At 41.4% G+C, this 72,089-nt stretch overlaps 1 protein-coding gene and 1 pseudogene across 3 annotated transcripts in view; both read right to left on the bottom strand.

Annotated features, from left to right (window-relative positions):
• The window catches only part of ZNF706 (zinc finger protein 706), a 7,881-nt gene extending 6,447 nt beyond the window's left edge, over nucleotides 1-1,434 (bottom strand). Inside the window, exon 1 of one of the 2 annotated variants that reach the window (XM_081265962.1) lies at nucleotides 1,169-1,434. The gene's annotated coding sequence lies outside the window, so the exon portion shown is untranslated. Of the gene's footprint in view, nucleotides 1-817; nucleotides 1,112-1,168 lie in introns of those variants that run through there. The other variant, XM_081265961.1, reaches the window with a different exon arrangement.
• A 6,175-nt stretch (nucleotides 1,435-7,609) lies between these two features.
• Nucleotides 7,610-39,388, bottom strand: LOC308633507 (proteasome subunit alpha type-2-like; annotated as a pseudogene). The gene is made up of 2 exons: nucleotides 39,202-39,388; nucleotides 7,610-8,397 (listed from the first exon to the last, which is right to left on the bottom strand). The product of its transcript is annotated as a proteasome subunit alpha type-2-like (transcript).
• Between the last annotated feature and the right edge of the window lie 32,701 nt (nucleotides 39,389-72,089).

A 72,089-nucleotide genomic window follows, 5' to 3' on the forward strand; every position in this document is an offset into this window, starting at 1 on the left:
GATCTGTACAATATCATAAGAAAATAAAACATTATATGACAGATTAACCCATTTTTCATTGCCACCTAGCAACAGTAACAAAAAGTCATAAGAACTTTAACAAAAAAGGTAGTTGTCGTTTGTTCTTATTTTTGAGACAGAAAACTAGGCAAAAGAAATTTTATCAAACAGGCTAACAGCATGGGGTAGGCCCCTAACTTCTGACAGCACACTGCATTGATTTCCTTTCTGAAAGCCAAAATGCAAACGAACAAACCACCTGCTTTTGAACAGCTCAACTTAAGATTTGTTCTCAAACCAATCGAATTTTCTGCAAAATCGTATGCATAACTTCTCCCTGATTAAATAGGACAAATGGAAGGGCAAGAAAGCGTTTACAAATAACCTAAAAGCTGGTTTTTAATATAACTCTTATTTAGTGTGCTTTTCTGAGGGGACTGCAAAAAGGGAAGTGTAGAACGGACGAGTTCTTTCAAAATGAGGAGCTTTCGCAGGAGGCAACAAGTAAGCCCTGTTCCAAAGATCCTTTTAAAAGCAAACCAAGAATTAAGAAAAAGATTTTGGATTCAGGAAGTAGGCTGATTATCCGTAACCATCTGAAAGGAAGAGGCCCAGGCAGTAGTGCTCAACATCCTGACCCTAGCTTTTTAAACTACATCCATCTGGGGAGAAGGGCGGGAGAAATCACCAGAGTAAGGGCGCCTTCACTCACTCCAATAACCCAGCTGCAGCCTGCAGCACCTTTCCCAGGTCTTCTCCCGCCTCAGTGAGCCCCCTCCTCTTTCCAGCCACCAAAGACCACATAACCCTCACCTACCCGCCAGTCCTCAAGGACCCTGGCCCGAGATTTGTCAGCTGGAGGCCTTGGTTGTACGAAACCCGGCCCCTTGGGTCGCCGAGAGCCCGGCCTCGAGATACCGACCAGCTGCTGTCGCCAGCGGGTAAAGTTACCGCTGCTCCCGCGGCCGGCCTGCGACCCGACCACCTGCAGGGCCTGGCAGGCACCCGAGCTTCCCCTCCTTTCCGGGGCCTGCGCCGGGACGGGCCCCGTCGCCTCCCGGGAGGCCGGCGCCCCCGCGCCCCACGGTCCCAGCCGCCCCTCGCCGGCTTCCCCCACCCTGATTCCCGGGCGTCCTGCGGCGTCAGCGCCGCCCCTGCCGCCGCTCACCCGGGCCGGGACAGTCTTGCGTCGGAGAGACCGCGCAGCGCGAGAGGGCCAGGGAAAGTCGCGGAGGGAAGGAAGGGGGAGCGCGCCCAGCACCGCTTCGGCCTCCTCCACCCGCCAAAGAGGGGAAAGAGGAGAGCCGGGAACACAACAGCCCGCGCCTAGCACACCCGCCGCCGCGCGCGCCCGAAGCCGCCTGAGCCTTAGGCAGGCCACTCGGTCTCGTGCCCGCGCACGCCGCGCCGCGCTCCCAGTCACCCCAGCGCCGCCAGCGCCTCGCGGCCCCGCCCCCTCGCCTTCCTGCGGCGGCCTCCCGCTCCACCCCTCTCGCACGCCTGCACCCTTCCGGTCGCGAGGGCCAATGGCAGCGCGCCCTTATTACATAAGCGCGAGGGGCGGGGCCTCGCGGAAGGGAACCGCAGGGGATGTCGCCCGCTGTCCCGAGGCGCTCCTCCCTTCTCGCGTGCTCTTTCTGGGCGGCTTCTACTCCTGGCCCTGGCAGCCACGTGATTTGGGTCCTGTCCGGGACGGGGCCGCGGCGTGTTTCGCAAGTCTCCCACCCGCTCACTCACTCGGCCAACAGCCCGGCCTCGGCCCCCGCGTCCCTTCTCACGCTCCTTCCCGTCTGGCGTGCCCGACTCGGTTGCACCCTCCCGTGCACCAGCTGAGGTGGCTGCCCGGGGCGGGCCCCGCAGAAGAGCGCCGGGGCCGCGCGGCATAGGGCACCCACCCGGACACCCTCCACCCGCGGCCCCCGTCTTTCGTAAGGCCGGGGCCGGACGGCCTTTTACGGGGACGCGCCGCCTTTGTTCTCTCACCAGTAGCCTTTTACCTCATTCCCACGGAAACCCCCAGTATTTTTACCAACCTGGGGCTTTTAGTGAGTTCGAGATTTAAGACTGACAGCCGCGTTAAAAATTGCTAGCCAGGCCTCCTTGGCCGATTTAGACTGATTCCTAAAATTTACTGAGTAGCTAATTTGGAGTGGGGGGAGAGTAGAGAGGAAAGTTCACCCGCCCCCGCCCTGATTTACAAGCAATGACAGTACATTTCGAATATCTTATTGGTAGCAATTGTAATTATTTACATCTGCTGATGATCAGAAATGGCATTTTTGAAATGTGCGTTAGTCTTAACCCTTTACCATTTTGGTTTCTAATTAGATTCATTAATAAGCCTCCCCCCAAAGGAAGCTTTTGCTTTTGATGTTCTCACTTGGTCCCTAGTCTTGAGTCTCCCAAATATGTCAGTGACTAGGAAATGTTAGTTGAATAACAATATATTATAAATTACCTGGAGTGGGATATAGATGCCACAGACTTGTTTAAACTAGCCAGGAAGGAATTAGTTGCCTATTGAATTTTAAGTGGATAAAATACTGAATGAAATAAGGTACGCAGTGATCTTGAATGTGCAGTCCTCTCTGCTCATCCTTTCAGCCTCTCTCCCTCACTTTTCACACTCTCCCTTTCTTATTGGCTGTAAATTATTCGTTTTAGTTTTGTTAATATCTTTCTGGTTCTAAGTTGTAAATCCATTTTCATCACCATATGCCCAGTGACTAGCAGTGTGGTTAAACATGTAGGCATTGAATAAATGGATTTTAATTGAATGAATTATGTCATATCATGAAGCTATAGCTTAGTCATTAGTCACCATAATCACAATCGTTGTTTTGGTCCTACTAATTGAGGGATGGGTTACTTGGGGGACCTAGAGATAGGAAATCATGAATAACAGTGGACAGTGGAAAGGGACAGTGAAATCTGGCTGGCATATATGCCTTAATTTCTAATTTATCTCTGGCATGTAGGTTAATATCTAAATGTAGTGAACTATTCAACTTGAGGGTTTATTAGAGAGCAAAAGGGACAATTCTGTTAATTAGATGACTTCTGTTTTTAAAGTGGGATTAATATGTCATTTTTTTTTAAACCATGGCCAAGATGAAGTAGTCAGAAAAGTCAGTGTTTAAGTTATATCTCCTTTGAGAACTTAGTACAAGTTATAGACTTTGCCTCCAGAAAGTTCATGTACATGTAAATATACATTAAAACTTACCCCTATAGGTGGGGTTTCACAGTCTCTATACCACAGATACTTGGGTTGGATGATGCATTGTTTTGGGAGTCTGTTCTGGGTATGGTTGCATGTTTAGCAACATCCCTACTTTCTACCCACTGGATGCTGGTATCATCCCATCTTCAGTTGTGACTAAAAATATGTCTTTAGATGTTTTCAAATGTTCTCTAGGGTTAGAATTTCCCCTGATTGAGAACCACTGCCTAGAGGATATGGTACGTTATATGATGGATAGAAATGGGTAAGATTTGACATCTGTGAAGTGATGAATGGTAAATGAAAGGCAGATGAATTAGCATGACTACAAGTTGATGTCCTTCCTGCTTATGTTGTCCTGCTTATGTTATAGAAATGTGATAGCAAATGGAATATGAATGCCTTAGGAGATTTTTGTACACATTTCTGGTTTTAATTGTGAGTGCCACAGTACTTCTAACTGGTTCTTCTCTTCTGCCTTTATATAATTACTCTAAGTTATTGAGCAATAAGCACTTGCTTAGTTTCTGTCCATAATCAAAATCAGATTAAAATGCTTCTCTAAAGACCTGAAAGATTGCTTTATTTATTTGTATTCATGTAGAATTTTCTGAGGTAAAAGAGCTGGTGAGGAATCAATATATCATTTTCCAAGTAAACATATTCTGAATGACTTTTTCTAATTTATCTTTGGCATGTAGGTTAATATCTAAATGTAGTGAGCTATTCAACTTGAGGGTTTATTAGAGAGCAAAAGGGACAAGGTACTGTCCCTGTAGAGCCTTCTGTCAATAAGTACAATAAGCTCAAAAACATTTCCTTTGTTAGTTACTTCTCTTATGCTAAGCTTCTGTTTGCTGAGATAAATTTCTTGGGCTGCAACCTTGGGGCTGGGTCCTCTTGTCTTCTCTGTGCTCTTTTCCGTCAAAGAATCTTAATTGTTGTGGCTTTAAATATCAAACTTAAGATGACCCCCAACATTTCTGCCTATAGTTCTTCTGGGTTCCCTATTGATATATCCAAGTGCCTAGTGCTCATCTCCACTTTGATGTTTTATAGACATTTCACATCTAATACCACATTGTATTGAATCTAAGAAGATGTTGATTGTAAGTCACATGTATGTCCATTAAAATTAAAAAACTAAACTATAATACTAAAACACTGTAGGTTTCAGAGAAGTCAACGTAGGTTTAAAAACTGATGTGATTTATTGGAATAGCATCCATAAGAATAAAATAATTAGATATGGCTTTACCAGAGAAGTGCAAAATTTTTATTCTGAACACTAAACAACATTCCTGGAAAATATTAAAGAAGACTTAAGTAAATGAAAAGACATCCTAACTTCAAAGGATCAGAAGACTTACTATTATAAAGATGAAAACAATCCCCAAATTTACCTATAGATTTTGTGAAATCCCATCAGAATTCCAGATGGCATCTTTATACAAATCAACAAATCTATTCTAAAATTCACATGGAAATTCAAGGAACTCAGAAGAGCAAAAATAATCTTGAAATGAAGAACAACGTTGAAAGACACTTTCAAATTTCAAAACTACTACAAAACTATAGTAAGTAATTAATAAGACTGTGGGTGTTGGCATAAGAATAGACATATACATTAGTAGAATAGAATTGAGAATCTACAAATAAACCTTCACATCTAGACAGCTGGTTTTGTATATAAGCATCAAAAATTTCAGTAAGGGTAAGGAATAATATTTTCAGTAAATGGTGCTGGGACAACTGTATATCCACATGTTAAAAAAAAAAAAAAAATGAAGTCGGATCCCAACTGTATGTCATGTTAAAAAAAAAAAGAAAAGAAAGGAAAAAAAAAAAAAAGCTCAAAATGGGTCAAAGACCTAAAACTAAAAATCCTTAGAGGAAAATATAGGAATAAATCTGCATGACCAAAATCTTTACAACAAGTGCTGGCACAATGGATGGGGAAAACCCACACCAAGGTACATAAAATGAAATTTCACAACACTGGGAACAAAGAGAAAAGTCTCTAAAATTCCAGAAAGAGAAAAGTAAAATAGTTTTTTCAAAGAATTAAGAGCAAGAATGGTGAGCTGGGGACATAGCTCAGTGGTAGAGTGCTTGTCTAGCCTAAACAAAGCCCTGGATTCAGTCCCCAGCACTGCCAAAACAAAACAAAACAGAAAGGTATTGGACTTCTTAACAGTCATATTGAACATTAGAGACAATAGAGAAAGAAATACAACATATTTCCCTTGTATGCATGTTTCCTTGCTGAGTTTATAAGCAGGTGAGTTCAACCAAAGTAAGGGAGTAAACAGGGAAAGCAAGTGATGTAGGATCCAGGAAATAGGAGTCCAGCTCACTGGTGAGATGAAGGAAACATGCAAGAAGAGAATGAAGAGCTCAAGATGGCAGCCTGCAGAATCCTACAGACCAACCAGTATAGTTCAATGCAGGAGAAACTTTAAGCAAATGAAATTAATAGATTGCCTTATGAGTGTGAACTTATAGAGAGATTGCACAACTTGGATTTAATTGTAATAAGCACATTGAGCAAAAAAGCCAAGAATAAGCAAGACAATGATCATCTATTTGGAAGATTAAAAGTTATGCAAGAAAGACAAGTTCATCATAGTGTATCCCACGGCTCAGCAATGAATAGCATTAACATAGTAAGAATAATGTAAATACAGATCTAGCCACATTTCTACCTATGAATAAAAGTTTATTGAGAGTATAAAGGAATATAAAATCTCTACATGCGGTGAGGCCTAGCATGTGTCTTAGTGGGGAGGAGCTGAAAGAGAGCTACATTGTTCATTTGTTGTAGTGGGAAGTCCATAGAAAATGCCTAAAATTGGGGATGGGGTGGAATTCAAGAAATATAGATTTAGACACGTAAATATCTAAAGACCAAAATTGTAAGTAGCTGCCGCTGAGAAGAAATTTGGCAGGTGGGAAACTGCTTTTTTTTTTTTCCATAACATTATTAGGACTACTTGAATTTTTAACCTGTGTACATTTTTACTTTGATAAAACGAAAACTAAAGACATGAGTTTTATTTTTAATAGACTTCTCACCATGTTTTTGTTTTGTTTTGTTTTTGGTAGTATGTATGTCTTCACAGTACTCTGGACTTCAGAAGGGTATCTAAGTTCAGGTATTGTAATCAGTCCAGGTATTATTGGTACCTTTGGCATCTCCCTTCAATTAGAGTTTCTATTTTTCATTCCAGAAAGACATGCTTCATGTTCCTTCATTCTGTTTTTCTAGTTCCCTGCATACGATCCTTATTATTAGACTTTCAGGCAGCTGAATGCTCTAAGAAGAGAGTACAAATTTAACATAGCCATTCTTGCTTTCTTTCCATTATTACTTTGAAACAGGCAGATAGGGAACAGAAGTAAACAAGAAAATCATGATTGGTGTTATTCATTCTTCTCCAGGCAAGAATTCAAATAGGTGTCTACTAGGAGAGGGCTTGTACCTTTTAGCCATGCAGCTATCTTGGTCTGATGGGTGGTCTTGACTGTTTGAGGTCGGTTGATTGCATCAATGACAGCAGGATGAAACCATATACAGAAGTATGACCTGAGAATGGCTCCTGTAGTTTTTCCTCACTTCCACTGATCTGCAAAGACTTGACAAAAATATCTCCACTTTGAAGTATAACTTTGGAGAAGGGAAGGCAATAAAAGAAAAAAATTTTAGTTGCACTCTGAAATTTAAACCACTTTTTGGCAGGGTGTGGTTATTAGTTCTTTTAATCACATGCTTAATTATATTCTAAGTTTGATTTTTAATAGTACTTAAGCCATTAAACCTCAAAAGAATGTTTAATGACTGATTCCCCAAATGGAAAATGAAAGAGTTGAACTGAGTGACTTCCAAGACCCCTTTAGTCCTTGAACTTCTGTGACTTGATGACTCAACAGAACTCACAGATTTTAAGTGAACCTTATTTAGGCAGAGTAGAAGTCACTCCAAACTCCATCTGAATGAAAATTTAAAACAAAGCTGCTTATTTTTACATAGTTAAAAAGAAAGAAATTTCTGTATTCTACAGAGGAGGACTAGATAGTTGAGGGATAAATAGAAAATAACATGAACTAAGGGGAAATACTTATTGGAACTCTGATGCTAATCATGACTTTTTTTCTATATCTTATGATCTGCCATGGGGGTCGGTGCTTATAGTCCTCAAGAGAGACCCTCGCTCCTGGGGCTAGCTAATTCCTAAAGATAAAACAAATTACTTAAGGATAACTTTCATATCCCAATCAACCAAGTCGAAGTCTACTCACAACCACCTCCTATATTTAACTATCATATGCCATGTCAACATTTTTATATAATAGTTTTTATGATTTATAAGTGTCATTTTCAAAACATCAGTCTAGTAAACCATGTAGAAATAAGTATGCAAAAAGTCTGCAAAACAAAACATTTTTTAAACATGTTTTGGTAGATAGATTATCTGAAATTCTGGATTGTTCAGTCATTTCGTTATTCTGCTATGGCGACCAAGTAATCCTTAACTTCAGTTGGAGTAAACGGCCTAAATCCAGCTTCATTGCAGATTCTAACTTTTATGTTATCTTCTGTCATCTGCCCTTCAAGACTTTCCTTTAGGGTTAAGATGGCTGTATGAATGGCATCTTCAACTTCCAAATCTTCATTATATCTTTTCTTAAGCAATATTTTCCCATTCACATAGTTCTTTCTTTTTAGGAAAAGTGAGCTCTAGATGGATCTGACTGAAATAAATATGGTTGTCCCTCCTTCCATCCACAAATAAGAAACTCCAAATGGACAAACACCACATGTCTGGGTATTTTCTTGCATCACAGAAGCTGCTTACTGTACCAGCTAACTGTGGGAATGGGTTCTTAGAAAACAAGATAATATTGCTGAGCAAGTTTTCGAGCTCTGTGCACAAACACTCTGTAATCTGGGCCTGTGGCACTATAGACCAAAGCTCTATGTTTGGTAATTGGTTCCAGCTTGTAAACACTTCACTTATTATACAGAATGGATTTCTATTTCTTCTCAGTTGCTAATACCACACAATTTGCAGCTTTAATTCCCACTGAAGGGGCTCCTCCAGTTACAGTAGCCAAAGCATATTCAATCTGGACAAGTTTATCAGATGGGCTCCCCTCATAGTCAGATAGGACAACTAAATGGGGTATTACTGATCCTTAAGAAAGTGGCCAAACCAGAATTCTTCCCTTATTTTTTTTAATATTAAAAAAAAAATTCTTCAGTGATGATTTTCTTACATTGGGTACGATGTTTTACCTCAACTGAATATAGTCAGTGAAAAGCTATAACCGTGCTCTGACATCTTTACCCAGAGAGCCAAAGCACCCATGTCAATATTTCTAACCTGCTAAGTCATCCCAGGGCCAGGTATCCAGCAATAGAGACCACTCTGATTGCCCCAAGCCTCCTGAAGTTATTCACACTGGCCAGCCCTAAGCTGTTTACTGGACTTCCCTGGCCTTCTCTGGGAAGCCCTGGTAAAGGCTCTGGCCTAGACTTCTCTTTCCTGCTTCTGCCTCCTGACCAGACTTAGTGCTCCCCATATGGCCCTGTGTGGCTTGGCATGCCTCCTTCTCTAGGAAATACAAGCAATAAATTCTTTCAATGGCATTGGCCTTCTTGTGTCATCACTCAGTCACCTCCACAATATAAAATCCCATGAGTACAATGGAACAATGACCTGAGCTCAGTTTCAGTTATCTGTGTAGACTGTTTCCTATTATTTTTACAGTTACAGAGGGTTGGTTCTCTTGCTCAGGACATCTTCTGATATCCCAATCATTCAACTCAGGCCCTGTGAGGGCCATGCAGCTTTCCAATATTTCATGATCACACATGAAACCTCTAGACTAGGCCAGATGCCTCAAAATAAATGACTTTAGTCCTAAAGTATAAGGTGCCAAAGGTATCTGGGAATAAAGATGGAGAATGAGAGCCACTGTAGCTATTACTTGTTTCTTCTAAAATAATTGTCATATAACATGCTTTTCTGAGGCTAAGTCCTTAATAGCCTCTTTCTATATAAAAGCCTCTTTAGGATAATAGTAACAACTATAATTTATTGGTGCACTTGTTGGTATCTCTAACCCTTACATCAGAACAGGTCTGATGATTCCCAATTTATTGATAAAGAAACCACAATTACAAGAGTTTTATTGTCATATAACTACAAGATAGATGGCCAGTAAGTAAAAGAGCCAGGATTGAGAATTCAGAACTGTCTGATTCTAAATCCTGATTTTTCCCCCCATGGCATGCTGCCTGGAAATGAATGCCAATGTGGAGTCTTCACAGTCTTTGGCTGTGAATGGCTGATACTATGTATCAGACTTAAGATGATCAACCATGGGTGCCAAATTTCTTTTTATTGTCATAAACACACCCAGCTACCTTTCTGGGCTACACAAGAAAATCTCATTACCTCTGGCTCTTGTTTCTTAATCATAAAATTAAGGTTTTGCAGTAGATTTCTTTTACAACAATTTGGATTATCTTAAAACATGATTTTAACTTTGCTAAGTATAATGTATGAGAAATTTATTGTTTATTCCCCTCTTATTTCTTCTTAACCAGAGTCCTCAAATACCTAAATGTGAGTTTTATTTAACTGACATTTTATCTTTTTTTATATGATTTCAGAAAGTCAACAGTAAACATGAATTGTTTAACCTTAAAGAAAACTATTTTTAGTGGCTTGGAATTTAAAGTATGAATAAATGAAGGATGTCTTTAATAAACAGGTGATGTGTTATTTGGGGGAAATGTAGCATGACATATGGATTCATCCAATATAGCCATCAGGATGTTCCTACATACTTGGTATAGTTAAAATTCCCAAGATAGATGTGTGTATGTATGCCAATCTGAGTAGTTAATTTCACCATTGACTGGCCTCTGCTGGACTTGTGCTTCAGCCAAGTCTGTTTGTGGGGATGAATAGATATACACAGGTCCTCTCAACAGATCCATCTTTTGACCCCTGGCTTAAATGCATCAGATGTTTGACTTGCTAGAATCTGTGACCATAATAGTGTGTTATTATCTGTTCCATTGGGAGTTAGACCCCAAGCACTTGACCAATTAACCCTAGAATCTCCTCAGCTATCCTAACAACCATTCAGTCCAGGAGATGTGAAATTTTTGCATCATCTGGGCAAGTCATGCTATCTTACTGTGTCTCAGCTTTGACATTTACCCACGGGGATAATCTAAGACAACATTTTGCCCAATAGTATATTTTACCGTGTAGAGGACTGCCTGCAAGTAGTTGACCTATTTCTGAAATAACCCAATTAATTGGAGGGAAAGACTGTATACAAAATTAAGAACTATAATATCAACTACAAAGTAACTATAATTAATTGAAAAATTGTATTTTTAAAAAAATTTTCACTTTGAGGAACAATTTAACATGGGGAAAAGAAAGAGAAATAGAGATTTTTCCCTATTTTTGACCAAAAAGATTTTGGGGAAACACATATTTTATTATGATTTTTCTTGCTATTCAGTAAAACACATATTTGTTATAACATGATGGATCCTGAGTTCTTTCAGACAAACTATCTGGTTTTATTATTATTACAATTAAGAGAGTGTATCTTTCAGCTGGCACAGCATTTCCCGCTTTCATAATATAAAGTGCTTACTTGAATTGTGATCACAAAGTGGCAAAATGAAAACTTCAGGTCATAAATAGGTATTGAAATATAATGAAGGCAGCAGGTCCAAATTATTGGAAATGCAGCTGAATAAGCATTTAGAGAAGGGTGTGCTCCTAAATGACACCAGTTTATCTGTCTGCCTAGTAGAAAAAGGGTGAGTCGACTTGCTAGACAAGTTCAGCAGAGACAAACATGAAGAGTCTGAAATTGTGAGAGTTCTCATGTCATGTTCCCATAGGGTGGCATTTGTCAGGTTAAGGGGAGAAAGAAGAGAAGCAAGGAAGGAAGAAGGGAGGAAGGGAGGGAATCATCAAGGAATTTGCTTTTCAGCACAATGTAACACAGACCATGGGATCTTCATGTTAAATCAGGGGTTGGTATTTTCAGTGGTTAGTGTCTGAGAGCAGCCATCTGCTTTTTTTTTCTTTTTTCCTCCCTCCCTCCCTCTCTCTCTCTCTCTCTCTCTCTCTCTCTCATACCCGAATGCTGTATGTGTCATGTCCCTGATTCCTTTGCATTAATCATCTCTGGAGAGTTCCAATAGTATGATGCACCTGGAGAATTACTACATGGACAGTCATTTCCAATGGTCCAAAAATATGCCCTCTATTGGCAAGAGAAACTCTGCCTTCAAAGATTTGATATTTATTTTCTCATTCATCTTCTTCCTCCTTCCAAACAAAATAAACCAGATAACTACTGATATTTTCTTAAATCATCATTGCTTGATTGCCATCCCAAAGCACATATCAAAGAAGGGAACTAGAGAGGGACTGGCTCAATTTAGGAATCACTTTGGAAAATGATGATACCACTGGTTACCAGTGACAAGTTCTGCTCCCTCACATGTTGAGTATAACATTAGAGAATCAGGTAGAGGCAAGAATATAAAGCTGGGTTTATTTAAAAAGGGGATGCTCAGTGGGATGGCCAAAAGGTGAGAAGCAGATGGGCTGGAGGGGCCATGGTAGAGTGATCTGGGGAGGAAGGGGACATAATTAACAACTTTTATAACTCCCTGTAGGGAGGGAAAATCCCTGGGACAGGATACCTTAACTACAAGTTGGAGCAGGGACAGGTTATCTTGATAAGGGTGAAAGAAGGGCTCTGAAGGCATTAGCATTGCAATCCCTCTCCAACTTCCCAGACCCAAATTGTCCTCTGTTCTGATTACCTGTCTTTAATTCTGGCTTTAATGAGAGGAGACAAATCAAGGCCTGCTCAAACAGAATAATCATGAGGTTAATCTTATGTATAAAACATATGTTGATTTCTATGAATAACTCAAATATGTCTAGCCTAATCATTTATTAGCTAGCCTCTTTGTAATTACATTGTAGGGATTTTTTTTCTTTACATCATTTACTTCTACTGATGCTTTCAATCTTTATCACAGTCAGAAAAGCATTTGCTTAAAGTGAGAGGAAGGGTCTACTATATCTGTTAACAGTGTGAAGCAAGTGCTTGACCAAGGTTTAGAAGCTTGGTGGCTTCTGGTTCCCATAGGAGCTGGGGAGACCGGGATCACTGAGAACTATGGAGGGTGATAGATGCACCTGATTCATCATGTGAGCAATGAGAGGGGTCACTGCAAGTCAGTCACTCATCTAACCTTCAAAAGGGAATAGAATTGAGTGGACAAGCATAGCAGGTCGTCATCCTCCTCATTTTTTTTTCTTTCTTTTTTTTTTTTTTTTTGGGTGGTACTGGGGTTTGAACCCAGGGCTTTGTGCATGCAAGGCAAGCACTCTACCAACTGAGCTGTAACATACCCAGCCCTTCATCATTTTTCATATAAACAAAAATCCTAGATTAAAATCGGAGTTGAGACTTCGATGGCAAATTTTGTTCTGTGTTCTGTATAGTGAATTTCATGTTAAAGTCTGAAAATCTGTTAACAGAATCAATAAAATATCTTCTATTATTCATTTTAGAAATGTGCACATCTTCTGTGATTCCTTTTCTCTGCCACCCTGTGGATTTTACTTAAAATTGCAGTAGTGATGTCCCGAGTTGAATAGATCAGCCGATGTTTGTATGGTTTGGAATTACCTCTTTTGAATTTTTTTAAAGAATTGGCACACACTATTAACAAACACTTTTAAAATCCACCATAGGTTAATAATAAAAATTATTATTAGGACATTATTATTATTATCAAGGACATCTAGGTCACTTTTACAATTTTTCAAAACAGTTTTTATTATTAAATTATTTTTTAAATTTATACCCGTTTCTATGTATATATCTATGGGCATACTTATGTCCATTTCTATATTTTGGACAGGAATTTTGATTAACACTTCTAATTTCTTTTGGATTTGTTAAATGCAAAAACTTTGAAGCATACAGGAAAGTTGGAAGAATTTTAGAGTACGTGGCCATAAATTCACCCCTAGATTCTACTATTAGCATTGCACTTTACTTGCTTTATCAGTTACCCACATACTTATCCCTCTGTTCGCCTTTTTTTTTAAAGAGAGAAGAGAGACAGAGAGAGAGAGAGAAAGAGAGAAAATTTTTTAATATTTATTTTTTAGTTCTTGGCAGACACAACATCTTTGTTTGTATGTGGTGCTGAGCATTGAACCCAGGCTACATGCATGCCAGGTGAGCGCGCTACCACTTGAGCCACATCCCCAGCCCACACCTTTATTTTTTTAATGAATTTACATTTATAGACATTAGTGTACTTCCTTCTAAATGCCCTTCAGTAATAAGAGCTTGATATTTATTTGTACTATCTTTTGAGCTAAAATATTCATACAGTGAGATGCTCAGATCTTAAGTACCATTTGATGAATTTTGGTCCCTTTTAACAGCCTATGAAATATAGTATGTTAGCATTATCCCAGCAAGTTTGCCTTTCCCTGTCACAATTCATCTTTACCCCACCCCCACCAAAGGGACCCATCATTCTAGTTTATTCTTTGTTGATTGGCTTTGTCTCTCCTTGAAATGTCTCTACATGAAATCCTATAACATGAACTCTTTGGTAAGGCTTCTTTCACTCAGCAAAATATTTTTTTTTTTTTGGAACAACATAAAACATTTTTTACACAATACCCTCTTTAAATCATATTTTCTCTTTTCTCACCTTTTGCCAACTGATATCTTTTTTGTTTTGACAAATGATAGTATTTGTTCCACAGTGATCTTTACCAAACGCTCTCAAACCAATAAAAGTTACAGAAAGACATACATGATAATCTAGATGAAAAATTCTAAATAAAATCACATCTATGCATTTTTGACTCTCACAGCAAGGATTATTATTCTCATTTTCCTTGAGGCAAAGCTGAGGTAGCATGTCTTGGGCTATGAAACTGGACAAGAATACACATCCTGACTTAACTCCAGCTTTTAAATTTTCATGTTATTTCCCTACTCTACCAATTTTTTTATCAGCATAATGTTTTTGAGATTCATATTTACATTTTGAGGTTGTGTTGGTTAGTCTTTTTATTGTTAAATAGAATTCTGTTGTATAGCTATACCATAGTTTATTTATCTAGGATCCTACTGATGGAAAACAAACTTTTTCCATTTTTTAATTACTACGATAATGATGCTATGCACTTTTTGTGTGAGTCCATTTTTGAGTATATTTATTTATCTTGGGTAAATAAATAAGAGTAAAATACATAGGTCATATGGTTTATGAATGTCTAGTTTCTGAGAAATGCCCTAACTTTTTTTTCAAAGTGGTTGTACATCCTAATACCAGTGTGTGAAAATTCCTGTTGCTCCTCATTCTTACCTACATTTGATATTGTCTAGTCCTTTTAATTTTAATAAAGGAGTGCCAGGCCTATTTTCTACTTACAGGATTTCTCCATGTATCAGTTTTTCCGTAATAAATATCATGGGCAAAAGGTTTCTAGGTTCTTCTCAGGAAATCTAAATCTAAATCTCACTACTACTCAATTCATGAAAATTTTTGTTTTAAGAAATATTTAAGAACAGGGTGCAGTGGTGCACACCTGTAATCCCAGCAGCTTGGGAGGCTGAGGAGGCAGGACAATGGCAAGTTCAAAGCCACCTCAGCAATTTAGCAAGGCCTTAAGCAACTTAATGACACCCTGTCTCAAAAGGCAGGGGTGGGATGGGGGTTTATGGTACAAAACAATAACAACAACAACAACAACAAAAAAAAACAGAAATAAATAAGAAATCATCCTTGATAATATGTAGCCTATTCATTTCTGTTAAGATCCAGATTCTATCCCTGGATAGAGAGCTGAATTTCTGAAAAGCTTTCATTTGCCACTTTTTGGTAATTGTTTCTTTTGAACTCTACTTCATGTTACACTTTTACCTTCCCATTAGCAGCACTGTCAGAAATAGCCATAGGAAACTTAGTTTGTATTCATGTAAGAAAGCTAATAAAGTTGTAAATGGTTCTTCCAGTCTCTTGTAATTCAGTGTGGGGATCATCTTTGCTTATTTCTCCTGATCTACTGAAAGTTTCTTGTTTGTTTGTCTTATAAACCCTGTGACTTGTGGCTAATCTTCTCCCCACTCAATCACTAGGAGGCCTAGAAATTGTGACCTACTTCCTTTTCAAGAATTTCTGGTACATTAAACATTATTGTATATGTTACCTTTGGCTTTGTTCTACAATGCTATTCTTGGTTTTTCTCTTCATTTCCCTCTCTTTACCTATTTTGATTCTCTTGTATTTTATAAACCTCCTCAAATGATTCTCACACTGAGACTAGCTTACAAATAAAAATTTGACTAGTTTGGTATGCTGTTTAAAGCACTGATTATTCAGAATGGACATGTTTAGAATAGATGAATCATAAGAACAGGTTACATACCATTCTTTTATAATTAGGGTAATTAGAATCGCTAGTCATTTAATAAAAGCAACATTATTCACAATAGCCAAAAGGAGGAAATAAGCCAAATGTCCATCAATAAATGAATGGATAAATAAATGGTGGCATATACCTATAATGGAGTATTATTCAGTCATAAAGAGAAATTAAATTTTGATACATACTACAACATGGATGAACATTAAAAACATTATGTTAAGTGAAATAAGCCAGTCACGAAAAGATGATATTGTATAATTCCACTTATATGAGGTATTTAGAATACATGAGTTCATAGAGACAGAAAACAAAATAGACATTACCACATTTGAGAGATTAAGTTATTGCTTAATGGTTATAATTTCTGTTTGAGGTTGAAAGAGTTTTGGAAATGAACAGCAATGATGGTTATACAACATTGTAAATTTTCTTTATGCCACTCAATTTTCAGTAAAAAATAGTTAAAAATGGCAAATTTCCAGTTATGCATATTTTTGCACAATAAAAAAAATTAAAAACAAGTTAAATGCCATTCTTTTGTGATTTAGATAATTAGAATTGCTAGTCTTAATGAGTTGTAGTAGTTGTCTCTTTAGTTTTTTTCAGAGGACATCCTAGAACCCATGCTATATAGTTGATTATTATAAAGAAGATCATGTTAAAGGACATGTTAGAATTGGGAGTCACATTTAAGAGTATTTGGCCAAGGAAGCAATATTATGTAAATTGCAGAGGTGACCAAAAATAGCCCATAATAACTGAGTCATTACAAAAATTACTCTGCGTGTGTCCCACAACAATCACAAAACCAGAAGGCAGTAGGGAAAGGAAGGACTGGACTCTGGACACCGGATAGGCAGGAGTGAACCTGTCTATTGTGCAAAGTGCTGAACAATGCCCTGAAACAGTCCATCTCAGGAGCAGAACAGTGGCACAGGGAATCTGTAGAGGAAGCCAGGTCCAGAGGCAGGGAGGAAGTGGGTGGATGGGAGGCTCTGCCGAGTCAGAGCCCCACCCACTGGGCAGGGCAAAGGGCAGCACTCCAGGCAGGGTGAAGTTGAAGATCCTGGCGATTTCATAGGTCAAGGACTCAGAAATAGGACGTCTGGGGGAAGTTATCAATCCCCTACAAATATTCACATCTGAAATGAGTTAGGCATTTGGGGATACTGAAAAGGAAAGATTGACCTGAAAAGAGAAGTTCCCACAAGCCATTGGCATGCAGGAAACACCCATGAACCTTTGAAATGCAAAGCAAGCATTACGTGAGCAACCTAGCCCGCGTCCTTCGCCCTGCTCCTTAGCCCTCGATCCAAGCCCTTGTGTGCAAATGCTAGAAAACTTGCACAAAATTGAATTTCTCTGCTCTGGCTCCACCTCTAGCCCAGCCCCTAACTACTGTCCCTTTATATATATTAATGCCGGTGTCAAGGGGCTGCTGTCTCTCCATCTGATTGAGGGCTGTATTTCCCCCTGAATGTGTACATTCCTTGCTTTATCCTAAAAGCTTCTCACTGTCAAGATACCTACATGCTCACCTGAACGTGTATTTATTACTTTAACCCAAAAGATGTGTCACTGGAGACAGCCTGCATTCTCCCTTGAATGTGTATCTGCTTTCCTAAATAAATCTGTCATGTATCTGCTTTTCCTAAATAAACTTCTCCAGGTAAATAAATCTGTGACAAAAGGATATTCATATCCTCCAATCTAACAATATGTTTTCAAGGGATTTGTTCTATAGACATCATCATCTAGCATGAAGATGTAACAATACAAATATTTTTTATAGCAAGAGTCTTTAAAATAATGCAACATTGTGATAAATGTTCAACAATAAAAAAATTCCTACAGTAACATAACAAAGTAATTAAATATGTTGTGGAGGATTTGGAAAGGCATACAAAGATATTTCTGTTTTTACAAATAGTATAGACTATTCCTTGGTTTGACAGTACTTGAGTCTTATGCCTGCTTATGTAAATACTCTACTAAAAAATAAAAGGAGATTTCATGGTCAACATTTTCTGTCTAAAGCTATCTAGGTTACTCAGAACTTCTTTTGGTTGCAGAGTGAAATTGTGGGGTAACATGGGTCTTTTTCTTTCTTATTTCATCTCATGTGGCTGAAGTGTTTTATTACCTTTAGATATTTTACAGAAAGGATTCTTTATTGCCTGAATTGAGAGGTCAAAGACTGTTTTTTTAAATTTTTGCTTTTAGCTGGACATGGTGGTGTTTGCCTATAATTCCCGTGAATTGAGAAGTGGAGGCAGGAGGATTATAAATTTGAGGTCAGCCTCAGAAATGTAATAATAGGCTGTCTCAAAATAAAAGATAAGAAGGGTTGAGATGTGACTCAGTAGTACAGTACCCCTGGGTTCAATCCCTAGTACTGCAAAATTTAAAAAAAGAAGAAGTGTTTGCTTTTATTATTGCAGAGGGGGCTATACAGTACTAAATTCTGCATGCATGCATCCATCCATCCATCCATCCATCCTCTAACCACCTACCATGCAACTCAGCTTTGCTTTCTGTGTTGGTAAGCTAACATTAGACAAGCCTATATTTTAAAGAATAAAGGTGGGGCAGACCATCCATAAGTAAACCATACATGATTGTAGGTAATAATAAGTGTTAATCAAAAATTGAACAGGAGAGAGCTAAACTGGATGGATGTGGCTGCTAAAGGTAGAATGGCCAGGAAAGGATGCTCTCTGACAATTGTGTATGACCAGCCATACATGTTCAGCAGACAAAGAGGAGATACAGGGTCCAATCTTATCCTTCATTCTCCTGTTAAATAATAAACCATGCTAGTCATACAGTTTATAATTATATGCTCTGTGTTAAGTACGGAGGGATGCAGGTGTTGTATTATTTAGAAGGAACTTTCAATAAATGTTATTCTTGACTCTGGTACCTGCATTACTGAAAACCTAGAAAAAAATATTATCAGGTCATCAGTTTAGATTTTATAAATTTCTATTTTATAAATTTCTTCAAAATTTCTATGCTCAGGAAAGTTCTAGAATTGTTCTCTAAGTGGACTGAGTCTCAAACTTGCTGCCCTGGCGGGAATAGGGGGTGCCTGACACCCCCAGGAGTGATGGGCCATGTCATCAGTACTCACCTAGCTACTGCCAAGGTGGTGTCTGCCCTTTCTCACAATCCTGCACCAGACCATAGAGCAAGGTGGTGGCTGCTCTGCTAGAGACCACATAGTTCATTCTATTCATTCATTTGGCAATAATTTCCTGAGCTCCTGCCATGGGCTAGGCTCTGGAGATTGCAGTGTGCTTACAGCCTAGTGGGAAAGGCAGACTATAAACGCCAGCAACTGCAGAAAATTACAGCAGTGTTATGTAAAGGCGCAGTGGGGACACAAAGCAGGGACCCTTCACTTGAGCAGGAAGGAGTAGGTAGAGTGGAAGAAATAGCGTTCTTAGCAGCAGGAGTATACAAAGCCTGGAGGGTCAAATGCTGAACTGTTAGAGGAACCGAAAGCATATGTGGCTGAGGCATAGAGGGCATGGAGAGCAGTGAAGAGAAGGTGATCCAGAGGCATGTTGTTCTGTTCGTCCATCATGTTTTCAACAGGAAAATTTCAAACATACTGACGGGAGAAATTAATATAATGAACCCCCATACCTGTCCCCCAGATCCCAAAATCATCAACTCATGGTCATGTTTTGTCTACATTTCTATCATTGTGCCAACTCCCCTGCCCTTACCCCCTGGATTATTTGGGAACAAATCCTAGATATTTTATCATTTCAAAAGTAATTTTTTTTGCATTCATTCTCCATTTATTTTATCTTCATTCCTGTTGTAATACCTTCTCATGGTAAACAACCAATAAATAAATTCACTTGTTTGTTGAATCAAGATACCAATATTAAGTGGAAGAAAGAAAGGCAGGCATCAAGCCAACAATTAAGAGTACTGTCCACCATATTGGAGTTTGCGCTTTATTCTATGGGTGCTTGGAACTAAGTGTAAGGTCTTTGATCAGAAAGGGACATAAAGAGGTTACTCTGCCTAAAGCAGGGAGGAAGAAGTAGAGGGGGTAGTTGCATCTGCAGAGAGATTTTGGGGAGGCTATTTTACAAATTGAGGCAACTAGATTATCCCTGTGTGTGGGAAAGGGTAAGAAACTACAAGTGGAAGAAAACTAAAGGCAGGGGGGAAAGTCCAACTAGAAAAACAGGAAGGAAAGCAGACAGTGAGAGAGAACAAAAAAAAGCAATGAGTCAGAGGAAGATGAAGGAAGATGTCTAAAGGAGGAGGATGCTGAGGAATACTGACAGAGAGGGGACGGAGCACAAAGGGCCTGAAAGGTTTTCACCACTGATTCTAACTAGCCATGCCAAGCCAATGCCTGCTGAAAGGGGTTTGCCCATTTCCTGCCATTTTTCTTTCCCTCAACGGGCAATGTGCCAACAGCACTCCAGGGGGAGAACCCTGGTCTCAAGAACAGATCCAAGGAGGAAGGGAGGGATGCAGGGAAGGTCAGCAACAGTAGTTCTCAGGGTCTTTGGGTATTTAAGGAGTACTGGACAATGTAGGGGAGGTGAAATATAGACAGGAAAAGATCTGGAAGGAGTCAGGCTGGGGGAGGGGGAACCTCCAGCCCACTGGGAAATGATTCAGGGACCAACGCTCTTCCAGAAAGAGCTGGAATGGGAGCAAGTGCCAGGACACTGGGAAGAAGACCATTGTCCCTGGCATATATGAGTGGTGTTTAATAGAATGCCCACCGCTCAAGGCTGTAGTGGACACAGGCACAAGGAATGACGCAGCTAGCCAAACCCAAGCACACGCTGTGCTCCAGGTGTAGGAGCTACCCCTTGTTTCTAGCACTACCACCCCAATCATACTTTTGGGATTAGGGTCTTGATGAAGTGGATCTTGCAAGTGAATATTCTTTAGAACTTGAAGTGTGCCAGGCAGATTACCAATATTTGAGACATTCCTATTTTCTAAACTGGCAAGATTTAATGAGGATTCATGACCATCTTTTGTTTTAGGATTGGGAAAACCAGGGGCTGCCTCTCCTCTGTGAGCCAGGCAGTGATGTGAGGGATTCCCCTACATACAGCCACCTCCCACTCCAGTCCTTCCTGGGTGGTGTAAGGGGGACCGAGTCCTTGGATGGTGGGTAACATTTGTGGTCTATGCTCATTTATTGGGTGCATTGGATCTCCAACATATCCTCAGCATGGATGAGGCAGGGTTTGTTTTTGTCTTTCTTCATTCTTCATTGGGACCAGTGAGAGGCCACCACCTAGAAGTGTGTTTACTTGGCAGATTTCACTTCACCTGTGCGATGACTACTCTTAGATGGAGGTTGGCAGACCATCTGGAAATTACCCAGAGCTCTGTTCCTGTTACAGTTCAGATCTTCCATGTCCCAGAAGAGGCCACATTCTCAGGATTTGGTCCTTAGGGGGTGCTCTCAGGAGGTCGTGGAACTTTTAAGAAGTGGAGCCTAGTGGGAGGTCTTCTGGTCTCTGTGGACATGTTCTTGAAGGGGACAGTGGAACTCCAGCTCCTTCCTCTTGCTTTCTTTCACTTCCCAGTCATGAGCTGAGCCTCTTTGCTACACCATACACTCCCACCATGATGTGCTGCCTCACCACCAGCAATGGGACCAACACCCAATTATGGAAGGAAACCTCTAAAACTCTGAGCCAAAATAAACCTTTTCACTTTGTCAGTTGACAACCTCAGGCATTTGTTACAATAATGAAAAGCTAACACATTAACAGCTTTCATCAGCAGTAAAGGTAACTTTTAGAAAGCTGTCTGGTATCTTCTCTATTCAGAACTTGGAGGTTTGCTCTTTATGGGAATCCCTGTGCAATGCTGTGTGTGGCCTGCTGAGGGCCATTGCCAAGTAGGAATGATGCATCGAAATTTCCTTGCCAGCGTACCCCATGTTAAATGGACTTGCCTTGGAAATTTGCTGTGACATTGCATGTGTGTTTGAGAAAGGTGACCCTGCTCAAGGACGAGGGTGGATCCAGGTTTAGGGTGTATCCTGCAGGTTTTAGGAAGTATCCTGGTTTAGGATAATTTGGGTTTAAGGCGTTCCTGGTTTAAGACAATCTGGGTTTAGGGAAGTTCCAGGTTTAAGGTTATTGCTGCTGGGAATAGGGCGTATCCTGCTGCCTGAGTTCCCGTTGAGTTCTCGTGGAATTGAGAAAGTATTTTTTGGGACGTGAATTGTGCGGCAGAACTGGGATTTCCCCAGAAAGTGTGTAGAGGCCGGTGTGAGTTCGGGAATAAAGAATTGCTGTTTGAATCTACAAGGTGTGTGGTGGCTCGTGATTCAGTGCCCAGCCAAGACTGTGGCAGTGGCCAACCCTCCATAGACAAGGTTCAGTCTCTAGCAAAGGAAGACAATGTCCTGACCCAGGATCATGCAGACATATACCCCAAATGTCTCTTGGTTTATTTGTGATATAGATGGACAAATCTCTCCAAAATTCTTTATAGAGACATTTGTATCAAAAAAGAAACTAACAGGAACAAAAGGTGAGCAAGGAGGTGGTGGATGTCATTTATTCGTTCATACCAAGAAACTGCACACATCTTATTGAAACAGGAGCAACCATTTAACCTATCTTGCCCAAGAACATTTGTCACAGTTACTGTGCACTTTGTTCTTCATGAAGAACAACCTCTGACATGGCAGATTCTAGGGCATTCAGGCCCAATTGAATAATTTTCTTATTTCTCTCCTGTCCTTTCAGTTGGTGATGGATTGATCAGACATAAATGTCTGCCCTGTCATCTCAATATTTGTGCTTAAAGCCCTGAACAGTACAGCAAAATAGTTCATCATGTTTTATCAGAAAATAATTCTAGATAAGAATGTGCTCTTAGAAACATGACAAGTGAATCATCCTTGAAATTTATAGGTCATAGTCACCTTAAAAAAAGGCTTTCAACAAAATGTTCTTATGACTCTGCCTTGGTTAACAGAGGTGGGCTTGACCGTCACTTAGACTTCTTACAGTATTAATTTGGACTTCTGAGAGCACATTCTGCCCATGGAAAAAACTTGACCTGTCTTTTTCCCCTGAGTTCTGCAACACTGCCAGCCTGACATCCATTTTTACTCTGCTTCTATTTCTTAAAGTTTGATAGTTCAATAGTTTTACTTTTTGTACCAATATCCCTTTAGTAGGCTTTCTATGGCTCCGGATATTCATACAATGAGAATTGTTAGAGCTGGAAAGAAATTGGTGCCTCTGCAGTCTCAGATTGTCACCTACAGGGCAGAACTTCAGGTTACCAAGGAAACCAAATAGTCCAATGTTATTTGTAATACTAAGTCAAAAGTGCTTTTTGTGCATATGAAGAAACAAGGTCAAGACTTGGTTGTAGTTGCTGTGGCGGAGGTCAAGAGTATTTTAAACTTTTTTATAGCTTATTTCATATTCTGCTTGCTCTTCAGAGCCTATAAATCTTTTCACCCTTTATAGCTCATTTTTTACTTCTACTGTTAATCTGAATCTGGACCCTAGGAAGAGAATGCTATTACCCCCAGATTTTGTCCCTCTGATAAAGACATACCCTAAATGAGTGAAGTGGATATCCAGCATGTCCTCAGCATGAATGAGGCAGGGTTTGTTTTTGTCTTTCTTCAATCTTCATTGGGACCAGTGAGAGGCCACCACCTAGAAGTGCGTTTGCTTGGCAGACTTCACTTCACCTGCGTGATGGCTAATCTTAGATGGAGGTAGGCAGACCATCTGGAAATTACCCAGAGCTGTGTTCCCTGTTACAGTTCAGATCTTCCATGTCCCAGAAGAGTCCATGTGCTCAGGGTTTGGTCTTTAGGGGGCACTCTCAGGAGGTCGTGAAACTTTTAAGAGGTAAAGCCTATTGGAAGGTCTTCTGGTCTCTGTGAACATGTCCTTGAAGGGGACAGTGGCCATCACAGGATGTAGAATTATCTATATTTCCAAATTATCTATAGAATCCAAATTCAAGATTAGGAAGCCACAATGAGAACACCAGTGAAGACAAATTTGCTCACTGTCCCCAAGTTAGGATTGGTGTGTTGGCGCACTGGTTTCTGGAACACAGAGGGTGAAGTAGAGAGATAGTGCCTGAGAATCCAGCTTTCTAATTTGGGTGGTGACACAAACCAAGATTTGGAGCATACAGAAGAAGCAACTTTAAAAGTGAAGATAGCAGGTTTCTCCGGTACATGTGTTTGAGCAGCCTAGGGGATAGGCAGGGGAAATATAATCTTCCCTGAATTAGCTAATGTTCAGGTTTCAACTGCCCTGAAAGATATTTATGGGATTGCCTTGACTACGAACATGGTGTGGTGAAAAGAGACACAACATTGATTCTTCTGGGACATTGTAAGGGTCCGGCGGAGCGTCGGAGAAAGAGACCACACAAGAGACTGGCTCCATGCAATTGGCAAAAGGGGATTTATTAATTCAGCATGCTGAGGTTCCAGGCTCACTCAGGAAGATAGAGCAGCCCAGAGCCCAGAGCAGAGGTCAAGCATAGCTTAAGTACACTTTTTGGAGAGGGCGGAGGGCTTTGCATACATCAGAACAAATCATGAGGCGCGGGAAAATTGAACAACAACTCTGAGACAGGATTAGTACATTCATTGGCGGGAACAGTCTGGGCAGGGGTGATTGGTCATTTCTAAGCGGGGTACACATTTAAACTGATTGGTTTTGGAGCCTAGATGCTTACGTGCCGTGCTACTTGGAGCCCTTAGCTATTAAACAACCAGGGAACCAGGAGAAATATTTACTGGGCAGTTCAGGTATTGTCCTAACAGCTACAGAGATTACAGGTTCCCGGGGTAGCAGAGGAGTTGTAACAATGCCTTGTCTTTTACTTTTTAGCCCAGTCCTTGCCATTTAGAAACTTTACAATGCCCGGTCTTTTACACTTTAACTCAGACTTTTGCAGCTTAGAATCAGCTTAGAAATTTTACCTTTACAACATGTTCTGCCACTAACTAGTTTTGTGACTTTAAGCAAATCATGACTTTTCTGGAATTTCCTGTTGTTGAAGACCCTGAAATAAGAATACTTTAAAGATGTCTTTCTGGGCTGGGGTTGTGGCTCAGTGGTAGAGTGCTCACTTAGGACGTGCGAGGCCCTGGGTTCGATTCTCATCACCACATAAAATAAAGGTATTGTGTCCAACTACAACTAAATAAAAGTAATAAAAAAAAATTACAGATGTTGTCCAATTGTGACAACCGGGCTGAAGGTACTTTGATCCACTGTCTCCTTTTCCAGAGTGGCATATTTTCTCATTTAGTCAGTAATTGTTTTTGCATGTTACCATGGAGGCAGCTAAATCAGGTAGTCCAAAAGCTTTATCAATTGATAAAATAAAATCCTTACCTCTGGGACAGAGTATTGCTTGCCTGTTTTGTTGGAATCTGCTGCCTGGTGTGATGGTTGCTCTCTAAAGTAGTTGCAGAATTTAGACTTTCACCACTGGGAGAGTTCATGTGCCAAGATTTGTTGTCACACAAACTGAAGTAGTCTTCTTGGTTTTTGTTTTTTGGTACCAGTCATTGAACCCAGAGGCACTTTACCTCAGAGCCCATCCCCAATCCTTTCTATTTTTGTTTTGAGACAGGGTCTCACTACGTTGCTTAGGGCCTCACTAAATTGAGGAGGCTGGCCTTGAATTTTTGATCCTCCTGCCTCAGCTTCCCAAGTCACTGGGATTACAGGCATGCAGGCATGCACCACCACTCTAGGGTTTTTTTTTTTTTTTTTTTTTTTTTTTTTTTGGTGCTGGGGATTGAATCCAGGACCTTGTGCATGCAAAGCAAGCACTCTATCAACTGAGCTATATCCCCAGCCCTTGTTTTTATTTTGAATAGTGGTGAAAATTATATAAAATAATATTTACTGTTTTAAAACATACAATTCAAAAGCCTTTTGGACATTCACAGTGCTCTGAGACCATCACCACTATCCAGTTCCAGGCTATTTTCATCATCTTAAAAAAACACCCTGTCCCCGTTAAGCAGTCACTCCCCATTCCCCCTTCCCCAGGACCAACAACTACTAATCTGCTTGCCTTTATGAATTTGCCCATTCTGGACATTTCATGTAAGTGGTAGCATACAGTAAGTGATCCTTTGAATCTGTTTCTTTCACTTACCATCATGTTTTCAAGGTTCATTTTATATAGGGACATTTATCAGTACTTCATTCCCTTTAAGACTGGGTAATATTCCATTACATAGAGACACCACACTCCTTTTTACCTGTTCATTCATTGATGGACATTTGAATTGTTTCTACCTTTGCTGTTGTGAATAGTTCTGTCATGGACATTCATGTGCAAGTTTTTGTTTGAACACCTGTTCTTGGTTCTTTTGATTACATTCCTAGAAATGGAACTGCGAGGTCACGTGGTAATTCTGCTTAATGTTTTGAGGAACTGCCAAACTATTTTTGAAAGCAGCAGGACCATTTTCCATTTCCCCCAGCACCGTATGACAGTTTAGGAAGGCATTTGCTGTCACTTGCCTGGAGTATGCAGTATGGTGGGGAGTTCCAGGATATGAGGAACTGTTTCTCTTGTTCATTCTTTGACCACCCCTCCTGGTTGTTTCTCTGGCTGAGCTTTCAGTTTCCTCTGGATCCTGTCTTGGACCTGCAAGTTTTTTGCTGGCAAAGTATTCATACTGCTTCTTCTGGAAGCAGCATTGACGGCATTCTGATTGTCCTTTGAGAAACCAAGCCTTCACTCAGTGCAGTTTTCTGGTGACTGTTATTGCAGGTACCTTCTCTATTACCTGCCAAAGTGAAGGCAAGAGGATCAAGCTCAGCTAACCAGGTTCTCTCTCCCTTGGGAATAACCTTAGTTGAAAGAGGAAAGGATAGAAAATGTTGAAGCTGACCATTGGAAGAGATTTTTTCATGTGTCCTTGTTATAGGAATCTTCAGAATTGTACTAGTTCCTGCCCCTTCTGGTTGTTTAACTTCTCATTAGATCTATGAGCCATCTATGTCCTTCTTAAATTATTATTTGCTTAATGGAGCCAGAGTCTGATTCTGTTGCTTTTAACCAAGGCCTTGGATAGATAGATATGGAAACCAGCCTGAGTGCTCTCCCACATGACTGGGAGTCTGATGCTTTTCTTGTCATGCCAAACCTCATGTGCCTCCCACAGGGACTTAAGGATGACATTGTTGATGGACAATAATACATGGGATTAATTAACTTGGCTAACACACCTGGTACTGTTATCTGAATGTACCTTCCCAAAATTCATGTATTTAAAATATAATTCCCAATGCAACATTGTTGGGACATGGGTCCTGAGGATGTTTTTAAGGTCATGAGATTCTGCCCCTGTGAACGAGTCAATGCTATACAAAGGGCTTGTGTGAGTGGGTGAATACCTGCACCTTCCATTCATCTGGTCACTTGTCTATGGACATGGAACACCTGATGAGCCAAGCCTGAGCTCTCCATGTCTATGCAGAGTGAACAAGGCTACTTATCTTCCTGAGGACTAGGTACAGCCTGGTCCTGGTTCTTTCTTTTCCATGTCAGTTCTGTGTTTACAAGTTCCCAACATTCTTCAGACCCAAGACCTTAATGAATTGAGAGAAAGGATCATATCTATTTTCCATACATCTTTAACATATATTGGAAAGAGCACGAAACTCAAAATAACACCTGAACTCAAATCTTAGCTTTCCTACTGGCAATTTGGCCTTGGGCATCTCTTTCAACTTCTCCTGAATCCCAGTTTCCAGTTTGAGAGATGAGAGTTGTGATGGTCCCTGCTTCACCTATCTCTCAGAGAGGTTGTAAGGATCAAATTAGTTGACGACTGTGACAGTAGCCTAGCTTCCACCCAATTGTGATTCTCAAGGAGTAGGATCCGGCTTTTTTTTTTTTTTTTTTTTTTTTTTTTGCATTCCAAGTATTTGGCATGGCACCTGGCTCACAGAAAATGCACCATGTTGGTTGAATGAATCTACCTTGGGAGGGAGATGTTTCAAAACTCAACTAGAACTTGGAGCAAGATGGTCACGGAAAAAAAGAAGAACAGATCTGGGAGCATGTAGCCTCATTGTTCTGTTATCTTGTTCTTTGGCTGCTCTTTTAGGTTCCTTTATTCTGGACTGAACATTTAATCACACTGAAAAATCTGTTTTTGTTTTTTTTTTTTTTTCCTCCCCCAGTTGCTACTGAAACCGGAACTGCATGAAAGGGCAGCTGAGCAATTCATCTGTCTCTCTGTGGCTTAGATGGAGATGCAGCTTCACTCTAAATGAGATTTCCAATGACACACAGGCTCCAGGGGGGATGTTACAATTTCATGGTCACACGTTACAGGCATTGTTCTAAGCTTGCAGGAGAGCTTTTGCTAAGCCCAGCTGCCTCTAGGTTTCCACCAACGGCCTGGGCAAACTGCCAGTCCTCTGTCACATTCTTTCCAGACCGGAAGGATTGCTGAGTAGCCCTCACAGATTTTTCTAGTTTGAAACTACCCAGCAGATATAGGCATGTACCCTTGGAATGAGACAAAGACTGGGAAGGATTTTATTTTTTAGTTAATCAAAATTTTAAAATTTTATTGAGGTAAAATTTATATATGATAACAATTGTGGATCTTAAGTGTATAATTGTATGAATTCTATTAAATGCATATACCTAAGTCACCAGCTCCCCAATCAAGATGTAGAACATCTCTGTCACCCCAGAAAGCTGTGTTCTATTTCTTTCTTTTCAATTTCTGCTCCATTTAGTAGACAACAATAGTGGTGATTTTCAGCACCATCAGTGAGTTTTGCCTTGTCTAGAATTTTATATAAATGGAATCAAATGTACTCATTTCCTACTTTTTTTGCATCTAGATTCTTGCTTTTGATATTAAGCCTTGTAGTTGCATATATCCATAGTTTATTATTTTACATTGACAATTAATGTGTCATTTATAAATATGCCACAATTTGTTTATTCATAATGTTTTATATTTATCTTTGTTGTTTCATGTATCAGCATTCATTATTTTATTTTATTGGGTACTGGGGATTGAACTCAGGGGCACTTGACCACTGAGCCACATCTCCAGCCCTATATTTTGCATTTTATTTACAGTTAGGGTCTGAGTTGCTTAGTGTCTCACTGTTGCTGAGGCTGTCTTTGAACTCATGATCCTCTTGCCTCAGCTTCCAGAGCTGCTGGGAGTCCAGGCGTGCACCACCATACCCGGCTTCATTATCTTTTTTAAATCGCTGTGTAATATTCCATTTATATAAATATACCACAATTTGTTTACATATATTTTTAGTTGAGGGGTATTTGAGTTGTTTCCATTTTTTTTCTTGTTTAACCAGCTGTTTAATTTCTTTAAGATTACTTGCTCAAAAACTTACACTTATAACCAACTTACACAGACCTTCTTTATATCACTTACTTAAACCTCTTGATTACTTAGTCACGTAGACTCTCTTATCCAGAAACACATTTTCCCTCTATTAAATCCATACCTAGAACCTTCTAGTTTCTCTTTTTATCTGTTAACTTCCTTTTGTTCACATTTTGAAACAAAACTTGCGAATTTTTGAATTTAAGCAGATTATTTCATAGACATCAAAATTTTATTAGGTTTTATTTTTGAACACCTAGAAAAACTTATAAGCTTAATTTTAAAGACATCTTTACTTTTATCTGTTTACCCAATTTAAATTGAACCATTTGAATCATGTGAATCAAAGATATTTGGATCCATTTTTAAATTTTTCATGAGCGCTCCTCATCTGTCAATTGTCATATCACTGCAGGGTATATGGACATACACACAGACACACCGACATACAACACGTAACACAAGTGTAACACATAACACAAAAGGCCTTGCAGCTTTCTCAGGTGAAATCTCATTGCAATGTTTAAAAAAACTCCAGTTGATCAAAAATAGAACTTATCAGAAAAACATTAGCTTGTCTGTAGGATAAAAATCATGAGCTCAAAAAAAATACAGAATCTAAGAAAAAAGCAAAAGTCCTAGAAAAAATTGACTGGCCAGTAATTAGTAAATGCCATACAATTTACTCTTTGGTTTAATCTAGTTTGAGTTCCCATAAAGACACTTTCTTTGTTCTGAAGTTCCTAAAGTAGTATTAAGTTACATTAAATCGCCTGAAAAATTTTTAAGAGAACTACACACTACCATGTATATCCAAAATTAAGCTTTAAAAAAATTTCTAAGACTGTTGCTATTTAATGTCATTTCAATAAGCCAGACCAACCAATGTCCCAATCCAACACTTTCTTTTCCTGAATCTTTACACAGAGGGGAACAGATACCATATCATAATTTACTATCCTTGTCCAAGTTAATGCACTGGTATACCTAGTGAAATCTTTTCAGGCTACCCAGTTCAAAAATTGATGAGAAAAAATAAAGCTAAATGATTGGGAGTTACTTGCCAACTTGGAAGTAGAGTTCTTTAATTTTCTGTCCTAAGTATTTAAGTTTTCTAGCATGAACTATCGGAAATCTCAAACAATTACTTAAACCCAACTTTTAACTGTAAGATTGTGCAATGCTTTAGAAACCCATTCAGATACCAGATTGTTACAATAAAAAAAATCACATTTAGCCAAGATCATCCCCAAGAAACAATCTATAATAACCTTTAAAACAGACCGGATAAGAGAAAAATCTCCAGGTTTTTAACTTCATTTAATTATGACTCTTATCAGTGGCACCTTAGATTTCCCATGAGTGGACCAGATGTTTTCTTGAAGGGGGAGGGGGTTTGTACTTTGATCGGCCCAAATTTTTTTCTTGTTTTTTTTTTTTCCTCTAAAAATGTCTCTCTTAGCAGCTTAAGGAACACAGCACATTTTAAACATTGGGGCGGTAAAACAGACTATTGAAAGTTATCTATGCTCCTAAGAGAACCTGGGCAGATTTTACTAATTATCTTATGTCTTTTTCAGTCCTACAACTTGAATTGCTAACATTTCTAACCTGAGAAAGAAGGGGAGCATCCAGGAGGAATGGATGTGGGGTTGGGAGTGTTGCGTAGCCCATAAGGAGGCAAATGTGATTGGGGCTTTCCCTCAGTGCCATTCATCTACCGATCACCCTAGATACCCCTGAGGGCTGTTGGGAGGAGGCTCAAGAGAAAGGACCTTAGGAATACTCTGAGGGTAGCCCAGACCGGAATTCCGCAGTTGTTCCAAACTCTTTCCTCCACCTCCACGCATCTGAGGCACACCGGGATTCAGGACACTGTGTACTCACGCCAATTGCTCTCCGGGCCCAGACAGAAAAGTTGGAAGCGGCTTTGGCAGAACCCAACATGCCTGCTCTGTACCGAACAGGTGATTGAGAGCTGCCTAGGCCGAGAAACCTCTCACCCGAGTCTTGTAGAGTGGCGGCTGCACTAATTGCATTTAAGTAGCAGTCGGGTGCCCACCTTACCTCCAGAAAGAAAGAGAAAGATGCACCTCAAACAGACATGGGGTGCGTGCACTTACCTCGGTGTAGAATCTCGGTCTGGGACAGAATTTATGAGTGAAAGTTTGGCTCCCATCCCCAAAGCCAATTAATGCCAATTTAATAATGAGGACAGGGTTTTGAGAAAAGTTAAAGCGAGATATCAAAGTTCTTAGATCCGAAGCAGGCATTTCTTAACCGCAGCGGGTGCACTCAGGCCAACTATGGGAAGAAAAGAAAACACTGCTTCCCTAATCTCGCTTACAATTTAGGTTAAAATCTAGCTAAAGTTATCTCCACACCTCTAAGGCAGATTGGAATTTGGGACTCTGCATCGGTCCAAAGTAAACAATGCCATCACACTTAACAGAGACACAGACAAAAACACACACAGAGACACACACAAAGACATAGATTCCCTCTTCAGATTGTCAAAAAATGAAAGTAGGTGCTGGCCCCAAGCCAACTGGGGCCTTCCCTTCAGACAAACGGACTGGGAGAGCATCCCCCTCAGATTGGGTCTGACAACCCCAGATTGGGAGTTAGTTCTCTTGCCAGGGTGTTGGGGTGGAGACAGACAGGACAACAGAAACAAAAACATATAACACAAAATTCGCAGCACGGCCACAGAATTCGCAGCGCGTCGTGGATTGCTACCCAGAAACTAAAGGCTCAGGCGGACTGCGGATCCGTCAGCTACAAAATACTTTACTAAATACTTCACAAAATACTTTACTACAGGCAATCCACTCAGAACCCAGAAAGGGGCTGGGGACGTCTCCCACAAACCCCGCCGGCTGCCCTTCGGTGCGTCCACCTGGACCTTTTGCCGACCTCACAACACAAAACCATTACTGCATGCATCCAGAGTCCATTTTCCTACACATCGGCAATGCCTTTACTTACCGGCCGGGTTTTCATCACCTCTCCATCGGGGTGTCTGGGTAGGCTTATTAGGGGGATCCCGGACAAGCCCCCATATGTTATGCTCGAATTCAGGACCCCCAAAGACCACCAGAGACCCAAGATCGATGTAAGCAGCAAAGAGGTGTTTATTGTGAGCTAGCTCGGTCCTCCGCGTGCACACATAGCAACTGGTGACGCTGAGAGGCCTGTTTCCATTTTTTTTGGTCTATTATGAGTAAAGCTGCTATAAGAATATCTGCAGAAGTATTGTAATGAAGATATATTTTACCTAGTAGTGGAATTTCTGGATCATGTGGCAGGCATATTCTTAACTTTATAAGAAACTGTCAGACATTTTTTCTTAATGGTTATATGTTTCATAATGGTTGTATGTCACCAACAATGTGTAAAGCTCCAATTTTTCCATACCTTTACTTATACCTGTCCTTTTTTAAATGATTTTAATGGGAGTGACATGATTAATATCTCAGAGCATCCATGGAATTTTAATGGAATATTTGTTTGCTGCCCATAGCTTAGGCAGGACAGGTGAAAGCAATAGGAAGACCCTGGTAGCAATTAAGGATTCTGGTATTCCTTCCCCTTCTCTCTGCATCCTTCACCAAGTTCTAATAACATGTCCTTTACAATGTGAAGGAAATATGACCTTTTCCATTTTTAGAATTATTGCTATAGTTAATATCCAGGCAGTTTCTATTTTGGAGTTGAACCCTTGAACCTGGGCCAATTGCTGTTCTAGAAGTGAAGGGGTCCTTACGCATCTCAAGAAAGGTGCTTTCCTCTCACTTCCATTTCATGATGGCCTTCTGGCCTTCCATCAGGATTATAATTCACTGAAGTATGCAAATCAGATCAGATCAGACTCCCAGGCTCTTCAATTGTTTGGAACAGAAAGCACTTCGGGCAATAAAGAGGATTCCCAGGAATCATAGAACTTAATCTAGTTATTAAGAATCTAGAGCTTCCTCCAAAAGATGACTTGAAGGTTTTCAAGCTAAAACATGTCTCTCTGTAGATTCTGGGACACTCATCTTCAATCACGGGTTTATGGGAGCTCTCCAGGGTACTGGACTTCTGCCTGAAGTATCTTTGACAGCAGACACCAGTGCTCCATGTCTGCATCCAACCACTACCTCCATGCTGTCCTTCTGAGGTCAGTTTTTAATTCCAACCCAAATCCAGAGGACGATCTTTAACATATTCCCTCTGTTTCCATCTCCTCAGCCACTACTTCAGGACAAGCTACTTCCAACTTAGTGCTTTTCAAATTCTGATGTGCAAAAGAATCACTTGAGGATCTTATTCAAATACATATTCTGATTCCAAGTAGGTAGAGAGGACCACAGCTCTGTTTATCCGACAAGCTCCCCTGTGAATCTGATGCTGCTGGTCTGTGGTCTAACTAATCTTCCCACTTCCATTCTTGTCCATCAACACTAGGTCGGGGTGTTTGCCATTACTTCTGCTCAGGGCTCTTTTGGATGAGGCTGCCTTCTTCTAAATCTTTAGGGCTCAGCTCAAATGTTTACTTCTTAGTCCAAGTAGAAAATAAACACATGGAGAAAGAAACATATCTATTTTGTTTACTGTTGTAATCCCAGCATAGAGTACACACTCACAAATATTTGAATGAATAAGGATAAATACCACAAATGCTACCCTCACTTGTCTTGATTAACATAGTTTTTCACCAGTTTCAATTAGATAACTCAATTTTCTCATTTTTACTCCAATCATTGATTGTCACATTCCAAAATAATTACCTTCAACTTTCTAACTTTAGGATTTCATGCTTGCTTATTAATCTTATTCACCATTAGCTCATGAACCCAAAGAACTGTTTTTGTTATCTTATTCTTCTGTTTTAAAAATGAAAATTCTTACTCCCCATTACTTCTGAATAGTGTCCAAGCACTTAAGAGATTTCATTCACACTGATGGTCCCAACTAATATCCTTACACTGTGCATGCCCAATACAGCCAGATTTTTAAAAGATTCCCATCAAAAGTAGATTTTAATTTCTCCATCCCTCAAATATGGGTTTGTCTTGTGATTTGCTTTGGCCGACAGAACGCACTGAAAATGACAGGGTACCAGTTTTAGGCCTAAGGCTCAAGAGGCCTTGCAGCCTCCACTTGGTTTCAGGACTTCCCATGAGAATGCCAGCCTGGAGTGACCTGTGGAAGATAAGAGAGCTCATGATGAGGTAGGAATGGGGCAAATTGTCCTGGTTGAAGCTAATTTTTGATCAGCCTTGTTTGGGGTTGGGGAGAGAAGTTTAAGACCACCCACATATTTGATCACTCACTATAAGCACTCCTAAGTCTCAGAAATTGTGCTCATGGTTATGGCTTACTACAGAAAAAAGACACATTGCAGGATCAGCAAATGAAAATGACATGTGAGGCAGAGACGGAAGAGCCCAAGTGCAGGCTTCCAAATTTTCCCTTCAGTGCAGGAGGACACACTTCTTATTCTGTTTTTCAAACAGAAGAATAAGACAACAAAACCAGTGCTTCAGGTTTATGAGCTAATGATGGAGGTCTGCATACTTCTTCCTCCAGCAATGATATTTAGTAACGTGTCACTGTGTTTCTATGTGCTTCTATGTGGGGAAGCTTACTTGAGACTCAGAGTCCAGGGTCTTTTACTGGGGACTGGTCACATAGGCAGAGGATGCTTAGATAACCAGCCACAATTATGGAAAGTTCATCCTACTGCAAATCCCATTGTTTGCACAATCTAGGTAAACTGGTGCAGAGGGGTTCAGTGCCCAGGTATGCAAAACTGCCTCCTTGGTTGGTGCGGTAAACAGAATGAGTGAACAATGCCCTCCTGAAAATTTCTAAGTCCTAATACCCAGAATCTATTAGTATGTTACATGACAAAAGGAACATTGCAGCCAGGCGTGACAGTACGCGCCTGTAATCCCAGTGGCTTGGGAGGCTTGGGAGTTCAAAGGAGGAGGATTGTGAGTTCAAAGCCAGCCTCAGCAATGGCAAGGTGCTAAGCAACTCAGAGAAACCTTGTCTCTAAATAAAATACAAAATAGTGCTGGGGATGTGGCTCAGTCGTTGAGTGCCCCTGAGTTCAATCCCCAGAACTCCCCGGCCCCAAAATTGACATTGCACATGTGACTTAAATTGAGGATCTTGAGATGGGAGTATTTTTCTGGATTATCCAGGGTTTAGGCCAAGGGGGGTGGAATTTGAAAATGCTGTGCTGTTGGTTTTGAAGACAGAGCAAAGAGTCATGAGCCAAGGGAATGTAGTTGACCTCTTGAAGTATAAAAAGCCAAAGAAACAGATTATTCTGTAGAGTCTCCAGAAGATATGCAGTTTAAATTTTAAAACTTTGATCTCCAGAGCTATATGATAATTTGCTTGTTAAGCCACAAAGTTTATGATATCTATATCTATATATCTATATATAGATATAGATATCATAAACATAAACGTCAGAAATAGAAAACAAATACAATTAGTAACAGGGAACATTCTAAAAGTCATGTTCCCAAACAGCATCCAAGGGTCATCTCTGTAAGCAGACATCATCAATATCAGGCCACATCAGGTCCAGGATGTTAATTATCTACTTCTTAAGCCTATAGCTAACTAATTGCCAAATATGTGAGCTGGAGCAGCCAAGATCAGCAGAACTGTCTGCCCAACCCACAGCAGACTGCAGAAGCATGAGTGAGCTGAGTCTAAGCCAAAAGAACTTCAGTGTTGTGGTCAGTGATATTATTATCTTGGGCAATACTATCATTGTGGATAACAATACATGCTCATTATCTTAAACCACCAGGTTTTATTATGGTTTGATATGTAGCAATAGCTAATGAATTCATGGAATTCAAAGGCTTCAAGCAGGACTGGGGATGTAGCTCAATGGTAGAGCATTTGCTTAGCACTCACAAATCCCCAGTAACACACACACACACACACACACACACACACACACACCAAAGCCTTGTGCTTAATCCATATATTCTATCTTATTTCTTGTTCACAAACTTTGTTTTATTTATGCTAATCTATTTAATATCCCCCAAATAATCCTTGTTCTATACTTCACTCTCTATCATCCCTGGATCTGGGATGCCTTTTACATTCACAGCTTGGCCTACTATTTCAGAATGTAATTGACAGGCATTTGGCAAGCATTTTGTGAACATCCAAGTTTCCAAGTCTAGTGAGCTGATGCCATTTGGAATTTGGTTAGGATCATGCAGTGTGTTACTAGAATTAAACAGGCTTGTAAGTCCTTGCCATCTGCAAGCTCTCAAAAGAACAAATACTTTTAGAAAACACTCCTCTTAGATGAGAGACAAGAGTTGGTCAGAGAGCTGCCAAAGTTATTATCTTTTTTTTTTTATTAGTGAGAGGGAGGTGTATTGATTGAGCACTTCTGGAACTCTTATTTCTTCAGGCCTCATGCTAAGCTGTCTGGTATTCTCACTGGCACATTGATTATTACTGTATTTATAAATGCTAAGAGCTTCTCTGGCCAGAAGTTAGGCAGCTTGCATTTCATTTTTGTATAAGACTTAAAGACAGGTACAAAGGCTTGAAACCAGCCAGTGTTCTGAAATAAAAGTCACAAATCTTGTGGACAATCACAAAATAGCAAGTTGGCAAATGCTTGCATTGGGTTGTAAAAAGGAAACACAACCACCAATATTTATGGAGTGCTTACTGGGTGCTGAGCCTTGGGTATAGTCATGAGAACATAGAGGTAAATAACACAGAAAGAACCCTTAATCTTGTAGAATTTATAATACAATATAAAAACAATAATAATTAAAATCCAGGGTGAACCATTTCTCTAGGTCAGCAATGATATATAAGGGCATTTGAAGATTAAAAAAGAAAAAAAGATCCTCATAATGTCATCCTAAGAATATCCCAGTATCCTTTGTGTAAAGTGACCCATTTATTTCTAGTTTTTGTGCTACTGTGCCATGATAGTCCCATAGTCAAGAAATATTTATTGAGTATAGCTATGTCTTAGGCACTTTGGTGTTTGACGCCAAGGAAAACATGAGAGAGACCAATATATTAAAAACCCGTAAGTCCCTTGCCCTCACAACTCAATCATTCCATCTAAACACTAACAGCAATAAGAACAAAACACCTGGACCACAAAAATGTAGTTCATATTGCATTCAATCAATTTAATCAGGATGTTTTAGTAAGTCAGCAAACACACTGATAGACATTATGTATTTTTTTTATGGTCAAGTTCTTTGATAAAGAGACTTGTAGCTTTAAAAGGATGGTCACAATTAGATTATGAGTTACAGTTAGATTACAAGAATGAAAGATAATGCTCATTATCTTAAACCACCAGGTTTTATTATGGTTTGATATGTAGCAATATCTAATGAATTAATGGAATTCAAAGGCTTCAAGCAGGACTGGGGATGTAGCTCAATGGAAGAGCATTTGCTTAGCATTCACAAATCCCCAGTAACACACACACACACACACACACACACACACACACACACACCCCAAAGCCTTGTGGGCTTAATTCATATATTCTCTCTTATTTCTTGTTCACAAACTTTGTTTTATTTATGCTAATCTATTTAATATCACCCAAATAATCCTTGTTCTGTACTTCACTCTCTATTGTCTTCTAGGACTTCTGGCTGTGTTTCGGACGGACTCCTCAACTACTTTGTCATTTGGATGGTGAATGTCATGAAAAGAGCACTAGATCTGAAATCATGAATTCTAATTTCTACTCTCATGTGACAAATCATTAAGCCTTTTGTCCTGTAGGGGCTAAAAGGGTACCTTTCCTCACTCATAAGGTCACTGTAGACACCAGTGACAAAAGACAAGTCCAAAGAGAAAAGCACATGGATTTATTTGATTGAAGTATTACAAGACACGGGAACCCTCAGATTGAAGACCCAAAAATCCAGAGAAAACTGGCCACTTTTATACTTAGGTTTGACAGAAAAGGATAGCCATATAGAAATGTGACTGGAAAAAATGGACCAGACCTGATGGGCTAGACAGAGGGGGGAATCCAGCAAGACCTGCCAGTTCAGATTCCTCTCAGCCTCTCTATGCAGCATTCCTTCCTCCCCAGGTGTAGGGCAGGACCCTTCTGGAATGAAGGTCTTGGGATCTGCTGTCAAAAAAGGTGGGCCAGGGGGCTGGGGATGTGGCTCAAGCGGTAGAGCGCTCGCCTGGCATGCGTGCAGCCCGGGTTCGATCCTCAGCACCACATACCAACAAAGATGTTGTGTCCGCCGATAACTAAAAAATAAATATTAAAAAATTCTCTCTCTCCTCTCACTCTATCTTTTTTTTTTTTAAAAAAAGAGGTGGGCCAGGCTGGGCGCAGTGGTGCACACCTGTAATCCCAGCAGCTCAGGAAGCTGAGGCAGGAAGATCGGGAATACAAAACTAAGCCTTAGTAATTTAGAGAGGCTCTAAGCAACTTAGCAAGATTCTGTCTCAAAATAAAAAATAAAAAGGGCTAGGGATGTTGCTTAGTAGGTAAGTGTCCACTGCTCAGGAAATGTAAGTATTTGTAGATATTACCCTGAGTAAAATGCAATGCCAAAGTGCATTGGGTACAAAAAAAAAAGTAGGACAGAAACCTTCTTTTATGGCAGCTCTTACACAGACAGGCGGGAAAGGTTAGAAGCATATTTTTCAGCTTTATGACTTGCTTTGAAGGAAAGGGGTTCCAGTTTCTATGATCTGCCTTGGGGAAGAGGAATTCTGGTCTCTATGACTCACATTAAGGAAGAATTAGTAGCTGGAAGTAGGAGGACAGGAGAAGATTAGAAAGAAACTATACTTCTGAGGTCCTTTCAATGTTCTCCTGCTCAAAGTGCTCAGCATGCCACAGTGTCACGTTAGCATATCATTTTCTGAGCCCTTTATATCATTCCTCTATAAAAACAGATATTTTATATTGGTTCTACTCAGTTCCAAAGACCTTTAACTCTCTGACATATTTGTCTCATAAGGGTTATTATTTATATATCTGCACATGGCTTCTGAAAGTTTACACTCATTAGCTAGAGGGAGAAAAACTGTCCCATAAGACTTATGATCATACAGCACTACTAATAACTTCCGCAGCAAGAACACTTGCTTATCAAAGAAGGCTTCTTTGTCCAACAGGATCTGGGACACTGGCCCTGCAGGATCACTGCTTGTGAAAGCCTGTTTTTGCAACTGTTTCAGGAAGAACATTTAGCTTTGATTTCAGAATGTCACTCCTGGGTGGAGCTGGGGTGTGTGAGGCTTTTGTAACTCTGCCCACCCATAGGCCCATGGACCAAAAATGGTTCTTGAATTTGCCTTTTTAATTTTTTTTTCTATTGAAAAGCATGAATGGTTTCTACCTTGGTAGATGAGAGACCTCCTGAGATGCAGGTTTTGCAACTCAACTGCCTTTAAAGCAACCAGGTGCAGGTTAGGGAGAATTGTTAACTTAAGGATGTAAAGAAGAATCAAGCAACATGACAATATAATAATATTATTAAGATCCTACAAACAAATATTGGAGCTTTAAGAATTTCAGGATAGTGATTAGAGGTGAGCATCTGATGGGTTCTTACTAAGGAATCCCTCACACGAAATCCCCGACAATACTGAATTGATGGCTTAGTTCTTAAACCTGAACAAAAGAATGGTGGTAGGGGTAAGGAAATATTCATGAAGCCATCTAGGGCATCAATATTTATAAAGAACCACTAATGCATTAAAACACAGGGCACAAACAACAGAGTGCACACTGTTCTACCAGCTGTCACCTGGCTGTAGAGGAGTTCTTGTACTTCACTGAATGACATCTCCCCGGTCGTCTCAGGCACTCGCTCCACTCAATCATGGTTATTATATAATATTGTGCTTTGTCCAGTGTTCTTTGCTTCTTCAGTGTTCTTGCTGCGGAAGTTATTGTCTTCTTGTCTTTATAAAAGGTGCATTTTGATTATTCCTGATTGAATATTTTCTTTTACATCTTCATGACAAATATTTAATCCAAGTGTGGTGTCTCTTGTGCCACAGCTTGTTCAAGATTGTTCTCCTGGTGTCTGTCTACTGCTCAGGAAATGTAAGTATTTTAAAATATTACCCTGAGTAAAACACAATGCCAAAGTGCATTTTTCTCTGTTCAAAGCCTTTTGGATAGGCTGGACACCAAATTGGTGAGAAGAGGGTGTTAGACTCTGGAGTGAGAAAGACCTGGATGGGAGCCATGGCTCAGCCACCTGCTATTTTTGCAAGTTAATCTAAGCCTGTTTTTTTTTCATCTCTAAAATCTACGCTTTCATTCTACTACTTATCTCGTAAGTTGTTGTTCGTAGTACATGAGCTAATACATAAGAAGTTCCCAGGACACCTGCCAGGGTATGGGAAGTATAGACTTTACAGGTGGCAGCATACACTTTACTCTGGGCCCTAGCTGAGCCAGATAGCAATTCAAACTGGGTAGTCTAAGGTAAGATTAATAAAGGGTCTGCAGGTATTTACAAAGGAATGGACAGTGATTATGGTTTTAGGATTGAGGATAAGGAATGTTGAAGTGCTGCCAGCGGCAATCATGCATTGCACAATGATGTTTTGGTTAATGATGCTTCACATACACCATTGTGGTCCCATAATAATACGTGGAGCTGAAAAATTCCTATTGCCTAGTGACGTAGTTGCTGTCTTAACAAAACACATTACTCATGTGTTGTGGTGACACTGGTGTAAACAAACCAAGTGCTCTGCCAGTCTTATAAAAGTATAGCACATACCATTATACACAGCACTTAATACTGGAGAACAATAATAAATGACTATGTCACTGGTTTATGTATTTCCTGCACTATATTTTTAATCATTATTTCAGAATGTGTTACTACGAACTTAAAAAAAAACCCTATAAAACAGGATGCTGTGTGACACTGGAAGCATTTTCACGTCTCAAATTGAGAGCATCTTTTTTTTTAATATTTTTTTTAGTTGTAGACTGATGCGATACCTTTATTTTATTTATTTGTTTTTATGTGGTGCTGAGGATTGAACCCAATGCCTCACACATGCAAGGCAAATGCTCTATCAACTGAGCTACAAATCCCAACCCCGTTTATAGCATCTTGTTGCATCAGGAGCCACTTGGACTGACTGACCTATACTGTGAAAGTCTGTGTAAGTGCACCTTATGAGATTCACACAATGAGGAAATTGCCTAATGACAATTTTCTCAGGACATCCCCCTATCATTAAGCAACACACAACTTTACTGATGGTATGACTACTAAACAGGCCAGGTAGGGAGCAATTCACAGAACCCAGAAAGGTTACCTGTGTGAAATAGTAACCCCCATAGAAGAGTGCAACCATTCCATCTGTAGATGGGGAGCATCTTACCCCAGGGATAAACTCTCCTCCACCTCTCCTGTATTCTCCCTTCCTCCCTCAGTTTCTGCCAACAACTTCTTCCAACTAAACCCACTGGAAGGAAACTTATTTTTGCAGTTCATGTGATTCAACCTCCCAGTGCTCAGAGTAGGATGAAAGAGGCCAGCAGAAATTGCTTGGTAGAACTAGTAATCAAATCTCATCTGTTCCTAATAACTGAAGGGATCGACTGGTCAATGCCAGTTAAATGTTCAGACTATAGACTAACCAAAGAGAATAGCAGCTTGATTATGCTTAACTACAAATATCATTAGAAACAGAGAACTCCCCGGGGGCTCCCCTCAATGAGTAAATAAGAACCACTTGTAATTAGCACTTCCCTTCAGTTGTGTGTAAATAGTACTTCTAAACCAAGTGAGAGTTTGAAGACAATTTGTTCCCTTAAGTAGTTTATACTTTCTCTTTTATTCAGCAAGTGCAAAGATAATACAGTGGCAGAATTTGCTTGGCACTCTTCTGAATTCATCATAGTTCTTGATTTAGTTGAGTCTCAATGAATAAAAATTCTGTTCTGATACATTTCAAGTGACTTTGAGGTATTCAGATTTGGAAATTGTACTCATTTCATAGGGCTTCCATTAAAAAGTGCTACAGAATGGCAGTAGAAATTCATTCTCCTATGGAGGCTAGAAGTTCAAGATCAAGTTCAAGATCAAGATGGGCTATGCCATAATCTCTATGAAGGTGCTAGAAAATGATCTGCTCCAGCTCTCTCTCTTAGCTTCCAAAAGTTCCTTTGCTTGGACCAATATAATGCTAATCGTCATATGAAGTTCTCCTTGGGTGTGTCTCTGTGTCCAAATTCTCCCATTTTTGAGAACACCAGCCATATTGGATCAGGGCCTATGCTGATCTCATTTTAACTTGCCTACCTCTGTAGAGACCCTGTAGCCAAATGACAAATAAGGTCACATACTGAGATTTTAGAGGGAGGCATAATTAAACCTATAACAGGGTTATTTTGGCCACGGTTTCCTCTTTAGAGCAGGCAGCAAGAGCTGGTTATGGAGTCATCTCTCTGTGTCCTGCTTTCATTAACCTAGATAAGTATCTACTTATGGAATGATGGGCTCTGGCTGGCAATAGCTTTATGAAACACTGGGCTCTAGCATATTCTTTAAGAAACAAAGAATAAGGGCAAAATTAATAAAAATCACCCAGGCTAAAGAAAATCCAGGGTTACACATGAGAAAACAAAGCCCCAGAAATTATGGTAGCAGCAGGAAGTAGAATCCTTAGGGATTTGCTGGATGAATGTCCCTCCTGGATGCTCTTGGAGGTAGCCTTTTCCCAGAATACTCTTCAGGCACCCTCTGTTCATTGCCCAGGAGGCCACAACACATTTCTGACTAAGCTACAGAGCCCGAACAGCTAAGACTGTCTCCACCGCAAAGCAACTTCAATATGGTTTCCTAGTGGCTTCCTTCCCAGCCTCTTGTACCTGTAATCATGGTCAAGGGCAAGAGGCAATTCCACTCCTCTCTCTGGTTCTCCCTTTCCTCCTGCTCCTCCCTCATTCCTGAATCCCCCGCTCTTAGGCTTATTGCCTGTCTGTTATGCACCTTCTTCGATGTTTCCCAAGATTTTGTCCTTGGTTTATCAACTTTTCTCCCATTTTATACACCAAAGATAAGTTTATTTGGTGCTGGGGTTTCAATCCCAGCCTGTCTGATTTCTCTAATCTGGGGATTAAATGATGAGGGCTTCTTCCTCTGGATGAGATTAGCACCCGTATAAAAGAGCTTAAAGCAGTGTGTCTGCCCCTCTTGCCTCCCTGTTCTTCTGCTATCTGAGGACACTGTGTTCAATCTTTTTGCCCCTCTGCTGTGTGTGGTCATAGGCAGAGGCCCTCACCAGATGTCAAACTCTGTGCCTTGATCTTGGACTTCCTGGCCTCTAGAACAGTGAGAAATAAGATACTGTTCTTTATAAGTTACCCATTCTTGGGTATTTTTTTTTATAGCAGCACAAATGGATTAAGACAAATGGCAAAAAGTGTGAAAAAAGTAGGTTTCTTCAGGAGCCATTGTGATACCAGTAGGCCATGCCATCTCTCTAACTGCCCAAGGTGGTATGTAGTCAAAGCTGTTTCCTGCATAGCAGCCAAAGCTGTATCCTGAGGCATAAACCTGACATTGTTGTCAATTCTTTCATTTTTTTTGCTGAAAGATGGAAGCTGCCAAAATGATATTCTTTGAATAACAAGCAATTGGTTGTAATTTCAACTCCATCGACTCCACCGGCAGCCTTTTTTGCTTAGTGGAAGAAAATCCATAAACATGTTCATCCACTGTCTGGTTTAGGAGATGATCACAAGGATGACTCATCCGTGGGCAGCACTGTGACACCCCCACCAGTATGTGCTTGCTTTTGCAATTAGGCTATCTCCTCCATTTTGTTTGTGAACTAAAATTTTAAAAGAGGATGTGTCAAAAGGAAAAACTAAATAGAAAGGAGACTTGGAAACCAAAGGCAGGTGGTTTGGAGAATAAACAAAACCTATTGGAAGAGGGGATGAGGAGGGAAATGAAACCCAAATCTTTTCTCACATCTTTAATTTTCTTTCAATAACTAAGACTCAGAGTATGAAGCTGGAAATTATGGAGAATGTGTATGTTCTTTATCTTTCTATTATTCTGAATTCAAGATATAGATTTTAAGTGTATGAGAGACATGGCAGGAATCAAAAATGCCTTTGCTAACTAGCATTAAAGTGTTATTACTAATATTATAGGGAAATAATTCCCTTGTGCCCACCACATAATCCTGTGGATTGTTTTCTGGTTTTGTTTCTCTATGGGATGTGTCCTCAGAACGTCATGCAGGAGATGACATGCAGAATCTCAAGATGATAGGAATGCAGTGGTGGCCCAAGATTCACAAAATGTCTCTTTGTCTACTACCTGATGAGAAGCTGAGGGGTTGAGGTGAAATGGCAAATGGAACTCAGGTATGGGAAAAGTTTGGGGAGTAATTGGGCAGAGGTAGAATTCAGCTCAAAAGGCATCTGCTCCTCCCTTCATTAACAGACCCTAGTGCCAGTGTGCAGTGTATGGTCCTTATTTTTAAGTGGGAGCTTATAGAATGCCAGATGGGATGGTATTAGCAGATTAAAAAACAAAAAAACTAGTGTAGCTCCAGAGAAAACCAGAAAAGAAGATATGCACTGGTATAATGGGATGGGCACCTGGAGCCTGGTGTCATCTATTGAAGTGGCTTGCTTCCCTGACTTACCTGATGAGGTTGAGGATGCTGGAATGCTCATATGGTGGCCACCAAGACAGGACTTCAGGAGTTGGTGACTTTGGAACTTGAAGACACTAGAATTAAAACAACAACGACAAAACAGACACCAGAAGAAACAATGGAACTGGAACAGAGATCCAAGACACACCTGCCAGTGCACTCGGCCTTCTCTCTTGCTTTGCAATTTGACCTTGAGACAGAACATGGGAAAGTGTAAATGCCAGCTTCCCCTCACAGAAGATGAAAAATTTTCGAATGTGACCAAGGTCTCTTGCTCAACCAGGTTGGGTACAGTGACCCCTACCCCACCCCACCAAGAGCACCATTAGAGCACTAAGATCCACCCTTAGAGATCCCTTGTAGCTCCCATCAGCAGGAATCCCACACTTTGCCTCACCAGGTTGTCTTTCAAGATATCTCAGATCCCCAAAGGACTGCCCCAGGGCAAGGGGCCAGCACTGTCACTCCTACTTCATGGGATGAAACCAGAAGTCCAGTCATTCCAAGAAAAAGACTTCTTATCTGCTGTTGTTACCTCTGAGTGCTCTAACTAGATGTCTAGTGTCCCTGCAGGCTCTTGCCTACTTATGAAAGACCCCCACTTTCAAGTAACCTTCAGTCTTCACATACCAAGGATTGTTGGGCAGACTGACTCTCCTCCACCTGCCCTGGAGCTTCTTCCTCTGTGTTTCTACAGCTTGCTTCTTAGCCACACCTCTTTGGAAAACATTCTCTCCATAGCCTTGCTATTATTGTTTTAACTCCAACTCCATCTTTGTGAGCTCACAGAACTTGTGTAATGCCTGATGTATGGAATAAATGTTGGTTGAGCAAATTCATAGAAAGATGGTATCTTAGGAAATAGTTATGTTTATGGTATACATCATGAAGTTTATCATTATTATTTTTCTGCTGCTGGGGATTGAAACCAGGTCCTTAAGCATACAAGGCAAGTGCTTTACCTCTAGGCTACATCCCCACCTCCTTAGGGAATATCTAAAAATCCCTACTCATGGTCATATGGACAAAGAAGTGAATAAAAGAGAAAAACAGGGTATAAAGGTATGTTAAAATCCTCAAGTTATACAGGAGTAAAAAATGTCTTTAATGCCACTACTTGGGTAATCACAGAAATAAACATTCAAGTGTGTTTTTTTTTTTAGGGGGGGGAGAGAGAGAGAGAGAGAATTTATTTTTTAATATTTATTTTTTAGTTTTTGGTGGACACAACATCTTTGTTTGTATGTGGTGCTGAGGATCGAACCCGGGCCGCACGCATGCCAGGCGAGCGCGCTACCGCTTGAGCCACATCCCCAGCCCAACATTCAAGTGTTTTTTGTTTTAATTAAAGATAAATGGTTTCTTCAATAATCAGAAATTATTAGGATAGGCGGCTACCTTGACAATCATTTTACAATGTGGAGCCTGAGGCTCAGGTTGGTTGAATGATTTGCCTAAGGTAATTAGTTAGTAAGCAGCAGAGGCAAGTCCTACCCTGACTTTGTCCCCAAGTCTTTTCCTACTAGATCTCATAGCTTCTGTCTGGCACTCACATAAAACCATGGATTGATTTATTGGCTGATTGATTTATTCATTAATTTGATAAGCTCATTGCTTGGATTGAGCACTGTTTTAGGCATTAGGGAAATAAGGAAAAATAAATGTCAAATGCCGATGGCTCAAAGAGAGGAGTGATTTGTCCCGCTTGGCAGGTCCGAGAAGGTGTGACAGGGCAAAGGCATTTGAATTAGGTTAGCCCTTTTTGGTCAAGTTCACAAATCCCCCTTCTGATTTAAGCTACATGAGCTATGCTACTGTCATTTATAGCTAGAAGAGTCCTCCTATGTGATGTATGAATGTACCAGAATTTATTAACCAGGGCTTGCAATGTTGCTCAGCAGTAGAGAGCTTGCCTAGCATGTGTGAAGCTCTGGGTTCAATCCCCAACATAGGGAAAAAGAAAAAAAAGAGCTTACTAACTAATCTCATAATGTTGGACCTTCAGGTTGTTTCTGAAATTTTATTATTAGTAACAAGATTATAATGAACTTTTTGCATATAGGTTTTTGTGAACATGTTCTGAAAGGTCAAAGGTTATATCTTGATTTATTGTTACATATTCCTTCCCAGAAAGATGTAGCAAATACTTTTCCATCATGCTAGTAAAAGAATATTAAGTTCTACCCAGCAAACTGACTCCTACTTGCCAGACTCTGTAGTAGGATCAAAATAATATGCATAAATCACTTTACAGATAATTATTAGCTTTTTTCTTTATTATATAGCAGAACTTTTCCCTTGAGAAGGGAACAAGTATTATTTGAGTTCTTAGCATTGCACCAAGAACTTTATATACATTATTTTTAGTAAACTTCCCCATGTCTCTTTGAAGAGTGGATTATGGTTATCCCCGTTTTACAGATGAAAAAGCTGAGGCTTGTATAATTAAAGTAATTTATCCAAGGTCATATGCAGAGTCAGTGTTTGAAACCAGGTCAGTCTGGTTTTGCATCCTCCCTTTTATCATTACTGGATAAAGTTGAAATGAGGAAGTGTGAAATAGTGGGGGCGTCAGACCTATACAATAGTTAACAATACTACCAGATGATAGACACGTTAAATAGCTGGTATTTAAGGTAAATGTGCCCTTTCCAGGATGACTCAGCCCTAGCTCCATGACAGCAGTTGAAGAGGAAGAAATAAGCCATCTGAGATACCAGTTTCCATGGTGCTTTTCCCTCATTTCCTCTTCCACTCGGCAGGCATACTCCAACCTAGCCCAACATTCCTTGATGACAGAGCTGGAGGTGGGTCCAGGATGCCCTTTATCTTATCCCCATGATTAGCCCCTAGTTTATAAAATCTGAAGAGACATTAAAGTTCCATTTTATTCTCAGCAGTTGTTAATTATCACACAGCTCTTTGTTCATAAATATCAGTTTTTCTCCTTTATGCCCTTGTATTTTTATTCAAATACATAAAAACCTCATTTATTTAAAAAGTAATCAATTTGTTTTGTTATTAAAAACTCAAACTGTGAGTCAAATACACCAGAGAAAGTTGCTTTTCTCTCCTAGCATATTTTTAGGATCCTGTGAAAACTACTCAGGAGTCTTCAGGGACAACGAGCCGACTTCCAGTGTCCTGGACTACAGTATCCAGGTCTCAAACTATGACTGCCACTAGGTACAAGCTCTGTCCTCTTAGTCTTGGACCTGAGGGCTGGCATGCACCTGTCACACTCCCACATCACCCCTTTGGGGCAAAGTGAAGTGAATCGCTGTGATGCCACTAAAGGTAGTGTGTGTCCAGCAGCTTCCTAGTGACAAGACACGGACATTCTACCAGTTGACTAGATTTGTGGCCTCTGGTCAGCTTCTAAACCTCAGTTTCTCATCTTCAAAGTGATGATAAAAGATATTCTCAGAATTGTTGTGGGGGAATAAATGAGATAAGGTATTTTAGCCATTAGCCCAACACCTGGGACATACAGTATTCAAAACATGGTGATTATGAGGCAGCTTCACACTGGAAACAAGAAGGGAAGACATACCCATTGTGGCTGTTTTGAACGTTCAAACTGCTATGTTTTGCCATTCCCTTGGCTCTGTGTTCTGTGCTCTGAGGAAAGGAAAGCAATCACTGTTGAGCCAACTCACTGACATTGTTGTAGATTCACCGCCACCTCATTATTTTCTGTTCTCAGTTATATATTTTCTGTCATTACCCTGAGCTGGTTTATATCATCTGTATTCCCTTAGAGCCAATCCAGGGGCATCTCTCAGTCTGCATCTCATTTGGTTTCCTGCATGGTTATTGCACAAATACTAAGAGCTGCAGGAGTTAAGAAAACTCCTTGCATAAAAGCAGAAAGTAAAAGAACACAAACGTTCCTAATCTGTTGCAAATTATCTAGTGACATCCTTATAGAATCCATAAAAAGATTTGCTCATAATTCAGTGCTCATACACAACTGTATTTTAAATCTGCATCTCTCAACACATCTTTATGAGATGCCTCTTCTGACGAATATTAGTAGGAGTTAACACAGCATTACAGATAATCCTTTGCCATAAAATATGAGAAAAGGTGGGGAACACAAAATTTAAATCACGGGAACTCTCAGAGCCTTTGAAATTCAAGTGTGTACTGCAAGTCTCTAAAGGAGGCAGGCAATAGCATGCGGTATTTTCCAAATTGACTCTCAAACTTTGTGAGAAATATCTCCCAGGACTCATGTTCTTCTAACCACACTCTGAAAAACAGATATAAATCCAAGGAAGAAGAAAACATGATTGTTTTATAAATTCAAATGTGGAAGTGAGCCTCAAAATGACACTTGGAAACAGCCAGAGAATCCCGCCCTCTTGCCAGATATCATCAAGGTAAGAGAGAGGAAGGGACAGCGGCCATTGATGGATGGGTCCCATGTGAGGTGGCAGGCAAGTCCACGCTGCTGAGGGAAGGAAATGTGTGTGGGGGGAGTGACTTGTCAGGGGAAAGCAAATCTTATGGCTAATTTAGTTTAAGAAAATAATCATAGATAAGATAAGGATATGACTTCATCGGTTTTAGAATAGTGAAAAAATGGAAATAATATAATATCCAAAATGGGGCATAGAGTAAAAAATCATAATTGATTTCAAATAGCCATGTATTAAACTTTTTACATATAGCCAAATAGCAGCTAAATAGTAGATATGAAACCATACCAGAAGTCTTAAGAGCATGAGATAATATGCATTATGTGTGTTTGGATTTTTCTGACATCTCCCATCTTCCTTATCTTCAGGGCCCTCCAGGGTGATCTGAGACTGTGGTTCCTCACTGCGCCATCTCCCCTTCTGCCTCTATATCCAGTTGGAACCCAATGCCTGCCATTCACTTCTCTGCCCTTTGTCTCATCAGTTGCTCTAGGTAGTCCATTTGGGTGTTGGGGTGACCTAGAGGAAACAATGATAGAGTCTTTTTTTTTTTTTTCTGGTGCCAGGAATTGAACCCAGGGTGCTTAATTACTGAGCCACATCCTCAGCCCTTTTTCATATTTTATTTAGAGGCAGAGTCTTGCCAAGTTGCTTAGGGCTTTACTAATGAGTAAAGCTTTGAACTTGTGATCCTCCTGCTTCAGCCTCCCAAGCTCTGGGATAAAAGAGTCTTTAAGCTCATTACACACACACACACACACACACACACACACACACACACACCCCAAGCACTTACTGACAATCTGTAGCTGCTGGGCAATTAGGGGAGCCAGATGAATACCTGGGACAACCTTGGGGCTGCCTGATCAGGCCTGAGCTCAGATAAGGTGGAAGACCCCATGAAAGGAGATGGTACAGGGCTTTAGAAAGGATGGGAATCTAGAAGTAAGCAGTGAAGGATATGTAAGTGTAGACAGAGGGGAGCAGTGAAGGGGCATGCCAGGGGTTTGTGAGGACTGTGAAGTTTGACCTGCTGGAGCAGAGAAGTACATTTGAATAGACCAGAATGTAGAGACAGGTCCTTCAAGACCTCTGGGTGTTCTCTGTAATGAAAACATTTGTTATCCTTGAAGGGCTGCAAGGGTTATAATCTGATTGCCAGCAACAGAAACCACACAGGCTAGCTGTTAGAAGGGACGTTTATTGCGGGTCCTGTGGAATCCTGAAGCTCTTGGCAATGAGGCTATGGGCTTCCTTTCCTTCTGGCTTGTCCCAGCCTGTGCTCCCGGCTGCTCTCTCTGCAGACCAGCACCCTCTGCAGGCTCATCTGCTTTCCTATGGCCCTGAGTCACTTCACCTATGGGATCTCTCAGCTCCCTGGTTCCTCTGCTCCTGAGCCCCGTTTTCAGGCTCTGAGAGAAGAATCTGATTTATTCCAGCCCTCAAGGCTAAAGGGGAGTGATTGTTCTGGGTCCTCCCCTGTCCTCGGCCCTACTGAGGATGAACTTCCAAGGGAAGAGACTGTGGCTTTGTATATCCAGTCGGTGCCACTGAACTTGGTATTTTGTCAGTCCTCAAAAGATATTTGCTGCATGAATAGATGGACAGTTTATGGGAGGATCACATCCAGCCAGCCGGCTGGGGGTATAACTGAGACTGTGCTCAGGGGGCTGGAGGCACTGTGAGCTCAGGCAGCTCCCTCCACAGGACCGGAGGCATGGAAATAGCAATGGACATCTCTAAGTGTCCATGAGGTCTTTAGAACCTCACCAAGTTGCTGGTTTAGACGTGGTTGTCATAAAGCTGAGACAAATTTTGTGCTTAATTTTTAGCAACTATTTGCTGCCTAGATTTTTTTCTAATGCAAGCATTCTTATCTACTCCTTGATCAGTCTTCCCCTGCATCTACTTTCATAAATTTTCACCTAATGATGATTTTAATGGCCCATTGCCTCTGTATCTTTGATCTTCCTATGTCTTAATATTATAAATCATAACAACAACAATACAAGTTTTAAATGCTATATGAATAGGTGAAGATGGGTGATTCAAGGCCAGAAGGCCTGCCTGGATGGAGGCATGTGAAAGGGATTCCTTCCAGGCCCAGGAGGGTGTAGGAGCCTCTTTGCCCTCCATGCTCTGGAGGAGATCAAGACTGTTACCTTCCTAAGCTTTGAGAGGGCCTTGGGCTTGCTCTGAAGGTCACATCTTATCATCTTATGGGGACAGAGTAAACATGGGAACTTTGATCGAAGTAGAAGGGGCAGAAGCAGACAATGACTTGTTTTAATATCTTTGTTTTCCTATATTAGACCTTTAGAATATTCTAGAAACTTCAACTTTACTTTCCAGCCATTCACCATGATTTGTTACAGTTAGCCAGTCTTACATGCATGATGCATTGGTGTGAATTTTGTGATGGGCATTGCACACTGATTCTTTCATGTTGCTTCTGTGACAGCAATATTTGGGATCCCACTTTTATCTCTACATAGCTGCTGTGTCCCCCAATCCTATGCCCCTAAACTCACTAGTATCCTCCTCTCTCTCACCCTACCTCTGCTCACAGTCTACCTCTACCTTCCATCCCACCCTATTTGCCATGCCCTCCTTTATAAATGAATAATAGGGTCCCATAAGATTTTCCTGTCCATTGGTGACACAAGGTTATTGCACTGTCCTGGAATCTCTTCAGTCAAGGCCTTGAGAGGTGGACAGCCCAGGCTTTCCCTATCCCTCCACCTCTTTTTCGTCTGCTGGCAGCATAGCTTGTAGATAGCTATGCCGGGCTCCCCCACATGAACCTCTGTCCTGTTGCCTTAGTAACAAGACTGAGAAAGTTGGTTTTCCTGGTATCCAAGGTTACGCGGTGTTCAGACAACTTCGGCATGCTTCCTGTACATATGGGCCCATGGTTGGATCAATGAGAGGAGGTTTTAATTGTATACAGGTGTATACAGGTGGCATGCCAAATCTGGATTTGATCATGAGATTCTCTTTTGTTTGTATAACTAGAAATCAGGGTTGTAACTAGAAACTTTGTAACTAGTAACTAGTCCCCTTTGCATTGTTTAATATGACCTCCCCTGAATCAGAGGAAATGTTCCCCTGCCTTCTCCTTAGGAGTGAAAGAATTGGCCAATAAGGAAGGAGTGAGGAAAAAAGGAGGGTGGAAAAGGAGTATGAATATTCATATTTATTTTTGATTTGGTTAAATGGATTTACAAAATAACAACGGTGTTTCTTAATAGTTCACAGGTCTGGCTGTTCTCTTGGGCATCTCCTCCAACAGTCAGGGGTCAATCTTCTGGTTCATGATGCCCACTCCAGGTACCCAGATCTGTGTGAGGCAGCAGGTCTTCCAATCAAATCCTTTCGTCCTCCACCTAGCTCCCTGCAGCTCCTAGCTTTTCTGCAGCCAAGGTTCCTCAACCCAAATCAGTGACATAGATTCCTCAGGCCCATGGATCCAGCCCAGGGCCCCTGACTCCATCATGGTTCACTATTGATGTCCTTGGTGTTTCCCAAGGCAGTCTTACAAACCTCTCATCTGACCCCAGAAAGATATAAGGGGGAAGAATTAACCAGCCCATTGTAAAACGTGAACAATGGGGACTTTGGTCAGCCCGAGTGGCAGCTGGAGCCCCCTAGGACGGGTGCCTGAGCTCTGAGGTTCAGGTTCTCTCAATTGCTTAGCTCTGTAATCTGGGAATGTGGTCCTGGTGAAGGCAAATTCACCATCTTGTTAGGGAGAGTCCACACACTCCTTTTAAATGGTGTTCTCTCAGAAAAACTGGGAGAAATTAAAAAGATCACCTTGGTTCTAGTAGAATAGTTTTCAATCAAAAGTTCACAGTTACTGTGACAATATTTTCCTAACTAAAAAATAATATGTGGTCTGATAAAGGATTCCTCATGATTTCTAAATTTGATTTTATGAGAAAGAAAGTTCACAAATGTTACCTGTTTCTTAATTGTTTCCATTGATGTGCAGAAAATTTTCATTTAATGCCATGTATCAATTCTTAGTTTTATTTCCTGAGCTATAGGAGTACTATTGAGGATGTTGTTGCCTGCACCTATATCATGGGATGTTTGCCCTATGCTTTCTTCTAGCAGTTGCAAAGTTTCTGTCTTACACCACATAAAAATAAAATAAAGATGTTGTGTCCACTGAAAACTAAAAAATAAATATTAAAAAATTCTCTCTCTCTCTCTCTTTAAAAAAAAAAGTAGAAGGGAGACCATTTGGCTAAAGGAAGGGGATAAGTGGGAGGGAAGAGGAGAAGGTAAGGGGAGGTATTGATGAGTGAAACTGATGAAATTATGTAATATGCATGTATGAATATGCCACAATAGAACTCACCACTCTGTATAATTAATATGCACCAATAAAAATTGCCTCTCATTCATTTATACATTTAACCAACTGACATAGTAGTAGAAAAAAAATCAAAATATTTAAATCAGGACCTTCCCTTATTTAAGTGTGTGACAGTTGTTAGGACATTAATGAAGCTACACTGTACCATTATTTTTTAAATTCCCATGTTTTTTTTCCCAATAAGATTAAAATAATTTATAAACAACTTGTATGCATCCTTTCATAAATATTGATATCAAATTCAAAGAAATTATTGTTTGAGTAGTGAAATGCAAATCAAAACTACACTGAGATTTCATCACACCCCAGTCAGAATGGCAATTCTTGAAAAAATAATAATAAATGCTGGAGAGAATGTGGGAGAAAAGGTACTCTCATCTATTGTTGCTGGGACTGCAAATTAGTACAACCTCTATTGAAAATAGTGTGGGAGCTCATCAGAAAACTAGGAATGGAAACACCATATGAGCCAGCTATTCTATTCCCTGGTATTTATCCAAAAGAAGTAAATTCTCCACACTATAGTGATAAAGCCACTTCAAGTCACAATAGGAAGATTATGAAATCAACCCAGATGTCCATCAACAGATGAATGGATAAAGAAAATGCCATACACACACACACACACACACACACACACACACACACACATAATGGCACAATGTTCTTCTCAGTCATAAAAAAGAATGACATAATGGCATTTGCTGGCAAGTGAATGGACACGGAGAACACTAGGCTAAGTGAAATAAGCCACACTCAAAAAATCAAAAGCCAAATGTTTTCTCTTACATATGGAGGGTAGGGCAAAATAAGGGAAAGAAGGTGGTAGGGAAAGAGATTGGATATCATAAAGATATAAGGTAGATCTGTAGAGTAGAAGGAGAACGAGAGTGAGGAAGGAAAGAAGGGAAAAGGATAGAAACATGGAATGAATTAAAAGATAGCATACTGCATACATATATAAATGCGCCAAAAAGAATTTTACCTGTATGTAGAAAATATCAAGCAAAAACAAATAAATAAAGGTATAAGATTAATAGAGGAGAGGAGAGAGCGTTAGAGGGAAGGATAGAGTGGGAAAGGGGAGGGGGTAAGAAAATTGAAATCAGACTCCTTGCATGCATTATTTTGTCAAAATGAACCCAAATATTTAAAAAGAAATTGATTGCTGGACCAAGCTTCTAAGAAACGTGGCAGAATTAATATGTAAGAGGGACCATAGAGTTCTGATTATTTATGATATCCTGCAAAAACTGAGATTAAAAAATTAGTAATGTCAACAGTTCCAACTTGAAAAAAAATGTGTGCTTTGATTTATAAGTCATGATTCATTTTCAAAAGCTTTTAAAGGAAATTTTATCCTGGTTTGGAGTGTTTTTTCTGATTTCCTTTTGAGGGAGTTTCAGAAGGATTTAATAAATATTCAGGTCAGGCAGATGTCTGGAATTTATAAGAAAGAGATTGTAAATTCTTTGCCACCATAGCTCTTCTGTAAAGAAAAGTAGGTGATGGCTACGGGTTGATAACTTTATTTTATGAGAATTAGAAATAGTGAAATTTTTGTAATGCTCCTGGGCATTTCAGCAACCGTAGCATTTCTTATAGGTTTTTAAATTAATAAAAATTTAATTGCAGTATAATTTTATGACATTTTTATATTGCTTGTAAAATGACAATTATGCAAATACGAGAATACCTTTCTGTCATGCCGCCCTGGGAACCGTCTATTCCCAAACATAACACTAAGCACCTTTAAGTTGCTAATTTTACAACATTCACAAAATATAGCTCCCTGATTGTCTTAGAGTATTTTGCCAGAAAATACTCTTAAGATTTAATAAATTATTTACCGCTTTGAAATACAGAGTCACATAGCAGCTTTTTAAAAGCATTGTCTCTGTGATTACAAAAAATAAAAAATAGAATGAATGAAAACTTACAGCCATAAGAAATGCCACAGAAACTAAGGTTCCCTCATGCATCTTCATGTTTATGACATGCTTTAATTTAACTTTTAAGATCGTAAATTACCAACCACCAAAATTAGGGTCATTTGTGGTTACATGTCCAGGAGCTCAAGTCTCTTTCCATATTTATTTTCTTAAACTCTCAGAAGCCCACAAAGGGCACATGGCCACATTCTACGAGGACATTCACATCTTCCCCTCCATCTGACTGGTATTCCAGCTTTGAGCAGGTGCAAGACAATCTTTTCTAGAGTCCAGGTCTGCAGTAATTAAACTGCTTCTTGGGGAAACCACACACCAGAGCAAAACATGGTACAAAATGTAACCAGGTTGAATTGGATTCCAGAAACAGTCACCAGATTTGCCCAGATCCAATTGTGTTACACTTACAACCAACCGCAGTGAAAATGGGTCATAAACACAGCTTGCCTTACAGAGGCAGCCGGGTTTTGGGCACTGTACCAGGATCCTCCTTTTCCTTCCCACTTGTCTTTGGTCAGGCAACACAGCACAGCCGGATCTTTGTTCTGTGGCCCATTCAGCAAAGTCAATAGGGCTTCCAATTCTTAGCTTCTCCTCCATCTGCACAAAAGGGGCCTCCTTCTGCTTTCTAAATCAAGACTCCCACAGTGGGCAGCAGCTTTTGCCACTAGAACTTGAAGGATGAAGGAGAAAAATAGAATTGAGTTGCCTTTTGGGGGTTAATTGAAATCAATCTTGGATGGAATTAGGGACTTGTGTATTATAGTTCTTCCTCTGTCTTCCCTGCTCCTGGGCTCGCTGTCCCACTCTGCTCATACTGCAGCAACACCTGGTTTCCTGACACACTGTGACAGTGTTAGGTTCTTTTTTTTTCTATGTCGAAACTTTATTACAAAATTATAAAGCAGAGCTCTGTAACAAAAAATACACATTTGGGTTTGCTTTAACAGTGTTAGGTTCTTAATGGAGCCTTGCACTGCCCCTTTGATCTTCCCCATCGGTTATTTAACTTGACTTGATTTTCTTCTTTGATTAGTTTTTCCTTTAGGGTACTACCTCCCTCTGCTGATTTTCATTGTTGTTTTTTGTTTCCTCTTCATGGAATATTTTTCCAAGGATGTTTTGTAGTGCTATAAATTCTTTTAACTTTTATTTATCACAGAAGGTTTTTATTTCATCTTTAAATCTAAAGCTTAATTTTGCTGGATATAAGATTCTTGCTTGGCACCCATTTTCTTTCAGAGCTTGATATATGTTGTTCCAGGATCTTCTAGCTTTCGGAGTCTGTGTTGAAAAATCTGCTATTATTCTAATTGGTTTTCTCCTATATGGTAATCTGATTCCTTTCTCTTGTGGCTTTTAAAATTCTCTCCTTATTTTGTATGTTGGGCATTTTCATTATAATGTGCCTTGGTGTGGATCTGTTGTGATTTTGTACATTCAGCGTCCTGTAGACTTCTTGAATTTGGATTTCTAATTCATTCTTCATGTTTGGAAAGTTTTCTGATATTATTTCATTGAATAGATTGTTCATTCCATTGGTTTGGACCTCTATGCCTTCCTCTATCCCAATAACTCTTAAATTTGGTCTTTTTATGCTATCTTATATTTCTTGAATGTTCTGCTTGTGGTTTCTTACCATTATCACTGTGTGGTCTATGTTCTTTTCAAGATTATATATTTTGTCTTCATTGTCTGATGTCCTATCTTCCAAGTGGTCTACTCTGTTGGTGATGCTTTCATTTGAGCTTTGAATTTGGTTTATTATTTCTTTCATTTCTAGGATTTCTGTTTGTTTGTTTTTTTTAGAACCCCTATCTTTCTATTGAGGTGATGTTTTGCTTCCTGTATTTGTTTATGTAGCTCCTTGTTGAAGGGATCTTTCACTGCCTGTATTTGCTCTCTTATATCTTCCTTGATTTCACAGAACATTTTAACCATGTACATCCTAAACTCTTTCTCTGTCATTTCTTCTGCTGTGGCTGCCAATGATTCTAATGATGTGGTGTCTTGATTTGTTTGGGAAACTTTCTTCCCTTGTATTTTTATGTTGCTCATGTGTCTTCCTTTCCAGCTCTGTGGGTCTAGATTGTTATTGTTTTTACCCTATAGGTTTGTAGTGCTCTTGTAGGGTTCCAAGATCTCTCCTTTGTGGGGAAGGACAATGTTAACAGATCCCAATATCAACAATATACCACCTATGAACAATGTGTTGTTATTAAGATGTTTACAGTTTAGTCTCAAAATGTACAGAAATGTTGGATTCAATTATTACCTAAAATATAATCAGAGTTTTGTAAAAAGGTTTATAGTTTCTGACAGTGGACAATAAACTGGGGGTGGGGCGTAGGAGGTAGGATATGCTGAGGAGGTAGGATGTGAGGATATAGAAGGAGAGAAATCTAATGAAGAGGGTTAGTAGCAAGAGAATAGACAGGAAGTAATTTAGGGTAGGCAAGTATGAGGGATGATTTTAGAGTACATAAAACAAACACACATATGTATTTAGAAAAATACAGTAAAATTTGGAAAGGGAAAGAAAATAGAAAGAATAAAAAGGAAAAAAGGGTATATACAACACCTCTATATTATATTATTCAGATGACTCAGTCCTCAAAGTCCTATTTCATGCAAAGTTCTTGGTTTCATATATGTTGGGAATGTGAGGGCTGGAAGATAGTGGGGTAGAAGAGAAAAAACAAACAAACAAAAAAAACCTCAAAGGAAGAAACCAGGATTGTAGCTAGCTTTAGAGTTCCATATCTTTCCTGCTTCTCTTCTCATCCAATAGGTGGGGTTGTCTGTTGTAAGCTGATGTCTCTGCCCTCCGGATGGTGGAGGTAACCAGGGTGGGAAGACTGGTCCTGGTGCAGGGCACCTGGATGCGGGAATTGGCACCTGCCAGTCCCTGCAGAAAGACTGCACCTCACAGGTCTCTTTTTGGGACCCCTCATATGACTTGAGTGCCTGGTACTATCTCCCTCTCTTGCGTGGAGATTTCCCAGTTCCTGGTCTGTTAGGCTCCAAACTTTAGCACCATCTCCCTTTTCCCTAGCAGTTCCCAATTGAGGAAACTTTCACCCGGGGGGGCTTCTGTGGGCAGCTCCCTGGTCGAATTGCACACCTGTGTTGGGCAGCTACTGTGTTGGGTTGCCACTGCTGGGGAGAGAGGAAGGTTGGAAACCTGGTACCTGGCTGCTGGAGATCCGATCTAGGAACTGCCTTAAGCTAATATGGTGAGAATGTTCAGCTAAGATGGCAGCGGTCTACTTTTGGGGGGGGGTGTCTGTTGAGGTAGAGGGAGCCTGGTGAGGTGGGGGGAGCCTGGTGAGGTGGGGGGAGCCTGGTGAGGTGGGGGGAGCCGGTTGAGGGGGGGGAGCCTGGTGAGGTGGGGGGAGCCTGGTGAGGTGGGGGGAGCCTGGTGAGGTGGGAGGAGCCTGTTGAGGGGGGGGAGCCTGGTGAGGTGGGGGGAGCCTGGTGAGGTTGGGGGAGCTCTAAGATGGCGTTGTACTGTGGGTAGGTAGCAGCTGAGTGACCTGCGTCGGAGCAGCGTGAAGTCTTGGTGATCTGCAGATGTGTTGATAGATGATTCTGCTAAGGCACTCAACGAGCCTTGCGTGGGCTAGAACTTCCAGCTTTGGGTCCTGCTCCAACCCCAGGCGTCCTACTCCAACGATGAGGCCCGGAGCCCTGTGCTGGGTCACCGCACTGGTGATTTCCGTGGAGAGCAGCTGGATGGGGTCCTCTAACAGTCTCAGAGATGCAGTATTCAGAAGGTGAGATCTGTGGGTGTGGTGCGGAGGGGCACAGGGTGGCTCACTCCCTTCCTGCCGCCATGGTTTTTCTCACTCCATCTTCCCCATCTGTCCTTTAGAGCTCAGTTAGCCATTTATTTGTTCATTGATTCAACTCACATGTAGATCTTTTGCTCTGGGCCAGACTTTGTGCTGGGGATGTAAAGGTCTCATTTAATCAATCACTCCATCAATCATTGAAAGTTTTTGAGTAGCTATTAGGTGTTCTAGATGTTAGTTGTACAGTTGGAGAACAAAGCAGTCTTCATGGAGCATCATGAAAAGGGAGGTGGAGACAAACAAATTATAATTTATGTTAGATGAATGCCCAGAAGAAAAACAAAGCAGGAAAGACAAATGGAGAGTGTTACGTGGGATGTGGCAACTTAAAATTCGGTGGTTAGGGATGGCCTCACTGTGTGATGACACTGAGTTAAGATGTGAGTGAGGTGAAGTGGCATGCCATTTGGACACCTGAATGTGACAGTTGTTTCATAGGTCAACTTGACTGGGCTGAGTGATGCTCAGATAACTAATAGGGTGTTATTTCTGGGTGCATCTGTGAATGTGTTTCCAGAAGATATTATTATTTGAGTCAGTAGACTCTGTAAAAAAGATCCACCCTCAGCAATGAGGGCAGATATAATCTAATCTCAAGAGAATAAAAAGGCAGATGAAGGGTGAATATTCTCTCAGTTTGAGCTGGGACATCCATCTTCTTCTGCCTCTATCTTCCCCATCTGTCCTTTAGAGCTCAGTCAGCCATTTATTTGTTCATTGGTTCAACTCACATGTAGATCGGAGCTCCTGGTTCTTGGGCCTTTGACTGGGAGTCACATCACCAGCCCCCTTGGTTCTCAGGACTTCAGACTTGGACTAAATGACATCACCAGGTCTCCTGGTTCTCCATATGGAGACGGCATGTGGTGGGACTTCTTAGCCTCCAAAGTCACATGAACCAAGTTTTATAATCAATCTCCTCTTATATAGCCAAATATATCCTATTGGCTCTGTTTTTCTGGAGAGCCCTAATATATAGGGCTAGAGCTGTGCAGTCCAAAGAAGTAGCCCTTAAACATCTTGAGGCAGGAGCATGGTTAGTGTGTTCTAAAATCAGCAAAGATCCCAGTGTGGTACAGTATCTACGAAGGGAGGAGAAGTAGGATTAGAAGTGTGATTAGAGAGGTAAGGAGTGGGGGAAGATCCCTCAGGCCTTATAGGACTGAAAAGGCTTTTGACTTCAGCTCTGAGTAAAATGGGAAACCACTTGGGGGTTTGGGGCAGAGGGAGGACATAATTAGCTGTGATTACAATGGACTAATAAGGGGAAGGGCAGAGTCAGCTGTTCCCAACCCCTTTTTCCCTTGATATCTTACCATGGTTGGAAAAGCTACCCTGCATTTTCTCCACCTCTTTTGTAGAACATGGGAAAGTTCTTGTCCAACCACAGCAAGCTTATTATCTACTGGTTTGTAGCAGGGCCGTGCTTTGCTCCCCTAAGCAAGGACAGTCATGGCTGCTGGTCAGGAAACCTTCAAACTTGGAATGCACATGTGAAGTGGCATTGTGACAACCAGATTGCAGCCTCAAGGTGGTAAACCTACATGCTAAGGAGCAGGAACAGGAAAGGTGAGACAGAAATGAGGGTGAGCTGCTGCCCAGTGCTGAGTGCCTACCTCCAGACTTCCCTAGATGAAACACTGTGCCTACTTAAGGCTCTTCAGTTGGATGTTCTCAAGTGTCCAGAGTGTTTCTAAGTGGTGGAGCCAAGGCCTTCTAGACCATGCAGGGTAGCTTGGACTATGAACAGTGGGAGTACTGTTGAAGTGAGAAATGATATGAATGTTTTTTTTTTTAAATAAATTTTCATTGGTATGTTATAATTTGACCTAACAGTGAGATTCTTTGTGACACATTCATGCATGCACATAACATAAATTTGGTCACTCTTATTCCCAGGTAAATCCCCTTTCTATGTGGAGCTGTATATTTCTGAAATCAGGTCTTAGCCAGCAAGTTCCCTTGAAGTTCATGCTTAAGGACTGGTAGCAGGAAGTCTGTGTGGAAGCTGCACCAGTGTGGTCTTGCTACCCACAGTCATGCATTAGTGAGACCATTGGTCTGCAGGCTCCAGGGTGCAGATGTTGAGGGACAGCTGGTTCCACTGCCCCTGATGCTGAACCTGGCTGGGATACTGGGACCAAGGTAGAGATGTAAGATATAAGGGTTCAGTGCTTCATACTTGCTATATTCTAATATAAGATACTTCTTCATGTACATTGTCCATAGCTTCATGGAAAATAGAGACTGTCAGGTGGGTGCTGTCTGGGCCAGTATGATGTCCCCAGTCATGCTAAAAAGTAAAAGAGCAATGTAGCATTAGTGATGACATCATGCAATGCCCACCCTCTCCTTGGGGAGAGGGTGAACTCTATTGGCCTCCCTGTGGGTCTCCTTCTTACTCTTTTGAAAGCCAGGCTGCAGAGGAGCTGCACCTGAGCCCCCAGGGACATGCTGGCAGAGAGTAAAGCTCAGAGCAATTCCTCAAGTGATGTGTACTGGGTCTTCCTCTGTCTTGAAGAGAATGGATCCTGGAGCCAGAACTGATCAGGATTCATGTTGATCCTAATCTAGGCTCCATTTCAGAGGTCTCAGTCCACAGGTGGATGTCTCTATAGCTCTGGGCCCAAGGTGAGGCAGAACATCATGGTGCAATGGTGTGGAGGAGGAAAGTAGCTCAGGCCAAGGCAATCAGAAAAGCAGAGGGAGCTGATTTCTTTTTTAGAAAGATCCTTCTAATGGGATGGGGATGTGACTCAGTGGTAGAGTGCATGCCTGGCAGGCATGAGGCCCTGAGTTCAATCCCGGAAGGAAGGAAGGAAGGAAGGAAGGAAGGAAGGAAGGAAGGAAGGAAGGAGAAAGAAAGGAAGGAAGGAAGAAAAGAAAAGAAAAGAAAAGAAAAGAAAAGAAAAGAAAAGAAAGATCCATCTAGCAGTAGTGTGAAGACAGAATGGAGATGGGAGGCAGGAGGTCCATGAAGAGGCTGCTGCACCTGTTGGGTGGAGCTCAAGGTGAGCCAGGCATAGGTGTGGGCAGCAATAACACTGTCTTACTGGCCTGCCCCCTCTGCTTGCTGTTCACACGGCCCCTCCCGAGAGCCCTTTATTTGGTGTGACCTTCCCTTTAGCTCCCTTGGGGGCCTCCAACTGCAGCCAGACCAGTAGGTGACCTCATTTGGTTTCCCTTTCTCTTCTGAGACTTGACCTTTCTGGATTCCTTCCATATTCATTCATGCTGGTGACAATGTGACAATGGAATATGTGGGTCAGTAGGCCCTTCTCAGGGGCCAAAGGGCTTCATTCCAGACCAAGCCCTGCCTCTAAGGAAAGGAGAAATGAGGAGCTTTAGACATATTACTTTAACCTTGGCAGACCCTGGTTCTCTATTCTAAAGTTAGGGGAGTAAAAATGGAAGTTCTTTTGATGTCCTAGAATATTTGGCCCTAACCAGTAGTCAGATGGACAGCTGTCAACATGTGAACTCCTGAAAACTTACTGTCTGCTTGCCCACCCCCCACACCCACAGTCTCCTCCATTCTGTGTCTGGAAGACCACCATTCATTATTTCATTCTTCAGGGTCCTGAAGATCTTTGGACTTCCCCCACTTTTCTACACATGTGCAAATACCCTGGACAGGGCACCTATATTCTCTATCTACTGCCTGGAGAGGACAAGGAAAAGGAAGGACTTAAAAGTTATATCCACCATGCGGCCAGCGCAATGGTTTCATTAATGAGGTTCTTGGCATAAAAGTTAGCTAGCAGAGATTGAAATAAAACACACAGACTCAGTTACCTTATTTCTATTGCCAGGTCCGAGACGGCTCCCCTTTCTGGTTCCCACCTCTAACCGCCCGGCAGGGCAGCAAGGATTACTCAGGGCTAGCAGGAGAGAGAGAGTGAGCACGCCAGGGAGTAGCTTTTTATTGGGGAACAAGAAATTCAGGGGAGAATTCCATCCAATGAAGGTTGAGGGGGGGCCGCACTCCAAGGTCAGGGTCAGTGATTGGGCCCCCGGGGTCAGTGGTCAGTCACATCCCCACATGGACGGGTTCTCTCATCAGGAGAGGGCTGGGAAAGTTCCAACACAGCCAGGACGCCTCAGACCCAAACCGGGAGTCGCCCAGTCACGTGTGAGAATGGCTCCCCACATTATAAAAGTTGCTATTAGGAACAGAGCATGGAGATGAAAAGGAGGGAGGGAACTAATGAGAATACCCAGAATTAGGCTACCCTGGCTTAGAATCCACTCATCATGGAGTCAACCCTCTTGTCCTACTCTTTGTCCATTAGCACCTGGGTCACCTCGCAGTCTCCACAACTCACACCTTGATGCAGTTTTGAATCTACTTCTTATCACTATGCCCCTACCTCCTTCCCTCTCCCTAGTTAGATGCACAGTTCAGATGACCACATTATCATTTCTTCTCAAGGACTTGGGATGTCTACCAAATGTTCATCTTTATTTTTTATTGTTTTTTCTTTTAGTTATTAATGGACCTTTACTTATTTATATGCAGTGCTGAGAATCAAACCCCATGTCTCACACATGCTAGGCAAGCACTCTACCACTGAGCCACAACCCCAGCCCCTCATCTTTAATTTTTAAGGAGAGAGTCCGCCATGCTGGAAGGTAGAGGAATCTTTCCCTCTGAATGTTTCCTTGCAGCTGTTCCTGGACACACATACCCCAGGCCTCCCAGACCTATCAGTTAAGGCATGTGGCAGCGTGATGGTGGGGGACTGTGGAAGAGCCAGCCATGGCGTCAGATCCTGGTGGAGCCTCTGAATGTAAGAGAACCATTTCCAACATGGGGAGGGCTCCAAGCATCCAAAGTTGGGAGAGCTTGCCTCAGTATCTCTTCTCATAGCATGTTCATATTCTCTCTCTCTCTCTCTCTCTCTCTCTCTCCAGTTCCAGGGATTGAATCCAGGGGAGCTTAATCACTGGGCCACATTCCCAAATGTTTTTTATTATTTTTATTTTGAGACAGGAACTTGCTAAGGCCCTTGCTAAGTTACTGAGGCTGGCTTTGAACTCCCAATCCTCCCAACTCAGCATCTCCAGCTGCTAAGATAACTGGTGTGTGCCTTTGTGTCCAGCTTCGTGGTCTTCTCAGAGCACTGTCTGTCCCTGTAGGGAAGCAGGAAAAAGACAAGAAGGAACACTAATCACTGTAGTTTCTATGTTGTATAACAAATGACCACAAAGTTAGCAGCTGAAAATAATCTACTTAGCATCTCAGAACTTCCATAGATCAGAAGTTTGGGCATGGCCCAGCTGGGTTTCCTGCTCAGGGTCCCACAGACTGAGTTCAAAGTGTCAGCAAGAACTGTGGTCTCATCTCGAGGTCAGGGGCCTCTTTGCAGCTCATTCAGGTTGTTAGTGGAACTTATTTCTTGCAGTTGTTGGACTTGGTTTCCTGTTTTCTTGAGGTGATGAATCTGTGCCAAGGCCAAGTTGCCTGCGGTTGTCACCTCACGGTGGGTTAGAATGGGCTTGGGCTGCAGAACATCAAAGGCATCTCTCAGAGTGACTTTCCTCCACTGCATTAAGTAGGAAACGGCAGCAACTTCCCCAGCTGTGCACAGCTGGCGCATTGGCCAGCCCCCTTTGCTTTTCCATGACTGATGGTGTCTGACATTTTAAAGTCATCTTTCAGGCATCCTCATTAGAAATGCAACTTCAAATAAGAGAAGATGAATTTTAAACCTTAGGAGTCAGAAAAAGGAGACTGTGTGGGAATTAAACCCAAGGCAGAGCTTCCAGAATTCAGAACTGTATACATTTTGGATAGGAACCAGCAGGGCATGACTTAGAAATGCTGACCAGCCCTAAGCAGAGGGTGCACTTGCCTAAGGTTCGTCTCCCAGGCCTTTGCATGGACCAGTCCCATCCTGGTGTTGGCTTTTCAGACTCGAATGCTTGCTTTTTTGCTGCCAAGGTTTTGGCCAAGAAAAAATACTAAAGGAGACAGGAAGCCAACGGCACAAGATGGCCACATTGCATTATCAACTTGCATGGGCTCAGAAAACACTGCCTGAAGCCCAGGGAACATGTGAGGGAAAGCCACCGAACACCATGTTTAAGGCACGAGCTTTTCAAGTCCTTTGAAAACCTGCTTTGCATTGAATAGGTGTTTGACTTAGGGAAGTTTCTTTCCTTCTCTGAGCCTCAGTTACATTATTTGTAAGCTGGGGACAGAAATGCTTACTTGTGGGATGATTTCAATGAGATACCAAACCCCCTGGCCTGCACCTACCCACCCACAGCAAGTGTGAATAAGGGACAGTGGTTGTAGCATTGCTTTTTACATGGAGATGCTCTACCTGGTTTTCCATATCCTAACAGATGTACCCCCTCCACCAGCGAGAGCAGAGTCAAATCACAGGCAGAATATGTCCTAACTACTATGGTGAGCCTCCTTTCAGAACCAAGCCTGGGATACCAAAGAAGATTCTGATATGAGGATGTTTTAGAGTTACACTGGTGGATGCTACAGAGTTAGCAAAAGAGGAAAGTGTGGAAAGATGCTCCAGGGAGAGGGAACAGCATGTACAAAGGCCCCGAGGTGAGAAACATTGTGTTCCCAGCACTCTGCTGTTAGCTACTGCTGAAACTTAAGTCCATTATGCTAAGTAAGTCCCTGCTCTGATGACTAGGAGAATGCATGTGGGCATAAACACACACACACACACACACACACACACACACACACAGAGAGAGAGTTAAGTGTCACCTCCTGTGTTGCTTAAAGGAGTAAATGTTTTAGCACATGCACATAAAGTTAAACAAAGCGATGCTTTCTCAAAGTTTAGTGATGCTCCCAGTCTTAGGAATGAGAACCTATATACACACTGGCCTGGGAGCAGGAAGCCTGCTGCCTCCTTGGTGCAGACACCCTGGGAAGGTTACTTCTGCGGCAAACCTTGTAGCTCAAGATCAGGCACCCTGGCAAGCACTTGGAGTGTGTGACATCAGATGTGTTTTTTCTCCAGGCCCCTTAGCTTGGTCTGTTGTGGTTTCATTTCATGTAGATGCAGATCACTTGGCAGGAAGGCTGATTTAGGTTGTAGCTTTTATTGTTGTTGTTGTTGATGAAGCTTGAATGGAAACTCTTTGTATCCTTGGGCTTGTGACCTGGAAGGGACAGAGACCCAAGGATTTCTGTGCTGACCAAGAGGGACAAAGGGTGTGAGGCCCCAGGTGTGTGGCTCTTCCTTTCCATTCTTTGGTTTCATTCTCATGTCACATGCAGCTTTGTTTGCACCCTGTCTCTTTGGAACTGAACCATAGAATGACATCATCTGCAACAAAAGTATCTTACTCTAGATCTCCTGGAAAAAGGGAGGAGGAGGCAGAGGAGAGAGAAGAGAAGAAGAAGGAAATAAGTAGAAAGTCCTCACGACAATTAAATGAAAACTGGGGCAGTGTCCCTATTCTTGGACTTCCCCAACACTATAGTTCTACAGGCAAATAAAGCAGCAGAAGAAACTACAGACTGTCTCACTCTTGGGGCCAGGTCAGGCCAGGTGGAGACCCCAGGCCATCCTGGCAGGGTCAGGCCTGTGGCCAGCCCAATCTGCCTACTCCTCTCTTCCCATGTTTCACTTTGAACTTGGGGTTTCTCTGCATCTCAGATCCTCTTCTCTCTAGAGCCTGCCTTTTACACACTGGGGTTGCTATGGTAATAGGAAAACCCTGTTGTGTTAGCAGTTTTGTAGGGAGATAGTTTAGGCAGGAGCGTGAAACTGGGGTGTTTATCTTTCCACGAACATGGAAGCCTGTACTCTGAGTTTGCCCAAGAGTGAGAGGAGTTCTGGTCTACCCACAATGGTCCAAATCAGGAAATAGATCATTGCCTGGGCCACTGCACAGGGATGGAGTGTTAGACCTGGGCAGATCAGAAATGGGGGGCAGAGGACAAGCAGTCTTGGCCTTTACTCCTTTGGGTAATGAGACAGAATCCTGGTGCCCTTATCACCTCTACCTCTGAAAAATCTTTGACAGGTGAATAATGAACATGGGGTCTCCTTTTCTGTTCAGATCTTCAGAATTGTGTTGCTGGGGGTCAGAAGGGTGGGCTGTGAGCTTCCTGAGATCAAGACCTGAAACTTATTTGCTTTTTTCCTTGGCTTCCCATCTAGCCCAATTCCAGGCTCAGTGAACACTCAATAAATGCTTATGCTGACTTGACCTGAGTAGTTGGTAATCCACAGCAGTAGAGAGCAGGTGCGTTGATCTTATGGTGGTTGAAAGAAGGAAGAACCTCTGGAGACAGTGGTCTGGGCAGACATCCTGGATAGAGGAGCTTTGGGTTATCACATGAGTCTTGAGACATCTTCACACTAGGACTGGGAAAGCGACCCTCATCTCCCATCCCACACGATTCCAGGGCAATGTATGATATTGATTCTAGATGACTCAGTTATGTCTGTGATTCATAACATGACCCAGTAGCATATTCTGTCTCCCCTGCCACCCTTTGGGGATGCATTATCTTTTCCTATGCTCTGCAAAATAAATTATAGGGAGGTGACTTAACTGTTCATACTAGTGTTAAATAGAAATCATGGTCTCATAAGAATGCTCATGGCTAAGCATTGCCATGGATCTTAAGATCATGTGAAACAATGAGTTATTCACAATCTTTTTTTCCACCCAACACCCTAAAAAAGATGAGCCATGTTTCCATCATAGGAAGAGCCTTCTACAGCATTGATTCAGACTGGAGGTGGAATGAAGAGGGTCCCACTGGAATCTCAGGGACAGGGATGGTAGCTATCCATTGTGCTATCTGTCATCTAGAGGGACAAGTCCTGGGTGAAGTGGGCAGTGGGACAGGAACATTGTGATAAAGGTGGTAGAGACAGTCTGGAACACATTACTGGAGGAAGTCCTACACCTCTGGTTCTGGTCCCTCCAGTCTGCTCTGCCATAGATTGGAATTCACTGATCCAGTAAAAACACCTTATTTTTCAGATGCAAGAAGCCAGGGAGACCCAGAGAATTGAATCAATCAGAAACAGAGTAAAAGACAATGCTCTATATCAAGCCCAGGTGCCCTGACTCCTTCTCAAAAGGACTGATGCACTTTCAGAGGGAGAAGACTAATAGATATTGATCTATTCATTTATTAGTTTAAAATGCAGGAAGGAGGAGGTACCCAGGGAGGTCCTGAAAATAGGCTGAAGAAGGCAGGGACACCTGGGTATCAGCTAGTGGCCCAGAAGAGAAGGACTGGTGCTTGGTGGTGGGGGAAGTTCTTGCTGTAGCTGAGAGCAGAGGATGCTCTCCAGGTTGGACAGGGCTGGGAAGGGGAGGGCTGGCGGCGGATTGGATCTGGCACTTCCTGACTTTTCCTCTCACCGTGTATCTAACCATGGATCCAGTTCTGCCATGTGGGTCACACACTGGCTCTACCACTTACTGCTAAGTGACTTTGGCAAGTTGCCTAATTTCTTTATGCTTCAATTTCTTCATTTATAAAAGTGAAGATGATAGTGGAAATATTTCTCTGACAGTTGACTGGGCTAAACGAGTTAATATGTGTAAGTGTCTAGAAGAGTATATAATAGGAAGTGATCAATTGTATCAACCCTTGATTGTGATTATTTGTCCTGGCTGGCTGATGGGTCTCCAGAAAGCCAAGCAAAGAATCTCAGCTCAGTTACTGTGGAGAATGTGCACTGAGGTAAATTGGAGTTTAAATCGGAACCACTGGAACCTGCCTTGGGTGAATCAATGAAGAAAGACCTAAGTGGAGAGGCCCATGATGTCCCTGCTGAGCTTGGTGCTGGACATTTTCTGCTGGTTTTCGCCATGGGCCCCTGCCCTCAGAGCTTTCCACCCTCCTCCTGGTGTCTGCACGCATCACCCTCTGGCAGTGGGTGTCACCTGTCTGTCACAGGGTAAGCTCCCCAGGGCAGGGAGATTTGAGTTTGCAACTTTACTTGTAGTTGCCTTTAAGCCTTCCCTATCTTCAAGTCCCTATGCCCCAGCAGGTGACAAACAGCTACATCAGTGAGTACAATCTAAACAATCATGGACACTGTTTCCCAGTATGAGTAGGCTTCATAACATCTCAGGGAATGGTCTCAATTTTTAAAATCAGCATTCCAGGGAAGTCCATGGTTTGCTCACCAAGAAAGGACACTTAGTCACACAAGGTCATCCTATTGCTTTCCCAGGGTAATCTTGCTACTCTCACTCTTTCTTCTGCTGCTTAATAAATCCCAAATGCTGCTGTCACATCTACACGTAATTCCTAAAGACCTCTCCAGTTACATCTGTCCCAACCAACTTCATTGTCTCATTTTTAAGACCAGCTTCTCTTATGTTCATTTTCACAGGTGATGGCAAACCCCACGATTTCCTAAGCCTGAAATAGGTAACTCATTCTTGGTGCCTCTGTCTTGCTACTCTGCTGGATTTAGGGTGACCCAACATCCCAGTTTTCCTGGGACCGAGGTGCTTCTCAGCTTGCACAACTCTCAGTGCAAAAATCAGTAAAGTCCTGGGAAATGAGTTATGAATTAGTCACTCCAGATGACTTTCACCTCCCAAATATTTCTTGGTCCATTCCTCCTGCCCTCTTTGTGGTTGCCCTGCTAGTCTAGGTTCTTCTTGGCACTCATCTGGAGCACTGCTTTGGCATCCTAATGTTTCTTGATTCCCTCAGACTTTTCCTTCTAATTCACCCTCCAAAGAGTTAGCAGGGCTCTTTCCCGAAGCAACTCTGAGAAGATCACTTTCCATCATGACTCCTCTGGTCCTGTTGGCTTCTGCTAATAGGACAGAACCAAAATCTTTACCGTATACACAGTGTTTGATCTGGCCATGACAATAACTCCCAACTCTCACCAACTTGCCAGGCATCTTTATACACCAGTAAAACAAACCGGCCTCTCGAATTCTCCATGCCCTCATTCCAAAGTATAGGCCCTGCCTTTGTATCTTTGTTTCTGATATTTGCCTTAACTTGGACTTCCAGAGAAGCAGAGCCTGAGACAAGGATTTGGATGCAAGCTAGCAGGCAGGTACAAGACTGTGGGAAGCATGAGGCAGAGCAGGAAGAGCATCCATTGAATAAATGTTCACAGTCACTGTCAGAGGCCAGGAGGACCCACTTCTGCCCGGATCTCAGAAGCTGATGCCACCCACCCTGGACTGCCCCAAAGATGGGAGGCTGAGGATGTTATCTACCAGCTCCCACCTGCTTTAATTGGACATATCTCTGGGTTTAATATCACCCCATTTGCAGGTCTGACTTGAAAGAGGGCTTAGGAGTGGGAGTTAGAAAGGTGCATTGAGTAGTTTCAGGGGAAGCAGGGACACTGCACCAATGAATCTGAGCCCGGTGTAGCTGAGGCTAAAATCAGAACAGACCAAAGGGAATTCTCTTTACCTAGCATGGCCTTCCCTATCTTAGAGGCTGCTCATGGAGAGAATCTAGGCTTGCTCTCACTCATCTTTAAGACTACCAAACTGTCATCTCTTCTCAGACCTGAAAACTTACCCAGGCAGCTGTTACCCCTCAACACCTGGCCTGTTGTGCAGCTGAGGTCTGGCCTCCTTCTGTGCACATAAACCTCCAAACCTCATGTTTTCCTGGTCCAGGGCCTCAAAGCTGAGATTTATTCATATTATCACTTAGGTTGATTAGTATGTTGCCAGGCATTGTTCTAAATACTTCATACATTTTAACTCATTTAATTTTTATGGAAACATTGTAAGCTAAGTACGATCATTTTCCCCATTTTGTGACTGAGGAAACTGAATCATGAAGACATTTAGTGACTTGCCCAAGGTCACCCAGCTGAGTGTGGCACAGCTGGGATGCAAACCCAGACAAATAGCTCAGAATCCAAGCTCTTCACCTGCATGCTCTCCTGCTAAGCAAGACAGGGCCCAAGGACACTTAATGGGAACAGGGAGGAGCCTTAAAGGGACATACTAGTTTGCCAGTTCTGCCATAACAAATTTGCATATACTGTCTGCCTTAAATAGCAGAAATTAAATGGTTTTGGAGCCTAGAAGTCCAAGATCAAGGTATTGGCAGAGTTGGACTCTCTAAGGGAGGGAGATAATTTATTCCTTACCTTCTGGTAGCCTCTGATATTGTTAACTTGTAGATGACATTCTCCCTCTGTTTTCACATCATCTCCCATCTGTATGCATCTGCCTCTGTCCAAATTTCCCCCCTTTTAAGAACAACCGTCATATTGGATTAGGGCTCTCCTTAAAGACTTCATCTCAACTTGGTCATCTGCAAAGACTCTACTTACAAATAGGGTCAAGTTCACAGGTGTGGGGTATTAGAACTTCAATATCTTGGAGGAAGTTGGGCACAAATTTATCTCATGGGAAGGAGGATGTTCTGGACTTTCAGGTCCAGATGGGTGATGGGGTGGAGTTTGAGCACTTGAACCTGACACATGACCGCTACCTGCCAGGTTCCTCGCAATTTGATCCAGCTTATGAGTTCTGGGATACATGTCGCAACACATAGAGTGCAGCACCCCAGAGATGCTGCACAATATTTCTTTATTTTTCCTATTGATTGACCTTTCATGCAGTATAGGATCATCCCTGATAAGCATCCTTGAGTTTCTGTTCTCAGTG

Source organism: Spermophilus citellus (genome assembly GCF_964194105.1).
Source record: "Spermophilus citellus genome assembly, chromosome: 14".
NCBI classification, from domain to species: Eukaryota; Metazoa; Chordata; class Mammalia; order Rodentia; family Sciuridae; genus Spermophilus; species Spermophilus citellus.